Below are 70193 nucleotides of genomic sequence, written 5' to 3' on the forward strand. Positions count from 1 at the left end.
CCAAGACTGGAAGGCAAAGGCTGGGGGCCAAAACAAGAAGGAGAAGGGTATGGGGCTAGGTCTGGAAGGTATAGGCTGGGGGACCATAATGGGACCGAGAAAGGTTCAGAGTCATGCCAGGAAGGCAAAGGGAGAGGGGCCAATCCTGGAACATGAAGTGTTCAGAGCAAGGCCTGTCAGGAAAAGACAGGGAGAATCAGGTCAGGAAGGAAAAGGCTGGCGAAGGCAGCAATCCTGGAACACAGTGTTCAGAGCAAGACCTGGAAGGCAAGGTTTTGGGGGTCAGGCCTAGAAGACAAAGGCTAGGGAGTCAAAACTGGAATGAGAAAGGTTCAAGGCCAGGCCTTTAAGGCAAATGCTGCAGGACCAAAACTAGATAGAGAAGGGTTCCGGGCCAGGTCTGGAAGGCAAAGCCTGGGGGGCCAAATCTGGAAAGAGTAAGGTTTAGGGCCATGTTTGAAGACAAAGGCTGGGGGGGCCCAACACTTTCCCTTAACATAACCATTTCCCATCACCTAACCTTTTCCTCTTGCCTAAAGTTTTTCCAGTAGCCTCACCCTTTCCCCTAGCCTAATGCTTTCCCTTAGCCTAACCTTTCCCTTAGCCTAACCTTTTCCCCTGGCCTACCTTTTTCACATGGCCTTACCGTTTTCCTTGGCCCTAACTTTTTCCCTGGTCTGAGGTTTTCACCTAGCCAAACCTTTCCCCTCACATAACCTTTTCTTAGGATTAAAACTTTCCCCTGGCTTAACCTTTTCCCCTGGCCTAAACCTTTCTCCTGTCCTAGGTTTTTCCCTGGCTTAAACCTTTCCCCTGGGCTAACTTTTTCCCCAAGCCTAACCTTTCCTTTTGCTTAATCTTTGCCCTGAGCTTAACGTTTTCCCCTAGCCTTACGTTTTCCCCCAGCCTAACTTTCTCCCTAGGCTAATTTTTTCTCTTGGCCTAACCTCTTCCCCTGGCCTACCATTTTTCATGGCCTATGCTTGTCCCTTATCCTAATGTTTCCCCCCAGCCTATTTCCCAAATCTAATCTCGTCCCGAGTCTAATCTTGCCCCTAGACTTACCTTTTCCCCTAACCTAACCTTTTCCCCTAGCCTTAACCTTTGCCTTAACCTAATGTTTTCCCTCAGTCTTTGATATTCCTTAGTCTAATCATTCCCCTAACCTAACCTTTTGCCCTGGCCTAACCTTTTTCCCCAGCCTCCCCTTCTGCCCCACCAACCCTTTGCCTCTGGCCTAAACTTTCCCCTAGCCTAACCTTTTCCCTTAACTTAACATTTTCCCCTAGCCATACCTTTTCCCCTACCACAAACCTTTACCCTGGCCTAATGTTTTCCCCTTGCCGAACCTTACACCAAGCTTAAACTTTCCCCTAGTATAACCTTTTCCCCTAGCCTACCCTTGTCTCCTGGCCTAACACTTTCCCCTAGCTTAACCATTTTCCCTTGCCAAACCTTTTCCCCTGGTCTAACTTTTTCCCCTACATTAATCTTTTCCCCTGACCTACTATTTTCCCGTAGCCTAATGTTTTCTCCTAGCCTAACATTTCCCTTAGTCTACTCTTTCCCCTCAAGTAACCTTTTCCCCTAGCCTTACTATTTTACCAGGCTTAGCCTATTTCCCCTAACCTATCCTTTTCCTCCCACCTAACTATTACCCTAGCCTAAACCTTTCCTCTAACCTAACATTTACACTAAGCCCAATCTTCTCCCTTGTTTAACCTTTCCCGCTAGCCTAAACTTTTCTCCGGACCTAAACTTCTCCCCCGGCCTAACGTATTACCCTGGCCAAGCTTTTCCCTGGCCAAACCTTTTCCCATAGCTTAACCTTTTCGGCTAGCCATACCTTTTCTCCAAACATAACCTTCTCCTTCGTCTAACGTTTACCCATTGCCAAACCTTCTGCCTAACCTAATCTTTGCCCTAGCATAACCATTTCCCCTTGCCTAACCTTTTCCTCTGGCCTAAGCTTTTCCCCTTGCTTAACTTTTTACCGTCACATAACCTTTTACCTTGGTCTAAGATTTTCCCCTGGCCTGACCTTTTCACCTCACCTAAACTTAACTTCCTACCGAACCTTTTCCTTGAGCCTCACGTTTTCCCCAAGCCTTACCTTTTCCCTTTGCCTGACCTTTTCCCCTGGCCTAACATTTTCCCCGACCTACGTTTTTTTCTGGCTTAATCTTCTCCCCTGGTTTAACCATTTCCCCTAGCCTAACCTTTCCCCTTGCCTAATCTTTTCCCTCTGCTTAACTTTTGCTCTAATCTAACTTTTTCCCCGGCCTAACCTTTTCCCTTAGCCTAACCTCCTCCTGTGGCCAAACCTTTTCCCCTGGCCTACCGTCTCTCTTGGCCTAAGCTTTTCCCCAATCCTAATGTTTCCCCCACCCTAACGTATTCCCTAGTCTATTCTTTCCCGTAGCCTAGCCCTTTCCCCATGCCTGATCTTTTAACTCAGCCTGACCATTTACCATCGCCTAAGCTTTTTCCCAAGGCCAAATCTAGTCCTAACCTTTCCCTCTTTTCCCCAAGCCTCAGCTAATTCCCCTAGCCTAACCTTTACTCCTAGCTTAACCTTTCCTAGAGACTAACCTTTTCGCCTGATCAAACCTTTTCCCATACAATAACCTTTATCCTGCCTGAAGCTTTTCCCCTTGTCTAACCTTTTAGCATAGCCTAGCCTTTTTCATCTAGACTTTTTCCACTATCCTAAATTTTTCTCCTATTCCAATCTTTCCCCCAGCTCAACATTTCTGCAAACCTAACACTTTCTCCTAACCTAACCTTTTCCCCTAACTTAATCATTAAACATTGCCTTGTCTTTAACTGTAGCCTACCTTTTGCCCATGCCGATCCTTTCCCATAGCCTAAACAGTTCTCCTAGCCTAACCTTTCCTTTGACCTATTTCCCATAGTCTCACCTTTTCCCTTAGCCTAACCATTTCCCCTAGCTTAATTCTTTTCCCAGTCTTAAACTTTTCCCCAAAGCCTGACCCTTCCCAGTAGCCTCAGCTTTTTCCCTGGCCTAACTTTTTCTCCCGGCCTAACGTTCTCCTCTGGCCTAATCACTTCCCCTATCATAACCTCTTCACTGATAACCTTTTCCAATGGTCTTACTTTTTCCCTTAGCCTAATCCTTTTCCTGGATTAACATTTTTCCCTAAAGGAACCTTTTCCTTAGCCAAACCTTTTCCCAAAAGCCACACCTTTTCCCTTAGCCTGACCCTTTCCAGTAGCCTAAGCTTTTCCCCTGGCTTAACAGTTTCCCTGGGCCTAAACTTTTCCAGTGGCCTAACCGTTTCCCCCAGCCTAACATTGGCCCCTACCGTAACCTTTTCCCCTAGCAGAACCTTTTCCCAGGTTTAAACCTTTCCCCTGGCCTAAGCTTTTCCTTCTCTTAACCTTTTCCCCTGGCCTAAGCTGTTTCCTGGTTTAAACATTTCCCTGCTGTAATGTTTTCCCCTTGCCTTACCTTTCCCCGAACCCAACCATTTCCCATAGCCTAACCTTTTCCCCTAACCTAATCATTTCCCCCATCATAACCTTTTCACTGATAACCTTTTCCCATGATCTGATCTTTTCCCCTGGCTAACCCTTTTCCCATGGCCTAACCATAGCCCTTAGCCTAACCCTTTCCCCCAGCTTAACCTTGTTCCCTAGAGTAACCTTTTCCTTACCTTAACCTTTTCCCCTAGCCTGAACCTTTCCAATAGCCTACGCTTTTGCCCTAGATTAAGGTTTTCCCCTGGCCTAACGTTTTCCTCTGGCTAACCTTTCCCCATGTCAAAACCTTTCCCCTGGCCTAACTTTTTCTCCTAGCCTCAGCTAATTCCCCTAACCTAACCTTTACTCCAAGGATAACCTTTCCTTGAGTCTAACCTTTTCCCCTAGCCGAAACTTTTCTCCTGGCCAAACATTTTCCCCGACATTTACTTTTACCCCGGGTTAAACTTTTCCCCATGCCTAACCTTTTCCCCTATCCCAGCCTGTCCTCCTGGCCTAACCTTTCCCCTTAGCCTTAACTTTCCCCTCATTCTAACCTTTCCCGCTAGCACAACCTTTCCACTAGTCTAATGCTTTTTTCTAACCTAAGCTTTTCCCCAGACCTAATCTTGAAACGTTGCCTAGCTTTTTTCCTTACTCTAACTTTTGCCCATGCTTAACCTTTCCCCTATCCTAACCATTGCCCATAGCCTAACCTTTCACCCTAGCCTAGCCATTTCCTTTAGCTTAACCTTTTTCCTGGTCTTAACCTTTTCCCCAAAGCCTGACCTTTTCCCCTAGTCTTATCTTTTCTCAAACTTAACCATTTCCCATTGCCTAACCTTTTCCCCAGCCTAATCATTTCCCCTAGCATAACCCTTGCACGGGATAACCTATTCCCGTGGCCTGACCTTTTTGCCTGGCCTAAGCTTTTTCCTCTCCTAACATTTTCCCCAGGCCCAACCTATTGCCCTGGTCTACGTTTCAACATTAGCATAAACCTTTCCCTGAATTAATGTCATCCCCTGGCCTAACCTTGTCCCCTGGACTAACCTTTTCCCCTGGGCTCAGCTTTTCCCTGGCTCAAACTTTTCTCTGGCAAGTTTCTTCCCCTGGCCTAAGATTGCGCATCTTGTAATCTTTTCCACTGGCCTAAACTTTTCCTCTGGCCTAACCTTTTCCCCTAGCCTAACCTTTCCCCAGACTAACTTTTCCCTTAACCTAAGATTTTCTCCTTGCCTAACCTTTTCCCCTTGTCCAACCTTTTCCCTGAGCCTAACCTTTTCCCTGATCCTAACGGTTTTACCTAGCCATTTCTGGGCCTAACCTAACCTTTCCATTTCCCTTGGCCTCACTCTCTCAAAGAAAAGGCTAAGGGGGACTAAAATGGAAACGGAAGGGTTCAGGGCCAAGCCTGGAAGGCAAAGGCTCAGGGGCCAAAACTGGAATTAGAAGTGTTCAGGGCCAGGCCTGGAAAGCAAAGGGTGGGGACCTTACTGGAAAGAGAAGGCTTCTGGGCCTAGCCTGGAAGGCATAGCAATGGGGGGATGGGGGCTAGGCCTGTAAGACAAGCCCTGGGCGGACAAAACTGAAACGAGAAGGGTTTGGGGTGCAGGCCTGGAAGGCAAAGGCTGGGGGTGTGGCAAAACTGGAAAGAGAAGGGTTAAGGGCCAGGCCTGGAAGGCAATCCGGGCGGAGGGGAGGGTTTAAAAGTGAAACGAGAAGGGGTCGGGCTCAGGACTGGAAGGCAAAGGTGGGTGGCGAGGGGGCGGCTAACTGGAACGAAAAGGGTTTGGAAGCCTGCCTGGAAAGCATGGGGGGGAGGGGGACAATACTAGAAAGAGAGGAGTTCATGGTCAAGACTTGAAGGCATAGGCTGGGGAGCCAAAACAGGAAAGCTAAGCGTTCCGGGGTAGGCCGGTAAAGCAAATGCTAGGGGTCCACAACTGGACAGAGAAAGGATCATAGCCAAGCCTGGAAGGCAAATGCCGGGGTGACAAAACCGGGGTGAGAGGGCTCTGGGTACAAGTCTAGTAGGCAAAACCTGGTGGGGCATAACTGAAACGAGAAAGGTTGAGGAAAAAGCCTGGACGGCATAGGCTGGGGGACCAAACCTCAATGAGATTGGTTAAGGACAAGCTTGTAAAGCAAAGGCTAGGGGCAACAACTGGAAAGAGAAGTGTTCAGGGCCAGGATTGGGAAGGTAAAACCTCTGGGACTAAAACTGGAAATGGAAGAGTTTGGAGACAGGCCTGGAAGGGTATGGCTGGGGGGCCAAAACTGGAACAAGAACGGTTCAGTGCACGACCTGGAAGGAAAGGTTGAGGGGCCCAGGTCTGGAAGACAAAGGCTGGTTGACCAAAAGTGGAATGAGAAGGATTCGAGGCCAGACCTGTCAGGCAAAGGCTGGGGGACCAGGTCTGGAAAGCAAAGGCTGGGGTGCCAAAACTGGAAAGAGAAGGGTTCGGGGTCAGTTCTGGAGAGCAAATGCTGGGGGGTCCAAAACTGGATAGAGAAGGGATCGGAGCCAAGCCTGGAAGGCACAGGCTGGGGGACAAAACTGGAATGACAGGGGTCTGAGGACAGGCCTAGTAGGCAAAGCTTGATGGTGGGTGGCAAAACTGAAATGAGAATGGTTCGGGGCCACTCTTGGAAGGCAAAGGCTGGGGGTGCTAAAACTGGAAAGAGAAGTGTTGGGGGTCAGGTCTGGAAAGGCTTAGGCTGGCGGTGGCGGCGGGCCTCAACTGGAAGGTAAACATGTTGGGACCAGACCTGGAAGGGAAAGGTCGGGGGGTGAGGAGAAACTGGAAAGAGAAGGGTTCAGGGCCAGGCCTGGAAGGCAAAGGCTGGAGGCCAAAACTAGAATGAGAAGGATTCGGGACCAAAACTGGAAGGCAAAGGCTGGGGGCCAAAACTAGAAGGAGAAGTGTATGGGGCTAGGTCTGGAAGGCATAGGCTGGGGGACCATAATGGGAACGAGAAGTGTCCAGAGTCACGCCTGGAAGGCAAAAGGAGAGGGGCCAATCCTGGAACACGAAGTGTACAGGGCAAGGCCTGTCAGGCAAAGGCAGGGAGAAGCAGGTCTGGCAGGAAAAGGCTTGGGGAGGGAGCAATCCTGGAACACAGTGTTCAGAGCAAGACCTGGAAGGCAAGGTTTGGGGGGTCAGGCCTAGAAGACAAAGGTTTGGGGGCCAAAACTGGAACGAGAAATGTTCAAGTCCAGGCCTATAAGGCAAATGCCGGGGAACCAAAACTAGATAGAGAAGGGTTTGGGGCCAGGTCTGGAAGGCAAATGCTGGGGGGCCAAATCTGGAAAGAGTACGGTTCAGGGCCATGTTTCAAGATAAAGGCTGGGGTGCCCAACACCTTCCCCTAACATAACCATTTCCCATCACCTAACCTCTTACTCTTACCTAAAATTTTTGCAGTAACCTCACCTTTGCCCCTAGCCTAATGCTTTCCCTTAGCCTAACCTTTGCCCTAGCAAGTCTTTTCCCCTGGCCTAACTTTTTCACATAGCCTTACCTTTTTCCTTGGCCCTAACTTTTTCCCTGGTCTTAGGTTTTCACCTAGCCAAACATTTCCCCTCACATAACCTTTTCTTAGGATTAAACCTTTCCCCTAGCTTAACCTTTTCCCCTGGCCTAAACCTTTCTCCTGTCCTAAGCTTTTCCCTGGCTTAAACCTTTCCGCTGGGCTAACTTTTTCCCCAAGCCTAACCTTTCCTCTTGTGTAATCTTTTCCCTGAGCTTAACGTTTTCCCCTAGCCTTACCTTTTACCCCAGCCTAACTTTCTCCTTGAGCTAATTTTTTCTCTTGGTCTAACCTTTTCCCCTGGCCTACCATTTTTTCATGGCCTAGGCTTGTCCCTTATTCTAACGTTTCCCCCGAGCCTAACTATTTCCCAAGTCTAATCTCGCCCCGAGTTTAATCTTGCCCCTAGACTTACCTTTGCCCCTAGACTTACCTTTTCCCCTAACCTAACCTTTTCCCCTAGCCTAAACCTTTCCCTTAACCTAATGTTTTCCCTTAGTCTTAGGTATCCCTTAGTCTAATCTTTCCCTAAGCTAACCTTCTCCCCTGGCCAAACCCTTTTCCCCAGACTACCCTTTTCCCCGACCTACCCTTTGCCCCTGGCCTAAGCTTTCCCCTAGCCTAACCTTTTCCCTTTACCTAACATTTTCCCCTAGCCATGGGTTCAAATCCCTGCTCTGCAACTTGTCAGCTATGTGAATTTGCGCAAGTCACTTAATTTCTCTTTGCGTCAGGTACCTCATCGGTAACATGGGGATTAAGACAGTGAGCCCCACGCGGAACAGCCCGATTCCCTTGTGTCTACCCCAGCCCTTACAACAGTGCTCTGCACATAGTAAGCACTAAACAAATACCAACGTTATTATTTCCCCTACCGTAAACCTTTCCCGTAGCCTAATGTTATCACCTTGCCGAACCTTACACCAAGGTTAAACTTTCCCCTAGTTTAACCTTTACCCCTAGCCTAACCTTGTCCCCTGGCCTAACCCTTTCCCCTACCTTAACCATTTCCCCTTGCCTAACTTTTTCTCCTTGTCTAACTTTTTCCCCTCCCTTAACCTTTTCCCCTGACCTACTCTTTTACCCTAGCCTAATGTTTTCTCCTAGCCTAGCATTTCCCTGAGTCTACTCTTTCCCCTAGAGTAACCTTTTCCCCTAGCCTTACTATTTTACCAGGCTTAGCCTTATTCCCTAACCTATCATTTTCCTCCCGCCTAATTCTTTACCCTACCCTAAACCTTTCTTCTAAACTAACATTTACACCAAGCCCAACCTTTTCCCTTGTTTAACCTTTTCTGCTAGCATAACCTTTTCTCCGGACCTAAAATTCTCACCAGGCCTAACGTTTTAGCCTGGCCAAGCTCATCCCTGGCTGAACCTTTTCCCATACCTTAACCTTTTCCTAGCAATACCTTTTCCCCTAACATAACCTTTTCTTTGGCCTAATGTTTTCCCATTGCCAAACCTTCCACCTAACCTAATCTTTGCCCTAGCATAACCATTTCCCCTTGCCTAACCTTGTCCTCTGGCATAAACTTTTCCTCTAGCTTAACCTTTTCTCCTGGGCTAACCTTTTGCCTTAGCCTTACATTTTCCCCCGGTCTAAGCTTTTCCCCTGACCTAATATTTCACTCTGGTCTAAGATTTTTCCCTGGCCTGACCTTTTCACCTCACCTAACCTTTTCTTCCTACCTAACCTTTTCCTTGAGCCTCACGTTTTCCCCAAACCTTACCTATCCCCCTTGCCTAATCTTTTCCCTGAGCTTAACTTTTGCCCTAGTCTACCTTTCTCCCTGGCCTAACCTTTTCCCCTGGCCTACCTTCTCTCTCGGCCAAAGTTTTCCCCAGTCATAATGTTTTCCCCAGCCTAACGTTTTCCCTAGTCTATTCTTTCCCCTAGGCTAACCTTTTGCCCTAGCCTTACCATTTTCCCAGGCTTAGCCTTTTCTCCCTGCCTAACTCTTTCCCCGAATCTAAAGATTTTCCCTAACCTAACATTTACAGCAGGCCCAACCGTCTCCCTGGCCTAAACGATTTCAACTGGCCTAGGTTTTTCCCTGTACTAAGCTTTTCTCCTGGCCTAACCTTGTCCCCTTTCCTAAGCTCTTCCTGTAGCCTAAACTTTTCCCCTGGCCTAACCTTTTCCCTTGGCCATACTTTTTCCCCTACCATAACTGTTTCACCTGGCCTTATGTTTTCCCCTTGCCAAACCTTTTGCCTAGCCTAATCTTTCGCCTAGCCTAACCATTTCCCCTTTCTTAACCTTGCCCCTGCTCAAAGCTTTTCCCCTAGACAAAACTGTTCTCTTTGCCTAACCTTTTCACTGAGCATAACGTTTTCCCCAAGTCTGACCTTTTTGCCTAGTCTTAGCTATTCCCCTGGCCTAACTTTCTCCCTGGCCTAACGTTTTCTCCTAGCCTAACCTTTTCACCTAGCCTAAACTTTTCTCCTAGCCTAAATTTTTTCCCTAGGCTAATGGTTTCCCTTAGCCTAATCTTTCCCATAGCCTAACGTCTTCCCCTGGCCTAACCTTGTCCCCTGGCCTTAACTTTTCCCCTGGTCTAATCTTTTCCCTAGTCCACCCTTTCCCCTAGCCTTCCCTTTTCCCCAGCCTAACTTTTCCCCTAGTCTAATGTTTCCCCTAGCCTAACCCTTTCCACTAACTTGATCTTTCTCCCCGGTTTAGCCTTTTCGACTAACCTAACCTTGAAAATCCTAACTCTTTGCCCTTGCGTAACCTTTTCCCATAGCCTCACCTTTTTCCCAGGCTTAGCAGTTTCCCCTAGCAAAACATCTTCCCCCTGCCTAACTTTTCCCCTGGCCTAACTGCTCCCTAGCCTAACCTTTTCCCCATGCCTAACCTTTTAACTCAGCCTGACCATTTACCATAGCCTAAGCTTTTTCCCAGGGCAAAACCTTGTACTAAACTTACTCCTTTTCCCAAGCCTCAGCTAATTCCCCTAACCTAATCTTTACTCCTAGCCTAACCTTTCCTAGAGACTAACCGTTTCTCCTGGTCAAACCTTTTCCCATACAATAATCTTCACCCTGGCTTAAGCTTTTCCCCTTGTCTAACTTTTTCCCATAGCCTAGCCTTTTTCACCTAGCCTTTTTCCATTATTCTTTATTTTTCCCCTATTCCAATCTTTTCCCCCAGCTCAACCTTTCTGCAAACCGAACACTTTCTCCTAACCTAACCTTTTCCCCTAACCTGATCTTTAAACATTGCCCAGCCTTTTCCTGTAGCCTAACATTTGCTCATGCCTTACCTTTCCGATAGCCTAAAAATTTCTCCTAGCCTAACCTTTCCTTTAACCTATTTCTCATAGTCTCACCTTTTCCCTTAGCCTAACCATTTCCCCTAGCTTAACCCTTTTCCCAGTCTTTAACTTTTCCCCAAAGCCTGACCCTTTCCAGTAGCCTAACCTTTTCCCCTGGCCTAACTTTTTCTCCTGGCCTAATGTTCTCCCCTGGCTTAATCATTTCCCCTATCATAACCTTTTCACTGATAACCTTTTCCCATGGTCTTACCTTTTCTCCTGGCTTAACCTTTTCCCATGGCCTAATCTTTTCCGTTAGCCTAATCCTTTTCCTGGTTTAACCTTTTTCCCTAAAGTAACCCTTTCCTTAGCCAAACCTTTTCCCAAAAGCCTGATCTTTTCCCAAAAGACTGACCTTTTCCCCTAGCCTGACCCTTTGCAGTAGCCTAAGTTTTTCCCCTGGCTTAACAGTTTCCCCTGGCCTAAAGCTTTCCACTGGCCTAACCATTTCCCCAGCCTAACACTGGCCCCTACCATAACCTTTTCCCCTAGCAGAACCTGTTCCAAGGCTTAAACTTTTCCCCTGGCCTAACCTTTTCCCCTGGCCTAAGCTTTTCCGTCTCTTAACCTTTTCCCCTGGTCTAACCTTTTTCCTGGTTTAAACCTTTCCCTGCTGTAATGTTTTCCCATTGCCCAACCTTTCCCCTAACCCAACTATTTCCCACAGCCTAACCTTTTCCCCTAGCCTAATCATTTCCCCCATCATAACCTTTTCACTGATAACCTTTCCCATGATCTGATATTTTCCCCAGGCTTAATCTTTTCCCATGGCCTAACCATATCTCTTAGCCTAACCTTTTCCCTTAGCTTAACCTTCTTCCACAGAGTAACCTTTTCCTTACCTTAACCTTTTCCTCTAGCCTGACCCTTCCCAGTAGCCTACGCTTTTGCCCTGGATTAACCTTTTCCCCAGGCCTAACGTTTTGCTCTGGCTAACCTTTCCCCATGTTAAAACCTTTCCCTGGCCTAACCTTTTCTCCTAGACTCAGCTAATTCTCCTAACCTAACCTTTACTCCAAGCATAACCTTTCCTAGAGTCTAACCTTTTCCCCTAGCCTAACCTTTTCCCTGGCCAAAGCTTTTCCCCGACAGTTACTATTACCAGGGGTTGAACTTTTCCCCATGCCTAACTTTTTCCCCTATCGTAGCCTGTTCTCCTAGCCTAACCTTGTCCCATAGTCTTAACTTTTCCCCCATTCTAACCTTGCCCACTAGTACAACCTTTCCAATTTTCTAATGCTTTTTTCTGACCTACGCTTTTCTCCAGACCTCATCTTTAAACGTTTCCTAGCTTTTTTCCTAAGACTGACTTTTGCCCATGCCTAACCTTTCCCCTATCCTAACCATTGCCCATAGCCTAACCTTTCACCCTAGCCTAGCCATTTCCTTTTAGCTTAACCTATTTCATGATTTTAACCTTTTCCCCAAAGCCTGACCTTTTCTCTTAGTTTTATGTTTTCTCGAACAAAACCATTTCCCATTGCCTAACCTTCTCCCCAGGCTAATCATTTCCCCTAGCATAACCCTTGCACTGATAACCTTTTCCCGTGGCCTGACCTTTTTGTCTGGCCTAAGCTTTTTCCTCTCCTAACATTTTCCCCAGGCCCAACCTATTCCCCTGGCCTACGTTTTTCCACTAACATAACCTTTTCCCTGGCTTAAACTCATCCCCTGGCCTAACCTTGTCCCCTGGACTAACCTTTCCCCCTGGCCTCAGCTTTTCCCTGGCTCAAACCTTTCCCTTGCCAGTTTCTTCCCCTGGCCTAAGATTGCCCATGGTGTAATCTTTTCCTCTGGCCTAACCTTTTCCTCTGGCCTAACTTTTTCCCCTAGCCTAACCTTTCCTCTAGACTAATTTGCCCTTAGCCTAGGATTTTCTCCTTGCCTAACCTTTTCCCCTTGTCCAACCTTTTCCCTGAGCCTAACCCTTTCCTGACCCTAATGTTTTTCCGTAGCCTTTCCATTTCCCTTGGCCTAACTCTCTCAAAGGAAAGGCTAAGGGGGACCAAAATGGAAACAGAAGGGTTCAGGGCCAAGCCTGGAAGGCAAAGGCTCAGGGGTCAAAACTGGAATTAGAAGTGTTCCGGGCCAGGCTTGGAAAGCAAAGGGTGGGGGCCAAAACTGGAAAGAGAAGGGTTCTGGGCCTATCCTGGAAGGCAAAGCGATGGGGGGGGGGTGGCAAAACTGGAAATAGAAGGGTTCAGGGCCAGACAGGGAAGGGAAAGGCATGGGGGAGAAGCAGCGTGGCTCAGTGGAAAGGGCATGGGCTTTGGAGTCAGAGGTCATGGCTTTGAATCCCAGCTCGGCCACCTGTCAGCTGTGTGAATTTGGGCAAGTCACTTAACTTCTCGGTGCCTCAGTTACCTCATCTGTAAAATGGGGATTAAGATGGTGAGCCCCAAGTGGGACAACCTGATTCCCCTGTGTCTATCCCAGCGCTTAGAACAGTGCTCGGCACATAGTAAGTGCTTAACAACTACCAGCATTTATTTATTTATGGGAGGGGCATAACTGGAACAAGAAGAGTTTGAAACCCTGCCTGGAAAGCATAGGCTGGGGAGAGGGGCAAAACTAGAAAGAGAGGATTTCATGGTCAGGTCTTGAAGGCATAGACTGGGGAGCCAAAACAGGAAAGCTAAGCCTTCCGGGGTAGGCCTGGAAATCAAATGCTGGGGGTCCAAACCTGGATGGAGAAGGGATCGGAGCCAGGCCTGGAAGGCAAAGGCCGGGGTGACAAAACCGGAGTGAGAGGGGTCTGGGTACAGGTCTGGTAGGTAAAACCAGGTGGGGCAAAACTGAAACGAGAAAGGTTGATGACCAAGCCTGAAAGACATAGGCTGGGGGATCAAATCTGAATGAGATGGGTTTAGCACAGGCTTGTAATGCAAAGACCAGGGGCAAAAACTGGAAAGAGAAGTGTTCAGGGCCAGGACTGGAAGGTAAAACCTCTGGGACCAAAACTGGAAATAGAAGAGTTTGGAGCCAGGCCTGGAAGAGCAAGGCTGGGGGCCAAAACTGGAACAAGAACGGTTCAGTGCCAGGCCTAGATCGATAGGTGGGGGGGCCCAGCTCTGGAAGAGAAAGGCTGGTTGGCCAAAAGTAGAATGAGAAGGATTGGAGGCCAGACCTGTCAGGCAAAGCCTGGAAGATCAGGTCTGGAAAGCAAAGGCTAGGGGTCCAAAACTGGAAAGAGAAGGGTTCGGGGTCATGTCTGGAAAGCAAATGCTGGGGGGTTCAAAACTGGATAGAGAAGGGATCGGAGCCAAGCATGGAAGGCAGAGGCTGGGGGACAAAACTGGAAAGACAGGGGTCTGAGGACAGGCCTAGTAGGCAAAGCTTGGGGGGGGGGCCGACAAAACTGAAACGAGAATGGTTCGGGGCCAATCTTGGAAGGCAAAGGCTGGGGGGCTAAAACTGGAATGAGAAGTGTTGGGGGCCAGGTCTGGAAAGGCTAAGGCTGGCGGTGGCGGGGGTGGGGAGGGCAGGCCGAAACAGGAAGGGAAACATGTTGGAGCCAGACCTGGAAAGTTAAGGTCCGGGGGTGAGGAGAAACTGGAAAGAGAAGGGTTCAGGGCCAGGCCTGGAAGGCCAAGGCTGGAGGCCAAAACTTGAATGAGAAGGTTTCGGGACCAAGACTGGAAGGGAAGGGCTGGGGGCCAAAATTGGAAGGAGAAGGGTAGGGGGTTAGGTCTGGCAGGCATAGGCTGGGGGACCATAATGGGAACGAGAAGGGTTCAGAGTCATGCCTGGAAGGCAAAGGGAGTGGGGCCAATCCTGGAACACGAAGTGTTCAGGGCAAGGCCTGTCAGGCAAAGCCAGGGTGAATCAGGTCTGTAAGGAAAAGGCTGGCGGAGGCAGCAATCCTGGAACATAGTGTTCAGCGCAAGGTCTGGAAGGCAAGGTTTTGGGGGTCAGGCCTAGAAGACAAAGGATAGGGGGCCAAAACTGGAACGTGAAAGATTCAAGGCCAGACCTATAAAGCAAATGCTGGGTGACCAAAACTGGATAGAGAAGGGTTTGGGGCCAGGTGTGGAAGGCAAAGGCTGGGGTCCCAAATCTGGAAAGAGTAAGGTTCAGGGCCATGTTTGAAGACAAAGGTTGGGGGGCCCAACACTTTCCCCTAACATAACCATTTCCCATCACCTAACCTTTCTTTTCCTCTTACCTAAAATTTTTGCAGTAACCTCACCTTTGCCCGTAGCCTAATGCTTTCCCTTAACCTAACCTTTCCCCTAGCCTAGCCTTTTCCCCTGGCCAAACGTTTTCACATAAACATACCTTTTTCCTTGGCCCTAACTTTTTCCCTGGTCTGAGGTTTTCACCTAGAGAAACATTTCCCCTCACATAACATTTTCTTAGGATTAAACCTTTGCCCTGGCTTAACCTTTTCCCCTGGCCTAAACCTTTCTCCTGTCCTAAGCTTTTCCCTGGCTTAAACCTTTCCCCTGGGCTAACTTTTTCCCCAAGCCTAACCTTTCCTCTTGCCTAACCCATTCCCTGAGCTTAACGTTTGCCCCTGGCATTTCCTTTTCCCCTAGGCTTACCTTTTCCCCCAGCCTAACTTTCTCCCTGGGCTAATTTTTTCTCTTGGCCAAACCTCTTGCCCTGGCCTACCATTTTTCCATGGCCTATACTTTCCCCTATCCTAATGTTTCCCCTCAGCCTAAGGTTTTCCCAAATCTAATCTTGTCCCGAGTCTAATCTTCCCCTTAGACTTACCTTTTCCCCTAACCTAACCTTTTCCCCTAGCCTAAACCTTTCCCTTAGCCTAATGTTTTCATTCATTCATTCATTCAATAGTATTTATTGAGCGCTTACTATGTGCAGAGCACTGTACTAAGCGCTTGGTATGAACAAGTCGGCAACAGATAGAGACAGTCCCTGCCGTTTGACGGGCTTACAGTCTAATCGGGGGAGACGGACAGACAAGAACAATGGCACTAAACAGCGTCAAGGGGAAGAACATCTCGTAAAAACAATGGCAACTAAATAGAATCGAGGCGATGTACAATTCATTAACAAAATAAATAGGGCAACGAAAATATATACAGTTGAGCGGACGAGTACAGTGCTGTGGGGATGGGAAGGGAGAGGTGGAGGAGCAGAGGGAAAAGGGGAAAATGAGGCTTTAGCTGCGGAGAGGTAAAGGGGGGATGGCAGAGGGAGTAGAGGGGGAAGAGGAGCTCAGTCTGGGAACGCCTCTTGGAGGAGGTGATTTTTAAGTAAGGTTTTGAAGAGGGAAAGAGAATCAGTTTGGCAGAGGTGAGGAGGGAGGGCGTTCCAGGACCGCGGGAGGACGTGACCCAGGGGTCGACGGCGGGATAGGCGAGACCGAGGGACGGCGAGGAGGTGGGCGGCAGAGGAGCGGAGCGTGCGGGGTGGGCGGTAGAAAGAGAGAAGGGAGGAGAGGTAGGAAGGGGCAAGGTGATGGAGAGCCTTGAAGCCTAGAGTGAGGAGTTTTTGTTTGGAGCGGAGGTCGATAGGCAACCACTGGAGTTGTTTAAGAAGGGGAGTGACATGCCCAGATCGTTTCTGCAGGAAGATGAGCCGGGCAGCGGAGTGAAGAATAGACCGGAGCGGGGCGAGAGAGAGGAGGAAGGGAGGTCAGAGAGAAGGCTGACACAGTAGTCTAGCCGGGATATAACGAGAGCCTGTAGCAGTAAGGTAGCCGTTTGGGTGGAGAGGAAAGGGCGGATCTTGGCGATATTGTAGAGGTGAAACCGGCAGGTCTTGGTAACGGATAGGATGTGTGGGGTGAACGAGAGGGACGAGTCAAGGATGACGCCGAGATTGCGGGCCTGCGGGACGGGAAGGATGGTCGTGCCATCCACGGTGATAGAGAAGTCTGGGAGCGGACCGGGTTTGGGAGGGAAGATGAGGAGCTCAGTCTTGCTCATGTTGAGTTTTAGGTGGCGGGCCGACATCCAGGTGGAGACGTCCCAGAGGCAGGAGGAGATGCGAGCCTGAAGGGAGGGGGAGAGGACAGGGGCGGAGATGTAGATCTGCATGTCATCTGCGTAGAGATGGTAGTCAAAGCCGTGAGAGCGGATGAGTTCACCGAGGGAGTGACTGTAAATGGAGAACAGAAGAGGGCCAAGAACTGACCCTTGAGGAACTCCAACAGTTAAAGGATGGGAGGGGGAGGAGGCTCCAGCGTAGGAGACCGAGAATGATCGGCCAGAGAGGTAAGAGGAGATCCAGGAGAGGACAGAGTCCGTGAAGCCAAGGTGAGATAAGGTATGGAGGAGGAGGGGATGGTCGACAGTGTCAAAGGCAGCAGAGAGGTCAAGGAGGATCAGAATGGAGTAGGAGCCATTGGATTTGGCAAGAAGGAGGTCATGGGTGACCTTAGAGAGAGCAGTCTCGGTAGAGTGGAGGGGACGGAAGCCAGATTGGAGGGGGTCTAGGAGAGAATGGGAGTTAAGGAATTCTAGGCATCGATTGTAGATGACTCGTTCTAGGATTTTGGAAAGGAAGGGTAGTAGGGAGATAGGACGATAACTGGAGGGGGAAGTGGGGTCAAGAGCGGGTTTTTTTAGGATGGGGGAGACGTGGGCATGTTTGAAGGCAGAGGGGAAGGAGCCCTTGGAGATTGAGTGGTTAAAAATAGAAGTTAAGGAAGGGAGGAGGGCAGGGGCGATGGTTTTAAGAAGGTGAGAGGGAATGGGGCCCGAGGCGCAGGTGGAGGGGGTGGCACTTGCGAGGAGGGAGGAGATCTCCTCTGAGGATACTGCAGGGAAGGATGGGAAAGTAGGGGAGGGGGTTGGTGGGGGGGAGGGGAGAGGCGGAGGGGTGACTTTGGGGAGCTCAGACCTGATCGTGTTGATTTTCGTGAGGAAATAGGTGGCCAGATCATTGGGGGTGAGAGATGGGGGAGGGGGAGGAACAGGGGGCCTAAGGAGAGAGTTAAAGGTCCGGAACAATCGGCGGGGGTGACGGGCATGGGTGTCGATGAGGGAGGAGAAGAAGCTTTGCCTGGCGGAGGAGAGGGCAGAGTTAAGGCAGGAAAGGATAAATTTGAAGTGTGTGAGGTCGGCTTGGTGCTTGGACTTTCGCCAGCAGCGCTCAGCAGCTCGAGCATAGAAGCGTAGGAGGCGGACGGAGGAGGTGATCCAGGGCTGTGGGTTAGTGGAGCGAGAGCGGCGGAGGGAAAAGGGGGCGAGAGAGTCGAGATGAGTAGAGAGGGTGGAGTTGAGAGCGGAGACCCGCTCATCGAGAGTGGGAAGAGAGGACAGGGCGGCAAGGTGAGGCGAGATGCTATTGGAAAGACGGATGGGATCGAGAGAGCGGAGGTCTCTGTGGGGCAGTAGCGAAGATTTGCATCTAAGTAGCTGCTAAGCTGCTAATCTAAGTAGCTAAGATTTTCCCTTAGTCTACGGTATCCTTTAGTCTAATCTTTCCTGTAGGCTAACCTTTTCCCCTGGCCTAACCTTTTCCTCTGGCCTAACCTTTTTACCTGGCCTAACCTTTTTCCTCAGCCTACCCTTTTCCCCGACCTACCCTTTCCCCCTGGCCTAAGCTTACCCCTAGCCTAACCTTTTTCCTTAACCTAACATTTTCCCCTAGCCATACCTTTTCCCCTACCATAAACCTTTCCCCATCCTAATGTTTTCCCCTTGCCGAAGCTTACACGAAGCTTAAACTTTCCCCTAGCTTAACCTTTTCCCCTAGCCAAACCTTGTCCCCTGGCCTAACACTTTCCCCTAGCTTAACCATTTTCCCTTGCCAAACTTTTTCCCCTGGTCTAACTTTTTCCCCTACCTTAACCTTTTCTCCTAACCTACTCTTTTCCCCTAGCCTAATGTTTTCTCCTAGCCTAACATTTCCCTTAGTCTACTCCTTCCCCTAGAGAATCCTTTTCCCCTAGCCTTACTATTTTACCAAACTTAGCCTTTTCTCCTAACCTATCCTTTTCCTCCCGCCTAATTCTTTCCCCCACCCTAAACCTTTCCCCCCCGGCCTAACGTTTTACCCTGGCCAAGCTTTTCCCTGGCCAAACTTTTTCCCATATTTTAACCTTTTCCCCTAGCCATACCTTTTCCCCAAACATAACTTTTTCCTTGGTCTAATGTTTACCCATTACCAAACCTTCCGCCCAACCTAATCTTTACCCTAGCATAACCATTTCCCCTTGCCTAACCTTTTCCTCTGGCCTAAGCTTTTCCCCTACATTGACTCTTTCCGGTCACCTAACCTTTTACCCTGGTCTAAGATTTTCCCCTGGGCTGATCCTTTCACCTCACCTAACCTTTTCTTCCTACCTAACCTTTTCCTTGAGCCTCACGTTTTCCCCAAGACTTACCATTCCCCCTTAGCTGACCTTTTCCCCTGGCCTCACTTTTTTCCCGACCTAAGCTATTTCCTGGATTAATCTTTTCCCCTTGTCTAACCATTTACCCTAGCCTAACCTTTCCCCCTTGCCTAATTTTTTCCTTGAGCTTAACCTTTGCCCTAGTCTAACTTTCTTCCTGGCCTAACCTTTTCCTTTAGCCTAACCTCTTCCTGTGGCTTAACCTTTTCCCCTGGCCTACCTTCTCTCTTGGCCTAAGCTTTTCCCAAATCCTAATGTTTTCCCCCAGCCTAACGTTTTCCCTAGTCTATTCTTTCCCCTAGGCTAACCTTTTCCCCTCACCTTACCACTTGCCCAGGCTAAGCCTTTTCTCCTAGCTTAACCTTTTTCCCCCGCCTAACTCTTTTCCCGAGCCTAATGATTTTCCCTAACCTAAAATTTACACCAAGCCCACCTGGCTCCGGGGCCTAAACCATTTCCCCCGGCCTAAGTTTTTCCCTGTACTAAGCTTTTCTCCTGGCCTAACCTTGTCCCCTTCCATAACCTCTTCCTGTAGCCTAAACCTTTCCCTTGGCGTAACCTTTTCCCCTGGCCATACTTTTCCCCCTTCCGTAACCGTTTCACCTTGCTAAACCTTTTGCCTAGCCTAATCTTTCCCCTAGCCTAAACATTTTCCCTTGCTTAACCTTGTCCCCTGGTCTAATCTTTTCCCCTAGACAAATGTTTTCTCCTTGCCTAACCTTTACCCTGAGCATAACGTTTTCCCCAAGCCTGACCTTTTGCCTAGCCTTAGCTATTCCCCTGGCCTAACTTTCTCCCTGGCCTAACGTTTTCCCCTAGCCTAACTTTTCCAACTAGCCTAATATTTTCTCCAAGCCTAAATTTATTATCCTAGTCTAATGTTTTCCCTTAGCCTAATCTTTGTCATAGCCTAACGTCTTACCCTGGCCTAACCTTGTCCCCTGCCCTAAACCTTTCCCCTGGCCTAACGTTTCCCCATAGTCTAATCTTTTCCCGAGTCCACCCTTTCCCCTAGCCTACCCTTTTCCCCTTGCCTAACTTTTATCCTAGTCTAATATTTCCCCTAGCCTAACGCTTTCCCCTAGCCTTATTTTTCTTCCAGATTTAGCCTGTTCCACTAACCTAACTTTGAAAAGCCTACCTCTTTCCCCTTGCGTAACCTTTTCCCCTAGCCTCACCTTTGTCCCCGGCTTAGCATTTTCCCCTGGCATAATGTCTTCCCCCTGCCTAACTTATTCCCTTGGCCTAACGTTTCCCTGGCCTAACGTTTTCCCCTGGCCTAGCTTTTCCCCTAGCCTAACCTTTTCCCCTAGCCTAACCTTTTCCCCTACCACAACCTTCTGCCCTGGCCTAATGTTTTCCCCTTGCCAAACCTTTTGCCTAACCTAATGTTTCCCCTAGCCTATTTTCCCCTTGCCTAATCTTTTCCCCTGGTCTAACCTTTTCCTCTAGCCTAATCTTTCCCCATGTCTGACCTTTTAACTAAGCCTGACCATTTACCATAGCCTAAGCTTTTGCCTAGGGCAAAACCTTGTCCTAACCTTTCCCCCTTTTGCCCAAGCCTCAGCTAATTCCCCTAACCTAACCTTTACTAATAGCCTAACCTTTCCTAGAGACTAACCTTTTCTCCTGGTCAAACTTTTCCCATACAATAACCTTTACCCTGGCTTAAGCTTTTCCTCTTGTCTAACCTTTTCCCATAGCCTAGCCTTTTTCACCTAGCCTTTTTCCACTATCCTTGATTTTTCCCCTATTCCAATCTTTTCCCCCAAACCATCCTTTCTACAAACCGAACACTTGCTCCTAAGCTAACCTTTTACCCAACCTAATCTTTAAACATTGCCTAGCCTTTTCCTGTAGCCTAACCTTTGCCCATGCCTAACCTTTCCCATAGCCTAAACATTTCTCCTAGCCTCACCTTTCCTTTCACCTATTTTCCATAGGCTCAGCTTTTCCCTTAGCCTCACAATTTCCTCTAGCTTAATTCTTTTCCCAGTCTTATACTTTTCCCCAAAGCCTGACCCTTCCCATTAGCCTAAGCTTTTCCCCTGGCTAACCTTTTTCTCCTGGACTAACGCTCTTCCCTGGCCTATTCATTTCCCCTATCATAAACTTTTCATTGATAACGTTTTCCCATGGTCTTAGCTTTTCCTCTGGCTTAACCTTTTCCCATAGCTTAACCTTGTCCCTTTTGATAATCTTTATACTGGTTTGACCTTTTTCCCTAAAGTAACCTTTTCCTTAGCCAAACCTTCTCCCAAAAGACTGACCTTTTCCCCTAGCCTGACCCTTTGCAGTAGCCTAAGGTTTTCCCCTGGCTTAACAGTTTCCCCTGGCCTAAAGCTTTCCATTGGCCTAACGGTTTCCCCCAGCCTAACATTGGCCCCTACCATAACCTTTTCCCCTGGCAGAACCTTTTCCGAAGCTTATACTTTTCCCCTGGCCTAATCTTTTCCCCTGGCCTAAGCTTTTCCTTCATTTAACCTTTTCCCCTGGCCTAAGCTTTTTCCTGATTTAAACATTTCCCTGCTGTAATGTTTTCCCCTTCCTTAACCTTTCCCCTAACCCAACTACTTCCCACAGCCTGACCTTTTCCCCTAGCCAAATCATTTCCCCCATCATAACTTTTTCACTGATAACCTTTTCCCATGATCTGATCTTTTTCCCTGGCTTACCCTTTTCCCATGACCTAACCATATCCCTTAGCCTAACCTTTCCCCCAAGCTTAACCTTTTTCCCCAGAGTAACCTTTTCCTTACCTAAACCTTTTCCCCTAGCCTGACCCTTTCCAGTAACCTATACCTTTGCTCTGGATTAACGTTTTCCCCTGGCCTAACGCTTCCCCCTGGCTAACCTTTCCCCATGTCAAAACCTTTCCCCTGGCCTAACCTTTTCTCCTAGCCTCAGCTAATTCCCCTAACCTAACCTTTACTCCAAGCATAACCTTTCCTAGGGTCTAACCTTTTCCCCTAGCCTAACCTTTTCCCCTGGCCAAACCTTTTCCCAGAGAGGTACTTTTACCAGGGGTTAACCATTTCCCCATGCCTAACCTTTCCCCTAGACTAACCTATTCCCCTAGCCTAGCCTTTTCTCCTAGCCTAACCTTGTCCCTTAGCCTTAACTTTTCCCCCATTCTAACCTTTCCCACTAGCACAACCTTTACACTAGTCTAATGCTTTTTTCTAACCTAAGCTTTTCCCCAGACCTAATCTTTAAACGTTGCCTAGCTTTTTTCCTTTGTCTAACTTTTGCCCAAGCCTAACCTTTCCCCTATCCTACCCAATGCCCGTAGCCTAACCTTTCACCCTAGGCAAGCCATTTCCTTGAGCTTAACCTTTTTCCTGGTTTTAACCTTTTCCCCAAAGCCTGACCTTTTCCCTTAGTCTCATCTTTCCTCGAACTTAACCATTTCCCATTGCCTAACCTTTTCCCCAGCCTAATAATTTCTCCTAGCTTAACCCTTTCACTGATAACCTTTTCCTTTGGCCTGACCTTTTTGCCTGGCCTAAGCTTTTTCCTCTCCTAACATTTTCCCCAGGCCCAACCTATTCCCCTGGCCTACGGTTTTCCACTAGCATAACCATTTCCCTGACCTAAACTCATCCCCTGGCCTAACCTTGTCCCCTGGACTAACCTTTTCCCCTGGCCTCAGCTTTTCCCTGGCTCAAACTTTTCCCCTGCCATTTTTTCCCCTCCCCTAAGATTGCCCATCATGTAATACCTTCCTCTGTCCTAACCTTTTCCTCTGGCCTAACCTTTTCCCCTAGCCTAACCTTTCCCTTATTCTAACGGTTCCGTTAGCCTAACCTTTTCTCCTTGCCTAACCTTTTCCCCTTGTCCAACTTTTTCCCTGACCCTAACATTTTCCCTGACCCTAACGTTTTTCCGTAGCCTTTCCATTTCCCTTGGCCTAACTCTCTCAAAGGAAAGGCTAAGGGGGACCAAAATGGAAACAGAAGGGTTCAGGGCCAAGTCTGGAAGGCAAAGGCTCAGGGGCCAAAACTGGAATTAGAAGTGTTCAGGGCCAGGCCTGGAAAGCAAATGGTGGGACCGAACTGGATAGAGAGGTGTTCTGGGAAAGAGAAGGCTTCTGGCCCTAGCCTGGAAGGCAAAGCGATGGGGGGGCGGGGTTAGGCCTGTAAGACATGGCTTTGGGGGACAAAACTGAAACGAGAAGGGTTTGGGGTCCAGGCCTGGAAGGCAAAAGCTGGGGGTGGCAAAACTGGAAAGAGAAGAGTTCAGGGCCAGGCCTGGAAGGCAATCCGGGCTTAGGGGAGGGTTTAAAAGTGAAACGAGAACAGTTCACGACCAGGTCTGGAAGGCAAAGGCTGCGGGGGGTGGGGGGGAACATAACTGGAACGAGCAGGATTTGGAACCCTGCCTGGAAATCATAGGCTGGGGATGGGGGCAAAAGTAGAAAGAGAGGGGTTCATGGACAAGCCTTGAAGGCAAAGGCTGGGGAGCCAAAAAGGAAAGCTAAGCGTTCCGGGGTAGGCCTGGAAAGCAAATGCTGGGTGTCCAAAACTGGATAGAGAAGGGATCGGAGCCAGGCCTGGAAAGCAAAGGCCGGGTGACAAAACGGAGAGCGAGGGGGCTAGGTACAGGTCTAGTAGGCAAAACCTGGTGGGGCAAAACTGAAACGAAGAAGGTGGAGGACCAAGCCTGGAAGGCATAGGCTGGGGGACCAAACATGGATGAGACGGGTTTAGGACAGGCTTGTAAAACAAAGGCTAGGGGCAACAACTGGAAAGAGAAGTGTTCAGGGCCAGGACTGGAAGGTAAAACCTCTGGGACCAAAACTGGAAATAGAAGAGTTTGGTGCCAGGCCTGGAATGCTAACGCTGGGTGGCCAAAACTGGAACAAGACTGGTTCAGTGCCAGACCTTGAAAGAAAGGATAGGGGGCCCAGGTCTGGAAGTCAAAGGCTGGTTGGCCAAAAGTGGAATGAGAAGGATTCGAGGCCAGACCTATCAGGTAAAGGCTGGGGGACCAGGTCTGAAAAGCAAAGGTTGGGGCGACAAAACTGGAAAGAGAAGGGTTCTGGGTTAGGTCTAGAAAGCAAATTCTGGGGGGTCCAAAACTGCTTAGAGAAGGGATCGGAGCCAAGCCTGAGGACAGGCCTAGTAGGCAAAGCTTGTCGGGGGGTAGGGGGGCAAAACTGAAACGAGAAGGGTTCAGGGCCACTCCAGGAAGGCAAAGGCTGGGGGGCTAAAACTGGAAAGAGAAGTGTTGGGGGTTAGCTCTTGGAAGGCTAAGGCTGGAGGTGGCGGCGGGGGGCGGGGGAGGGCGGGCCGAAACTGGAAGGGAAACATGTTTAGGCCAGACCTGGAAGGGAAAGGTCAGGATGTGAGGAGAAACTGGAAAGACAAGGGTTCAGGGCCAGGCCTGGAAGGCACAGCCTGGAGGCCAAAACTAGAATGAGAAGGCTTCTGGATCAAGACTGGAAGGCAAAGGCTGGGGGCCAAAACTCGAAGTAGAAGGGTACGGGGCTAGGTCTGGAAGGTATAGGCTAGGGAACCATAATAGGAAAGGAAGGTTTCAGAGTCATACCTGGAAGGCAAAGGGAGAGGAGCCAATCCTGGAACACGAAGTGTTCAGGGCAAGGCCTGTCAGGCAAAGGCAGGGAGAATCAGGTCTGGAAGGAAAAGGCTGGGGGAGGAAGCTATCCTGGAACACAGTGTTCAGAGAAAGGTCTGGAAGGCAAGGTTTGGGGGGTCAGGCCTAGAAGACAAAGGCTAGGGGGCCAAAACTGGAACGAGAAAGGTTCAAGGCCAGGCCTTTAAGGCAAATGCTGCAGGACCAAAACTAGATAGAGTAGGGTTAGGGGCCAGGTCTGGAAGGCAAAGACTGGGGGGACAAATCTGGAAAGAGTAAGGTTCAGGGCGATGTTTGAAGACAAAGGCTGGGGGGCCCAACTCTTTCCCCTAACATAACCATTTCCCATCACCTAACCTTTTCCTCTTACCCAAAATTTTTCCAGTATCCCACCTTTTCCTCTAGCCTAATGCTTTCCCTTAGTCTAACCTTTCCCCTAGCCTAACCTTTTCCCCTAGTCTAACATTTTCACATAGCCTTACCTTTTTCCGTGGCCCTAACTTTTTCCCTGGTCTGAGGTTTTCACCTAGTCAAAGCTTTCCCCTCACATAACCTTTTCTTAGGATTAAACTTTTCCCTTTTCCCTGGCCTAAACCTTTCTCCTGTCCTAAGCTTTTCCCTGGCTGAAACCTTTCCCACGGGCTAACCTTTTCCCCAAGCCTAACCTTTCCTCTTACCTAACCTTTTCCCTGAGCTTGAGGTTTTCCCCTGGCTTTTCCTTTTCCCCTAGCCTTACCTTTTCCCCCAGCCTAACTTTCTCCCTCGGCTAATTTTTTCTCTTGGCCTAACCTCTTCCCCTGGCCTACCATTTTTCCATGGCCTATGCTTTTCCCCTATCCTAATGTTTCCCCCCAGCCTAACGTTTTCCCAAATCTAATCTTGTCCCGAGTCTAGTCCTGCCCCTAGACTTACCTTTTCTCCTAACCTAACCTTTTCCCCTAGCCTAAACCTTTCCCTTAGCCTAATGTTTTCCCTTAGTCTAAGGTATCCCTTAGTCTAATCCTTCCCGTAGCCTAACGTTTTCCCCTGGTCTAACCTTTTACTCTGGCCTAAACTTTTCACCTGGCCTAACCTATTTCTCCAGCCTACCCTTTTCCTCACCCTACCCTTTGCCCCTGGCCTAAACTTTCCCCTAGCCTAACCTTTTCCCTTAACCTAACATTTTCCCCTAGCCATACCTTTTCCCCTACTATGAACCTTTCCCCTGGCCTAATATTTTCCCCTTGCCGAACCTTACACCAAGCTTACACTTTCCCCTAGCTTAACCTTTTCCCCTAGCCTCACCTTGTCCCCTGGCCTAACCCTTTCCCCTACCTTAACCATTTTCCCTTGCCAAACTTTTTCCCCTGGTCTAACTTTTTCCCCTACCTTAACCTTTTCCCCTGACCTACTCTTTTCCCCTACCCTAATGTTTTCTCCTAGCCTAACATTTCCCTTAGTCTACTCTTTCCCCTAGAGTAACCGTTTCCCCTAGCCTTACCATTTTACCAGGCTTAGCCTTTTCCCCTAACCTATCCTTTTCCTCCCGCCTAACTCTTTCCCCTACCCTAAGCCTTTCCTCTAGCCTAACATTTACACCAAGCCCAACCTTCTCCCTTGTTTAACCTTTTCCGCCAGCCTAACCTTTTCGCCGGACCTAAACTTCTCCCCCGGCCTAACGTTTTACCCTGGCCAAGCTGTTCCTTGGCCAAACCTTTTCCCCTAGCTTAGCCTTTTCCCCTAGCCATACCTTTTCCCCTAACATAACCTTTTCATTGGCCTAATGTTTTCCCATTGCCAAACCTTCCGCCTAACCTAATCTTTGCCCTAGCATAACCATTTCCCCTTGCCTAACCTTTTCCTCTGGCCTAAGCTTTTCCCCTAGCCTAGCCTTTTCCCCTGACCTAACCTTTTACCCTGGTCTAAGATTTTCCCCTGGCCTGACCTTTTCACCTCCCCTAACCTTTTCTTCCTACCTAACCTTTTCCTTGAGCATCACGTTTTCCCCAAGCCTTATCTTTTCCCCTTGCCTGACCTTTTCCCTTAGCCTAACCTCTTCCTGTGGCCTAACCTTTCCCCCTGGCCTACCTTCTCTCTTGGCCTAAGCTTTTCCCCAATCCTAATGTTTTCCCCTATCCTAACGTTTTCCCTAGTCTATTCTTTCCCCTAGGCTAACCTCTTCCCCTAGCCTTACCATTTTCCCAGGCTTAGCCTTTTCTCTTAGCCTAATCTTTTTCCCCTGCCTAAATCTTACCCCGAGCCTAAAGATTTTCCCAAACCTAACATTTAAACCAAGCCCAACTGTCTCCCTGGCCTAAACCATTTCCCCTGGCCTAAGCTGTTCCCTGAACTAAGCTTTTCTCCTGGCCTAACCTTGTCCACTTTCCTAACATCTTCCTGTAGCCTAAACGTTTCTCCTGGCCTAACCTTTTCCCCTGGCCATACTTTTTCCTCTAACGTAACCGTTTCGCCTGGCCTTATGTTTTTCCCCTTGCCAAACCTTTTGTCTAGCCTAATCTTTCCCCTGGCCTAACCAATTCCCCTTGCTGAACCTTGTCCCAGGTCTAATCTTTTCCCCTAGACAAAACTTTTCTCCTTGCCTAACCTTTACCCTGAGCATAACGTTTTCCCCAAGCCTGAAATTTTTGCCTAACCTTAGCTATTCCCCTGGCCTAACTTTCTCCCTGGACTAAGCTTTTACCCCAGACTAACCGTTTCACCTAGCCTAAACCTTTCTCCTAGCCTAAATTTTTTCCCTAGGCTAATGGTTTCCCTTAGCCTAATCTTTCCCATAGCCTAATGTCTTCGCCTGGCCTAACCTTGTCCCCTGGCCTAAACTTTTCCCCTGGCCTAACGTTTCCCCATAGTCTAATCTTTTCCCTTTCCCACCCTTTCCCCTAGCCTTCCCTTTTCCCTAGCCTAACTTTTCTCCTAATCTAATCTTTCCCCTAGCCTAACCCTTTACCCTAGGCTTACCTTTCTCCCAGGTTTAGCCTGTTCCACTCACCTGACCTTGAAAAGCCTAACTCTTTCCAATTGCGTAACCTTTTCCCCTAGCCTCACCTTTTTCCCAGGCCTAGCATTTTCCCCTAGCATAACGTCTTCCCCCTGCCTAACTTTTTCCCCTGGCCTAACTGGTCCCTGGCCTAAAGTCTTCCCCTGGTCTAGCTTTTCCCATAGCCTAACCTTTTCCCGTAGCCAAACCTTATCCCCTACCACAATCTTCTCCCCTGACCTAATGTTTTCCCCTTGCCAAACCTTTTGCCCACCTAATCGTTCCCCTAGCCTACTTGCCCCTTGCCTAATCTTTCCCCCTGGTCTAACCTTTTCCTCTAGCCTAACCTTTTCCCCATGCCTGACCTTTTAACTCAGCCTGACCATTTACCATAGCCTAAGCTTTTGCGCAGGGCAAAACCTTGTCCTTACTTTTCCTTCTTTTCCCCAAGCCTCAGCTAATTCCCCTAACCTAACCTTTATTCCTAGCCTAACCTTTCCTAGAGACTAACCTTTTCCACTGGTCAAACCTTTTCCTATGCAATAACCTTTACCCTGGCTTAAGCTTTTCCCTTGTCTAACCTTTTCCCATAGCCTAGCCTTTTTCACAGGCCTTTTTCCACTATCCTTAATTTTTCCCCTATTCCCATCTTTTCCCCCAGCCCAACATTTCTGCAAACCTAACACTTTCTCCTAACCTAACCTTTTCCCCTAACCTAATCTTTAAACATTGCCTAGCCTTTTCCTGTAGCCTAACCTTTGCCCATGCCTAACCTTTCCCATAGCCTAAACATTTCTCCTAGCCTCATCTTTCCTTTCATCTATTTTCCATAGTCTCACCTTTTCCCTTAGCCTAACCATTTCCCCTAGCTTCATTCTTTTCCCAGTCTTAAACTTTTCCCCAAAGCCTGACCCTTCCCAGTAGCCTAAGCTTTTCCCCTGGCCTAACATTTTCTCCTGGCCTAACGTTCTCCCCTGGCCTAATCATTTCCCCTATCATAACCTTTTCACTGATAACCTTTTCCCATGGTCTTACCTTTTCCCCTGGCTTAACCTTTTCCCATGGCCTTACCTTTTCCCTTAGCCTAATCTTTTTCCTAGTTTAACCTTTTTCCCTAAAGTAACCTTTTCCTTAGCCAAACCTTTTCCCAAAAGCCTGACCTTTTCCCCTAGCCTGACCCTTTCCAGTAGCCTAAGCTTTTCCCCTGACTTAACCGTTTCCTCTGGCCTAAAGCTTTCCACTGGCATAACCGTTTCCCCCAGCCTAACATTGGCCCCTATCATAACCTTTTCCCCTAGCAGAACTTTTTCCCAGGCTTGAACCTTTGCCCTGGCCTAACCTTTTCCCCTGGCCTAAGCTTTTTCCTGGTTTAAACATTTCCCTGCTGTAATGTAATGTAATGGAGAAGCAGCGTGGCTCAGTGGAAAGAGCACGGGCTTTGGAGTCAGGGCTCATGAGTTCGAATCCCAGCTCTGCCACTTGTCGGCTGTGTGACTGTGGGCAAGTCACTTAACTTCTCTGTGCCTCAGTTCCCTCATCTGTAAAATGGGGATTAAGACTGTGAGCCCCACGTGGGACAACCTGATTCCCCTATGTCTACCCCAGAGCTTAGAACAGTGCTCGGCACATAGTAAGCGCTTAACAAATACCAACATTATTATTATTATTATGTTTTCCCCTTGCCTAACCTTTCCCCTAAGCCAACTAGTTCCCACAGCCTAACCTTTTCCCCTAGCATAATCATTTCCCCCATCATAACTTTTACACTGATACCTTTTCCCATGGTCTGATCTTTTCCCCTGACTTACCCTTTTACCATGGCCTAACCATATCCCTTGGCCTAACCTTTTCCCCTAGCTTAACCTTGTTCCGCAGAGTAACCTTTTCCTTACCTTAACCTTTTCCACTAGCCTGATCCTTTCCAATAGCCTACGCCTTTGGCCTGGATTAACGCTTTTCCCGGCCTAATGTTTTCCTTTGGCTAACCTTTCCTCATGTCAAACCTTTTCCCCTGGCCTAAACCTTTCTCCTACTCTCAGCTAATTCCCCTAACCTAACCTTTACTCCAAGCATAACCTTTCCTACAGTCTAAACTTTTCCCCTAGCCGAACCTTTTCCCCTGGACAAAGCTTTTCCCCGACAGTTACTTTGACCCCGGGTTGAACTTTTCCCCATGCCTAACCTTTTCCCCTAGCCTCACCTTTTCCCCTAGCCTAGCCTGTTCTCCTAGCCTAACTTTTTACCTTAGCTTTAACTTTTCCCCCATCCTTACCTTTCCCGCTAGTACAACCTTTCCACTAGTCTAATGCTTTTTTCTAACCTAAGCTTTTCCCCAGACCTAATCTTTAAACGTTGCCTAGCTTTTTTCCTTAGTCTAAATTTTGCCCATGCCTAACCTTTCTCCTATCCTAACCATTGCCCATAGCCTAAACTTTCACCCTCGCCTAGCCATTTCCTTTAGCTTAACCTTTTTCCTGGTCTTAACCTTTTCCCCAAAGCCTGACCTTTTCCCCTAGTCTTATCTTACTTCGAATTTAACCATTTCCCATTGCCTAACCTTTCCCCTAAGCATAACCCTTGCACTGATAACCTTTTCCCGTGGCCTGACCTTTTTGTCTGGCTTAAGCTTTTTCCTCTCCTAACATTTTCCCAGGCCCAACCTATTCCCCTGGCCAATGTTTTTCCACTAGCATAACCTTTTCACTGACATAAACTCATCCCCTGGCCTAACCTTGTCCCCTGGACTAACCTCTTCCCCTGGCCTAAGCTTTTCCCTGGCTCAAACATTTCCCTTGCCATCTTTTTCCCCTGGCCTAAGATTGCCCATCATGTAATCTTTTCCTCTGGCCTAACCTTTTCTTCTGGCCTAACCTTTTCCCCTAGCCTAACCTTTCCCCTAGACTAACGTTTCCATTTGCCTAACATTTTCTCCTTGCCTAACCTTTTCCCCTTGTCCAACCTTTTCCCTGAGCCTAACATTTTCCCTGACCCTAACCTTTTTCCGTAGCCTTTCCATTTCCCTTGGCCTAACTCTCTCAAAGGAAAGGCTAAGGGGAACCAAAATGGAAACAAAAGGGTTCAGGGCCAATCCTGGAAGGCAAAGGCTCAGGGGCCAAAACTGGAATTAGACGTGTTCAGGGCCAGGCCTGGAAAGCAACGGGTGGGGACCAAAACTGGAATGATAAGGGTTCTGTGCCTAGCCTGGAAGACAAGGCGATGGGGGGAGGAGGGCGGGTTAGGCCTGTAAGGCAAGCCCTGAGGGGACAAAACTGAAACGAGAAGGGTTTGGGGTCCAGGCCTGGAAGGCAAAGGCTGGGGGCGTGGCAAACGAGAAAGAGAAGGGTTCAGGGCCAGGCCTGGAAGGCGATCTGGGCAGGGAGAGGGGGCGTGAAAAGAAAGTGAAACGAGAAGGGTTCGGGTCCAGGCCTGGAAGGCTAAGGCTGGGGGGGGGGCGTATAACTGGAACGAGAAGGGTTTGGAACCCCGCCTGGAAAGCATAGGCTGGGGAGGGGGGCAAAACTAGAAAGAGAGGAGTTCATGGTCAAGCCTTGAAGTCATAGGCTGGGGAGACAAAACAGGAAAGCTAAGCTTTCCGGGGAAGGACTGGAAAGCAAATGCTAGGGATCCTAAACTGGATAGAGAAGGGAACGGAGCCAGGCCTGTAAGGCAAAGGCCAGGGTGACAAAACTGGAGTGAGAGGGCTCTGGGTACAGGTCTAGTAGGCAAAGCCTGCGGGGGGCAAAACTGAAACGAGAAAGGTTGAGGACCAAGCCTGAAAGGCATAGGCTGGGGGACCAAACCTGGATGAGACAGGCTTAGGACAGGCTTGTAAAACAAAGGCTAGGGGCAACAACTGGAAAGAGAAGTGTTCAGGGCCAGGACTGGAAGGTAAAACCTCTGGGACCAAAACTGGAAATAGAAGAGTTTGGAGCCAGGCCTGGAAGGGTAAGGCTGGGGGCCAAAGCTGGAACAAGACCGGTTCAGTGCCAGGCCTAGAAAGAAAAGTTGGGGGCCCAGGTCTGGAAGACAAGGGCTGGTTGGCCAAAAGTGAAATGAGAAGGATTCGGGTTCAGACCTGTCCAGCAAAGCCTGGGGGGCCAGATCTGGAAAGCAAAGACTAGGGCGCCAAAACTGGAAGGAGAAGGGTTCGGGGTCAGGTCTGGAAAGCACATGCTGGCGGGGGGGGCGGTCCAAAACTGGATAGAGAAGGGATCGGAGCCAAGCCTGGAAGGCACAGGCTGGGGGGACAAAACTGGAATGAAAGGTGTCTGTGGACAGGCCTAGTAGGCAAAGCTTGGGGGCGGGGGGGCAAAACTGAAACGAGAAGGGTTCGGGGCCACTCTTGTAAGGCAAAGGCTGGGGCGCTAAAACTGGAAAGAGAGGTGTTCGGGGCCAGGTCTGGAAAGGCTAAGGCTGGCGGGGGGCTGGGGGCAAAACTGGAAGGGGTACAGTTTGGGGCCAGACCTGGAAGGGAAAGGTCGGGGGATGAGGAGAAACTGGGAAGAGAAGGGTTCATGGCCAGGCCTGGAAGGCAAAGGCTGGGGGCCAAACCTAGAATGAGGCGGCTTCGGGACCAAGACTGGAAGACAAAATCTGGGTGCCTAAACTAAAAGGAAAAGGGTACAGGGCTAGGTCTGGAAGGCATAGGCTGGGGGACCATAATCGGAACGAGAAGGGTTCAGAGTCTTGCCTGGAAGGCAAAGAGAGAGGGGCCAATCCCGGAACAGAGTGTTCAGAGCAAGGCCTGGAAGGCAAGGTTTGGGGGGTCAGGCCTAGAAGACAAAGGCTAGGGGGCCAAACTGGAAGGAGAAAGGTTCAAGGCCAGGCCTATAAGGCAAATGCTGGGGAACCAAAACTAGATAGAGGAGGGTTTGGGGCCAGGTGTTGAAGACAAAGGTTGGGGGGCCAAATCTGGAAAGAGTAAGGTTCAGGGCCATGTTTGAAGACAAAGACTGGGGGGCCCAACACTTTCCCTTAACATAAGCATTTCCCATCACCTAACCTTTTCTTCTTACCTAAAATTTTTCATGTAGCCTTACCTTTTCCCCTAGCCTTTCCCTTAGCCTAACCTTTCCCTTAGCCTAACCTTTCTCCTAGTCTAACCTTTTCCCCTGGCCTAACTTTTTCACATAGCCTTACCGTTTTCCTTGGCCCTAACGTTCTCCCTGGTCTGAGGTTTTCACCTAGCCAAACCTTTCCGCTCACATAACCATTTCTTAGGGTTAAACTTTTCCCCTGGCTTAACCTTTTTCCCCAGCCTAACTTTCTCCCTGGGCTAATTTTTTTCTCTTGGCCCAACTGCTTCCCCTGGCCTGCCATTTTTCTATGGCATATGCTTGTCCCCTATCCTAATGTTGGCCCCAGCCTAACGATTTCCCAAATCTAATCTTGCCCTGAGTCTAATCTTGCCCCTAGACTTACCTTTTCCCCTAACCTAACCTTTTCCCCTAGCCTAAACCTTTCCTTTAACCTAATGTTTTCCCTTAGTCTAAAGTATCCTTAGTCTAATCTTTCCCCTAGGCTAACCTTTTCCCTGGGCCTAACCTTTTCCTCTGCCCTAACCTTTTCACCTGGCCTAACCTTTTTAAGCAGCCTACCCTTTTCCCCGACCTAGCCTTTGCCCCTGGCCTAAGCTTTCCCCTAGCCTAACCTTTTCCCTTTACCTAACATTTTCCCCTAGCCATGGGTTCAAATCCCGGCTCTGCCACTTGTAAGCTGGGTGACTTTGGGCAAGTCACTTAACTTCTCTTTGCCTCAGTTACCTCATCTGTAAAATGGGGATTAAGACTGTGAGCCCCACGTGGGACAACCTGATTCCCTTGAGTCTACCCCAGCGCTTAGAACAGTGCTCTGCACATAGTAAGCACTAAACAAATACCAACATTATTATTTCCCCTACCATAAATCTTTCCCGTGGCCTAATGTTATCACCTTGCCAAACCTTACACCAAGCTTAAACTTTCCCCTAGTTTAACCTTTTCCCCTAGCCTAACCTTGTCCCCTGGCCTAATCCTTTTCCCTAGCTTAACCATTTCACCTTGCCTAACTGTTTCCCCTAGTCTAACTTTTTCCCCTCCCTTAACCTTTTCCCCTAACCTACTCTTTTCCCCTAGCCTAATGTTTTCTCCTAGCCTAACATTTCCCTCATCTACTCTTTCCCCTAGAGTAACCTTTTCCCCTAGCCTTACTATTTTACAAAGCTTAGCCTTTTTCCCTAACCTATCATTTTCCTCCCACCTAACTCTTTCCCCTAGCCTAAACCTTTCCTCTAACCTAACATTTACACCAAGCCCAACCTTTACCCTTCTTTAACCATTTCCGCTAGCCTAACCTTTTCTCCGGACCTAAACTTCTCCCCTAGCCTAACGTTTTACCCTGGCCAAGCTCATCCCTGGCCAAAGCTTTTCCCATAGCTTAACCATTTCCCCTAGCCATACCTTTTCCCCTACCATAAACCTTTCCCCAGGCCTAATGTTTTCATCTTGCTGAACCTTACACCAAGCTCAAACTTTCCCCTACCTTAACCTTTTCCCCTAGCCTCGCCTTGTCCCCTGGCCTAAGCCTTTCCCCTAGCTTAACCATTTTCCCTTGACAAACTTTTTCCTCTGGTCTAACTTTTTCCCCTACCTTAACCTTTTCCCCTGACCTACTCTTTTCCCCTAGCCTAATGTTTTCTCCTAGCCTAACATTTCCCTTAGTCTACTCTTTCCCCTAGAGTAACCTTTTCCCCTAGCCTTACTATTTGACCAGGCTAAACCTTTTTCCCTAACCTATCCTTTTTCCTCCCACCTAACTCTTTCCCCTAGCCTAAACCTTTCCTCTAACCTAACATTTACACCAAGCCCAACCTTCTCCCTTGTTTAACATTTTCCGCTAGCCTAACCTTTACCTTGGCTTAATGTTTTCCCATTGCCAAACTTTCTGGATAAGCTAATCTTTGCCCTGGCATAACCATTTCCCCTTGCCTAACCTTTTCCTCTGGCCTAAGCTTTCCCCCTAGCTTAACCTTTTCTCCTGGCCTAACCTTTTGCCCTAGGCGTACATTTTCCCCCGGTCTAAGCCTTTCACCTGACCTAACCTTTTACCCTGGTCTAAGATTTTCCCCTGGCCTGACCTTTTCATCTCACCTAACCTTTTCTTCCTACCTAACCTTTACCTTGAGCCTCAGTTTTCCCCCAAGCCTTACCATTTCCCCTTGCCTGTCCTTTTCCCCTGGCCTAACTTTTTCCACGACCTATGTTTTTCCTGGCTTAATCTTTTCCCCTGGTCTAACCATTTCCCCTAGCCTAACCCTTCCCCCTTGCGTAATCATTTCCCTGAGCTTAACCTGAAGTAGAAGAGTTTGGAACCAGGCCTGGAAGGGCAAGGCTGGGGGGCCAAAACTGGAACAAGAAGAGTTCAGTGCCTGGCCTACAAGGAATGTTTGGGGGGCCCAGGTCTGGAAGACAAAGACTGGTGGGCCAAAAGTGGAATGAGAAGGATTCGAGGCTAGACCTGTCAGGCAAAGGGTGGGGGACCAGGTCTGGAAAGCAAAGCCTGGGGCACCAAAACTGGAAAGAGAAGGGTTCGGGGTCAGGTCTGGAAAGCGAATGCTGGGGGGCCGAAAACTGGATAGAGAAGTGATCGTAGCCAAGCCTGGAAGGCACAGGCTGGGGGGACAAAACTGGAATGATAGGGGTCTGGGGACAGGCCTAGTAGGCCTAACTTGGGGGCGGGATGTAACTAAAGCGAGAAGGGTTCAGGGCCACTCTTGGAAGGCAAAGGCTGGGGGGCTAAAACTGGAAAGAGAAGTGTTTGGGCCCAGGTCTGCAAAGTCAAAGGCTGGTGGGGGGGAGGGGGCGGTGGCGGGGCCAAAACTGGAAGGGGAACAGATTGCGGCCAGACCTGGAAGGCAAAGGTCGAGGAGTGAGGAGATACTGGAAAGAGAAGGGTTCAGGGCCAGGCCTGGAAGGCAAAGGCTGGGGGCCAAAACTAGAATGAGAAGGACACGGGACTAGGTCTGGAAGGCATAGGCTGCGGGAGGGGGCAATCCTGGAACACAGTGTTCAGAGCAAGGCCTGGAAGGCATGATTTGGAGGGTCAGGCCTAGAATACAAAGGCTAGGGGGCCAAAACTGGAATGAGAAAGGTTCAATGCCTGGCCTATAAGGCAATGCTGGGGGACCAAAACTAGATAGAGAAGGGTTTGGGGCCAGGTCTGGAAGGCAAAGGCTGGGGGGCCAAATCTGGAAAGAGTAAGGTTCAGGGCCATGTTTGAAGACAAAGGCTAGCAGGCCCAACACTTTCCCCTAACATAACCATTTCCCATTACCTAACCTTTTCCTCTTACCTAATTTTTTTCCAGTAACCTCACCTTTTCCCCTAACCTAATGGTTTCCCTTAGCTTAACCTTTCCCCTAGACTAACCCTTTCCCCTGGCCTAACCTTTTCACATAGCCTTACCTTTTTCCTTGACCCTAACCTTTTCCCTGATCTGAGGTTTTCACCTAGCCACCCTTTCCCCAAGGATAAACTTTTCTTAGGATTAAACCTTTCCCCTGGCTTAACCTTTCTAGCTGGCCTAAACTTTTCTCCTGTACTATGCTTTTCCCTGGCTGAAACCTGTCTCCTGGGCTACTTTTTTCCCCAGGCCTAACCTTTCCTCTTGCCTAACCTTTTCCCTGAGCTAAACGTTTTCCCATGGCCTTTCCATTTCCCTTAGCCTTACCTCTTCCCCCAGCCTAACTTTCTCCCTGGGTTAATTTTTTCTCTTGGCCTAACCTCGTCCCCTGGCATACCATTTTTCCATGGCCTATGCTTTTCCCCTATCCTAATATTTCCATCCAGCCTGTTTTCCCAAATCTAATCTTGCCCCGAGTGTAATCTTGCCCCTAGACGTACCTTTTCCCCTAACATAAACTTTTCCCCTAGCCTAAACCTTTCCCTTGACCTAATATTTTCCCTTAGTCCATGGTAACCCTTAGTCGAATCTTTCCCCTAGGCTAACCTTTTCCCCAGGTCTAACCTTTTCCTCTGGCCTAACTTTTCCCCCAGCCTACCCTTTTACACGACCTACCCTTTCCCCCTGGCCTAAGCTTTCCCCTAGCCTAACCTTTTCCCTTAACCTAACATTTTCCCCTAGCCATAGGTTTTCCCCTACCATAAACCTTTCCCCCGGCCTAATGTTTTCCCCTTGCCGAACCTTAAACCAAGCTTAAACTTTCCCCTAGCTTAAGCTTTTCCCCTAGCCTAACCTTGTCCCCTGGCCTAACCCTTTCCCCTAGCTTAACCATTTTTCCTTGCCAAACCTTTTGCCCCGAACTAACTTTTAGCCCTAACTTAACCTTTTCCCCTGACCTTATCCTTTTCTGCTAGCCTAACGTTTTCCCCGGACCTAAACTTCTGCCCCGGCCTAACGTTTTACCCTGGCCAAGCTTTTCCCTGGCAAAACCTTTTCCCATAGCTTTACCTTTTCTCCTAGCCATACTTTTTCCCCTAACATAACCTTTGCCTTGGCCTAATGTTTTCCCATTGCCAAACCTTCCACCTAACCTAATCTTTGCCCTAGCATAACCATTTTCCCTTTCCTAACCTTTTCCTCCGGCCTAAGCTTTTCCGCTAGCTTAAGCTTTTCTCTTGGCCTAACCTTTTGCCTTAGCCTTACATTTCCCCCCGGCCTAAGCTTTTCCCCTGACCTAATCTTTTACCCTTGTCTAAGATTTTTCCCTGGCCTGACCTTTTCACCTCACCTAACCTTTTCTTCCTACCTAACCTTTTCCTTGAGCCTCACGTTTTCCCGAAGCCTTACCTTTCCCCCTTGCCTAATCTTTTCCCTGAGGTTAATTTTTGCCCTAGTCTATCTTTCTCCCTGGCCTAACCTTTTCCTTAAGAATAACCTCTTCCTGTGGCCTAACCTTTTCCCCTGGCCTACCTTCTCTCTTGGCCTAAGCTTTTTCCCAATCCTAATGTTTTCCCGCAGCCTAACGTTTTCCCTAGACTATTCTTTCCCCTAGGTTAACCTTTTCCCCTAGCCTTACCATTTTCCCAGGCTTAGCCTTTTCTCCTAGCCTAACCTTTTTCCCCTGCCTAACTCTTTCTCCACGTCTAAAGATTTTCCCTAACCTAACATTTACACCAAGCTCAACCATCTCCCTGGCCTAAACCATTTCCCCTGGCCTACGTTTTTCCCTGTACTAAATTTTCTCCTGGCCTAACCTTGTCCCCTTTCCTAACCTCTTCCTGTAGCCTAAACCTTTCCCCTGGCAATACTTTTTCCCCTACCATTACCACTTCACCTGGAATAATGTTTTCCCCTTGCCAAAGCTTTTGCCCAACCTAATCTTTCCCTTAGACTATTTCCCCCTTGCCTAATCTTTTCCCCTGGTGTAGCCTTTTCCCTCAGCCTAACCTTTTTCCCATACCTGACCTTTTAACTCAGCCTGACCATTTACCATAGCCTAAGCTTTTGCCCAGGGCAAAACCTTGTCCTAATCTTTCCGCCTTTTCCCCAAGCCTCAGCTAATTACCCTAACCTAACCTTTACTCCTAGCCTAATCTTTCCTAGAGACTTACCTTTTCTCCTGGTCAAACCTTTTCCCATACAATAACCTTTACCCTGCCTTAAGCTTTTCCCCTTGTCTAACCTTTTCCCATAGCCTAGCCTTTTTCACCTAGCCTTTATCCACTATCTTTAATTTTTCCCCTATTCCAATCTTTTCCCTTAGTCCAACCTTTCTGCCAACCTAACACTTTCTCCTAAAGTAACCTTTTCCCCTAACCTAATCCTTAAACATTGCCTAGCCTTTTCCTGTAGCCAAACCTTTGCCCATGCCTAACCTTTCCCATACCCTAAACATTTCTCCTAGCCTAAACTTTCCTTTAACCTATTTCCCATAGTCTCACCTTTTTCCTTTAGCCTAACCATTTCCCCAAGCTTCATTCTTTTCCCAGTCTTAAACTTTTCCCCAAAGCCTGACCCTTCCCAGTAGCCTAAGCTTTTCCCCTGGCCTAACTTTTTCTCCTGGCCTAAGGTTCTCCCCTGGCCTAATCATTTCCCCTATCATAACGTTTTCACTGATAAACTTTACCCATGGTCTTACCTTTTCCCCTGGCTTAAACCTTTCCCATGACCCTTAGCCTAATCTTTTTCCTAGTTTAACCTTTTTCCCTGAAGTAACCTTTTCCTTAGCCAAACCTTTTCCCAAAAGCCTGACCTTTTCCCCTAGCCTTACCCTTTCCAGTAGCCTAAGCTTTTCCCCTGGCTTAACAGTTTCCCCTGGCCTAAAGCTTTCCACTGGCTTAACTGTTTCCCCCAGCGTAACATTGGCCCCTACTGTAACCTTTTCCTCTAGCATGACCTTTTCCCAGGCTTAAAGTTTTCCACGGCCTAACATTTTCCCCTGGCCTAAGCTTTTTCCTGGTTTAAACATTTCCCTGCTGTAATGTTTTCCCCTTGCCTAACCTTTCCCCTAACCCAACTATTCCCCACACCCTAACCTTTTGCCTTAGCCTAATCATTTCCACCATTATAACTTTTTCACTGATAACCTTTTCCCATGGTCTGATCTTTTCCCCTGGCTTACCCTTTTACCATGGCCTAACCATAGCCCTTAGCCTAACCTTTTCCCCTAGCCTAGCCTGTTCCCCTAGCCTAACTTTGACCCTTAGTCGTAACCTTTCCCCATTCTAACCTTTCCCGCTAGCACAACCTTTCCAATAGAATAATAGAATAGAATAGAATGCTTTTTTCTGACCTAAGCTTTTCTCCAGACCTAATCTTTAAACGTTGCCTAGCTTTTTTCCTTAGACTAACTTTTGCCCATGCCTAACCTTTCCCCTATCCTAACCATTGCCCATAGCCTAACCTTTCACCCTAGCCAGCCATTTCCTTTAGCTTAACCTATTTCCTCATCTTAACCTTTTTCCAAAACCTGACCGTTTCCCCTAGTCTTATCTTTCCTCGAACTTAACCAATTCCCATTGCCTAACCTTCTCCCCAGGCTAATCATTTCCCCTAGGATAACCCTTGCACTGATAACCTTTTCCCGTGGCTTGACTTTTTTGTCTGGCCTAAGCTTTTTCCTCTCCTAACATTTTCCCCTTGCCTTACCTTTCCCCTAACCCAACTATTTCCCACAGCCTAACCTTTTCCCCTAGCCTAATCTTTTCCCCCATCATAACCTTTTCACTGATAACCTTTTCCCATGATCTGATCTTTTCCCCTGGCCTACCCTTTTCCCATGGCCTAACCATATCCCTTAGCCTAATCTTTTCCCCTAGCTTAAACGTGTTTCCTAGAGTAACCTTTTCCTTACCGTAACCTTTTCCCCTAGCCTGACCCTTTCCAGTAGCCTACGCTTTTGCCCTGCATTAACCTTTTCCCGTGGCCATACGTTTTCCTCTGGCTAAGCTTTCCCCATGTCAAAACTTTTCCCCTTTCCTAACGTTTTCTCCTAGCCTCAGCTAATTCTCCAAACCTAACCTTTACTCTAAGCACAACCTTTCCTAGAGTCGAACCTTTTCTCCTAGCCTAACCTTTTCCCCTAGCCAAACCTTTTCCCCGACAGTTACCTTTACCCCGGGTTAAACTTTTACCCATGCCTAACTTTGTCCCCTAGCCTAACCATTTTCCCTAGTCTAGCCTGTTCTCCTAGCCTAACTTTTTCCCTTAGCCTTAACTTTTCCCCCATTCTAACCTTTCCCGCTAGCACAACCTTTCCACTAGTCTAATGCTTTTTTCTAACCTAAGCTTTTCCCCAGACCTAATCTTTAAACGTTGCCGAGCTTTTTTCCTTAGTCTAACTTTTGCCCATGCCTAACCTTTCCCCTATCCTAACCATTGCCCATAGCCTAACATTTCACCCTAGCCTAGCCATTTCCTTTAGCTTAACCTTTTTCCTGGTCTTAACCTTTTCCACAAAGCCTGACCTTTTCCCCTAGACTTATCTTTCCTCGAACTTAACCATTTCCCATTGCCTAACCTTTTCTCCAGCCAAATCATTTCCCCTAGCATAATCCTTTCACTGATAACCTTTTCCCGTGGCCTGACCTTTTTGCCTGGCATAAGCTTTTTCCTGTCCTAACATTTTCCCCAGGCCCAACCTATTTCCCTGGCCTACGTTATTCCACTAGCATAACCATTTCCCTGACTTAAACTCATCTCCTAGCGTAACCTTGTCCCCTGGACTAACCTTTTCCCCTGGCCTAAGTTTTTCCCTGGCTGAAACGTTTCCTTTGCCAGTTTTTTCCCCTGGCCTAAGATTTCCCATCATGTAATCTTTTCCTCTGGCCTAACATTTTCCTCTGGCCTAACCTTTTCCCCTAGCGTAACCTTTCCCCTAAACTAACTTTTCCCTTAGCCTAACATTTTCTCCTTGCTTATCCTTTTCCCCTTGTCCACCCTTTTCCCTGAGCCTAAAATTTTCCCTGACCCTAACATTTTTCCCTAGTCTTTCCATTTCCCTTGGGCTAGCTCTTTCAAAGGAAAGGCTAAGGGGGACCAAAATGGAAACAGAAGGGTTCAGGGCCAAGCCTGGAAGGCAAAGGTTCATGGGTCAAAACTGGAATTAGAAGTGTTCAGGGACAGGCCTGGAAAGCAAAGGGTGGGGACCAAAACTGGAAAGAGAAGGGGTCTGGGCCTAGCTTGGAAGGCAAAGCGATGGGCGGGTTGGGGTTAGGCCTGTAAGGCAAGCCCTGGGGGGACAAAACTGAAACGAGAAGGGTTTGGGGTCCAGGCCTGGAATGCAAAGGCTGGGGCGGTGGCAAAACTGGAAAGAGAAGGGTTCAAGGACAGGCCTGGAAAGCAATCAGGGCAGGGGAGGGGGTGTTAAAAGTGAAACGAGAAGGGTTCGGGCTCAGGCTTGGAAGGCAAAGGCTGGGGTGGCGGGAGGGGGCATAACTGGAACGAGAAGGGTTTGGTACCCTGCCTTGAAAGCATAGGCTGGGGAGGGAGGCAAAACTAGAAAGAGAGGAGTTCATGGTCAAGCCTTGAAGGCATAGGCTGGGGAGCCAAAACAGGAAAGCTAAGCGTTCCGGGGTAGGCTTGGAAAGCAAATGCTGAGGGTCCAAAACTGGATAGAGAAGGGATCAGAGGCAGACCTGGAAGGCAAAGGCCGGGTGACAAAACCGGAGTGAGAAGGGTCTGGGCACAGGTCTAGTAGGCAAAACTATGTGGGGCCTAACTTAAACGAGGAAGGTTGAGGACCAAGCCTGGAAGGCATAGGCTGGGGGACCAAACCTGAATGAGTCGGGTTTAGGACAAGCTGGTAAAGCAAAGGCTAGGGGCAAAAACTGCAAGGAGAAGTGTTCAGGGCCAGGACTGGAAGATAAACCCCCTGGGACCAAAACTGGAAATAGAAGAGTTTGGAGCCAGGCCTGGAAGGGCAAGGGTTGGGGGACAAAACTGGAACAAGAACGGTTCAGTGCCAGGCCTAGAAGGAAAGTTTGGGGGGCCCAGGTCTGGAAGACAAAGGTTGGTTGTCCAAAAGTGGAATGAGGATTCGAGGCCAGACCTGTCAGGTAAAGGCTGGGGGAGCAGGTCTGGAAAGCAAAGGCTGGGGTGCCAAAACTGGAAAGAGAAGGGTTCAGGGTCAGGTCTCGAAAGCAAATGCTGGAGGGGTCCAAAACTGCATAGAGAAGGGATTGTAGCCAAGCCTGGAAGGCACAGGCTGTGTGGACAAAACTGGAATGATAGGGGTCTGAGGACAGGCCTAGTAGGTAAAGCTTGAGCAGGGGAAAAAGCTGATACGAGAAGGGTTCGGGCCACTCTTGGAAGGCAAAGGGTGGGGGGCTAAAACTGGAAAAAGAATTGTTGGGGTCAAGTCTGGAAAGGCTAAGGCTGGTGGTCGGCGCAGGCCGAAATTGGAAGGGAAACATGTTGGGGCCAGGCCTGGAAGGGAAAGCTCGGGGGGTGAGGAGAAACTGGAAAGAGAAGGGTTCAGGGCCAGGCCTGGAAGGCAAAGGCTAGAGGCCAAAACTAGAATGAGAAGGGTTCGCGACCAAGACTGGAAGGCAAAGGCTGGGGGCCAAAACTAGAAGGAGAAGGGTATGGGGCTATGTCTGGAAGGCATAGGCGGGGGGACCATAATGGGAACGAGAACGGTTCAAGAGTCATGTCTGGAAGGCAAAGGGAGAGGGGCCAATCCTGGAAAGCGAAGTGCTCAGGGCAAGGCCTGTCAGGCAAAGGTAGGGAGAATCAGGTCTGGAAGGAAGAGGCTGGGGGAGGGAGCAATCCTGGAACACAGTGTTCAGAGCAAGGCCTGGAAGGCAAGGTTTGGGGGGGCAGGCCTAGAAGACAAAGGCTAGGGGGCCTAAACTAAAACGAGAAAGGTTCAAGGCCAGGCCTATAAGGCAAATGCTGAAGGACCAAAACTAGATATAGTAGGGTTTGGGGGCCAGGTCTGGAAGGCAAAGGCTGAGGGGCCATGTTTGAAGACAAAGGCTGGGGGGCCCAACACATTTCTCAAACATAACCATTTCCCATCACCTAACCTCTTCATCTTACCTAAAATTTTTCCAGTAACCTCACCTTTGCCCTTAGCTTACTGCTTTCCCTTAGCCTAACCTTTCCCCGAGCCTAGCCTTTTCCCCTGGCCTAACATTTTTACATAGCCTTACCTTTTTCCTTGGCCCTAACTTTTTCCCTAGTTTGAGGTTTTCACCTAGCCAAACATTTTGGCTCACATAACCTTTTCTTAGGATTAAACCTTTCCCCTGGCTTAACCTTTTTCCCTGGCCTAAACTCTTCTCCTGTCCTAAGCTTTTCCCTGGCTGAAACCTTTCCCCTGGGCTAACGTTTTCCCCAGTGCTAACGTTTTCCCCAGGCCTAACCTTTCCTCTTGCCTAACCTTTTCCCTGAGATTAACGTTTTCCCCTGGCCTTTCCTTTTCCCCTAGCCTTGCCTTTTCCCCCAGCATAACTTTCTCCCTGGGCTAATTTTTTCTCTTGGCCTAACCTCTTGGCCTGGCCTACCATTTTTTATGGCCTATGCTTTACCCCTATACTAATGTTTCCCCCCGTCTAACGTTTTCCAAATCCAATCTTGCCCCGAGTCTAATCTTGCCCCTAGAATTACCTTTTCCCCTATCCTAATCGTTTCCCCTAGCCTAAACCTTTCCCTTAGACTAACGTTTTCCCCTTGTCTAAGGTATCCCTTAGTCTAATCTTTCCCCTAGGCTAACCTTTTCCCCTGGCCTAACCTTTTCCTCTGGACTACCCTTTACACCTAGCCTAACCTTTTTCCCCAGCCTATCCTTTTTCCCCAGCCTATCCTTTTCCCCAGCCTAGCCTTTGCCCCTGGCCTAAGCTTTCCCCTAGCCTAACTTTTTCCCTTAACCTAACATTTTCCCCTAGCCATACCTTTTCCCCTACCATAAACCTTTCCCTGGCCTAATGTTTTCCCCTTGACGAACCTTACACCAAGCTTAAACTTTCCCCTAGCTTAAGCTTTTCCCCTAACTGAACCTTGTCCCCTGGCCTAACCCTTTCCCCTTGCTTAACCATTTTCCCTTGACAAACTTTTCCCCTGGTCTAACCTTTTCCCCTATCTTAATCTTTTCCCCGACCTACTCTTTTCCCCTAGCCTAATGTTTTCTCCTAGCCTAACATTTCCCTTAGTCTACTCTTTCCCTTAGAGTAACCGTTTCCCCTAGCCTTACTATTTTACCAGCCTTAGCCTTTTCCCCTAACCTATCCTTTTCCTCATGCCAAACTCTTTCCCCTAGCCTAAACGTTTCCTCTAACCTAACATTTACACCAAGCCCTACCTTCTCCCTTGTTTAACCCTTGCCGCTAGCCTAACCTTTTCTCTCCACCTAAACGTCTCCCCCGGCCTAACGCTTTACCTTGGCCAAGCTTTTCCCTGGCTAAACCTTTTGCTGTAGCTTAGCCTTTTCCCCGAGCCATTCCTTTTCCCCTAACATAACCTTTTCCTTGGCCTAATGTTGTCCCACTGCCAAACCTCCACCTAACCTAATCTTTGCCCTAGCATAACCATTTCCCCTTGCCTAACCTTTTCCTCTGGCCTAAGCTTTTCCCTTAGCTTAACCCCCACCTAACCTTTTACCCTGATCTAAGATTTTCCCCTGACCTGACCTTTACACCTCACCTAACCTTTTCTTCCTACCTAACCCTTTCCTTGAGCTTCACGTTTTCCCCAAGCGTTACCTTTTCCCCTTGCCTGACCTTTTCCCCTGCCCTAACTTTTTCCCCAACCTAAGCTTTTTCCTGGCTTAATCCTTTCCCCTGGTCTAACCATTTCCCCTAGCCTAACCCTTCCCCCTTGCCTAATCTTTTCCCTGAGCTTAACCTTTCCGCTAGTCTTACTTTCTCCCTGGCCTAAATTTTTCCCTTAGCCTAACCTCTTCCTGTGGCCTAACCTTTTCCCCTTGCCTACCTTCTCTCTCGGCCTAAGCTCTTCCCCAATCCTAATGTTTTCCCCTAGCCTAACCTTTTCCCTAGTCTATTCTTTCCCCTAGGCTAACCTTTTACCCTAGCCTTACCATTTTCCCAGGCTTAGCCTTTTCTCCTAGCCTAAACTTTTTCCCCTGCCTAACTCTTTCCCCAAGCCTAAAGATTTTCCCTAACCTAACATTTACACCAAGCCCAACCATCTCCCTGGCCTAAACCATTTCCCCTGGCCTAGGTTTCTCCCTGTACTAAGCTTTTCTCCTAGCCTAACCTTGTCCCCTTTCCTAACCTCTTCCTGTGGCCTAAACCTTTTCCCCTGGCCTACCTTCTCTCTTGGCCTAAGCTTTTCCCCAATCCTAATGTTTTCCCCCAGCCTAACGTTTCCCTAGTCTATTCTTTCCCCTAGGCTAACCTTTCCCCCTAGCCTTACCATTTTCCCAGGCTTAGCCTTTTCTCCTTAGCCTAACCTTTTTCCCCTGCCTAACTCTTACCCCGAGCCTAAAGATTTTCCCTAACCTAACATTTAAATCAAGCCCAACCGTCTCCCCTATCCTAATCGTTTCCCCTAGCCTAAACCTTTCCCTTAGACTAACGTTTTCCCCTTGTCTAAGGTATCCCTTAGTCTAATCTTTCCCCTAGGCTAACCTTTTCCCCTAGCCTCACCTTTTTCCCAGGCTTAGCATTTTCCCCTAGCATAACGTCTTCCCCCTGCCAAACATTTTCCCCTGGCCTAACGGTTCCGTGGCCTAACGTTTTCCCCTGGCCTAGCTTTCCCCATAGCCCAACCTTTTCCGCTAGCCAAACCTTTTCCCCTACCACAACCTTCTCCCCTGGCCTAATGTTTTCCCCTTGCCAAACCTTTTACCCAACCTAATCTTTCCCCTAGCCTATTTTTCTCTTGCCCTTTCCCCATGCCTGACCTTTGAACTCAGCCTGATCATTTACCCTAGCCTAAGCTTTTGCCCAGGGCAAAACCTTGTCCTAAACTTTCCCCCCTTTACCCAAGCCTCAGCTAATTCCACTAACCTAACCTTTACTCCTAGCCTAACCTTTCCTAGAGACTAACCTTTTCTCCTGGTCAAACCTTTTCCCATACAATAACCTTTACCCTGGCTTAAGCTTTTCCTCTTGTCTAATCTTTTCCCATAGACTAGCCTTTTTCACCTAGCCTTTTTCCACTACCCTTAATGTTTTCACTATTCCAATCTTTCCCCCAGACCAAGCTTTCTGCAAACCGAACACCTTCTCCTAACCTAACCTTTTCCGCAACCTAATCTTTAAACTTTGCCTAGCCTTTTCCTGTAGCCTAACCTTTGCACATGACTAACCTTTCCCATAGCCTAAACATATCTCCTAGCCTAACCTTTCCCTTAACCTATTTCCCATAGACTCACCTTTTCCCTTAGCCTAACCATTCCCCCCAGCTTAATTCTTTTCCCAGTCTTAAACTTTTCTCCAAAGTCTGACCCTTCCCAGTAGCCTAAGCTTTTCCCCTGGCCTAACTTTTTCTCCTGGCCTAACGTTCTCCCCTGGCCTAATCATTTCCCCTATCATGACCTTTTCACTGATTACCTTTTCCCATGGTCTTACCTTTTCCCCTGGCTTCAACTTTTCCCATAGCCTAACCTTTTCCCTTTGGCTAATCTTTTTACTGGTTTAACCTTTTTCTCTAAAGTAACCTTTTCCTTAACCAAACCTTCTCCCAAAAGCCTGACCTTTTCCCCTAGCCTGACCTTTCCAGTAGCGTAAGCTTTTCTCCTGGATTAACAGTTTCCCCTGGCCTAAAGATTTCCACCGGCCTAACCCGTCCCCCAGCCTAACATTGGCCCCTACCATAACCTTTTCCCCTAGCAGAACTTTTTCCCAGGTTTCAACCTTTCCCCTGGCCTAAGCTTTTCCTTCTCTTAACCTATTCCCCTGGCCTAAGATTTTTCCTGGTTTAAACATTTCCCTGCTGTAATGTTTTCCCCTTGCCTAACCTTTCCGTAACCCAACTGTTTCCCAAAGCCTAACCTTTTGCCTGGCCTAATCATTTCCCCCATCGTATGTTTTTCACTGATAACCTTTTCCCATGGTCTGATCTTTTCCCGTGGCTTACCCTTTTCCCATGGCCTAACCAAAGCCCTTAGCCTAACCTTTTCCCCTAGCTTAACCTTGTTCTCCAGAGTAACCTTTTCCTTACCTAAACCTTTTCGCCTAGCCTGACACTTTCCAGTAGCCTACGTTTTTGCCCTGGATTAACGTTTTCCCGTGGCCTAAGGTTTTCCTCTGGCTAACCTTTCCCTATGTCAAAACCTTTCCCCTGGCCTAACTTTTTCTCTTAGCCTCAGCTAATTCCCCTAACCTAACCTTTACTCCAAGGGCAACCTTTCCTAGAGTCTAACCTTTTGCCCTAGCCTAACCTTTTCCCCTGGCCAAACCTTTTCCCAGACAGTTACTTTTACCCCGGGTTAAACGTTTCCCCATGTCTTACCTTTTCCCCTTGCCTAACATTATCCCCTAGCCAAGCCTGTTCTCCTAGCCTAACTTAGTCCCTTAGCCTTAACTTTTACCCCATTCTAACCTTTCCCGCTAGCACAATCTTTCCACTAGTCTAATGCTTTTTTCTAACCTAAGATTTTCCCCAGACCTAATCTTTAAACGTTGCCTAGCTTTTTTCCTTAGTCTAACTTTTGCCCATGCCTAACTTTTCCCCTATGCTACCCATTGCCCATAGCCTAACCTTTCACCCTTGTCTAGCCAATTCCTTTAGATTAACCTTTTTCCTGGCCTTAACCTTTTTCCCAAAGCCTGATGTTTTCCCCTAGTCTTATCTTTCCTCCAACTTGACCTTTTCACATTGCCTAACCTTTTCCCCAGCCTAATCATTTCCCTTAGCATAACCCTTGGAGTGATAACCTTTTCCCGAGGCCCGACCTTTTTGCCTGGCCTAAGCTTTTTCCTCTCCTAACATTTTCCCCAGGCCCACTCTATTCCCCTGGCCTACGTTTTTCCAGTAGCATAAGCTTTTCCAGGACTTAAACCCACCCCCTGGCCTAACCTTGTCCCCTGGACTAACCTTTTCCCCTGCGCGCAGCTTTTCCCTGGCTCAAACTTTTCCCTTGCCATTTTTCACCTGGCCTAAGCTTTCCCATCATGTAATCTCTTCCTCTGGCCTAACCCTTTCCCCTAGCTTAACCTGTCCCCTAGACTAACGTTTCCCTTAGCCTAACCTTTTCCGCTAGCCTAACCTTTCCCCTAGACTAACTTTTCCCTTAGCCTAACATTTTCTCCTTGCCTAACCTTTTCCCCTTGTCCAACCTTTTCCCTGAGCCTAACATTTTCCCTGATCCTAACGTTTTTCCCTAGCCTTTCCATTTCCCTTGGCCTAACTCTCTCAAAGGAAAGGCTAAGGGGGACCAAAATGGAAGCAGAAGGGTTCAGGGCCAAGCCTGGAATGCAAAGGCTCAGGGGCCAAAACTGGAATTAGAAGTGTTCAGGGCCAGGCCTGGAAAGCAAATGGTGGGGACCAAAACTGGAAAGTGTAGGGTTCTGTGCTTAGCCTGGAAGGCAAAGCGATGGCGGGGGGGGCGTTAGGCCTGTAAGGCAAGCCCTGGGGAGACAAAGCTAAAACGAGAAGGGTTTGGGGTCCAGGCCTGGAAGGCAAAGACTGAGGGGGTGGCAAAACTGGAAAGAGGAGGGTTCAGGGCCAGGCCTGGAAGGAAATCCGCGCGCGGGGAGGGGGCATTAAAAGTGAAACGAGAAGGGTTCAAGTCCAGGCCTGGAAGGCAAAGGGTGGGCATGGCACATAACTTGAACGAGAAGGGTTTGGAACCCTGCCTGGAAAGCATTGGCTGGGGAGGGGGGCAAATCTAGAAAGAGAGGAGTTCATGGTCAAGCCTTGAAGGCATAGGCTGGGGAGCCAAAACAGGAAAGCTAAGCATTCCGGGGTAGGCCTGGAAAGCAAATGCTGAGGGTCCAAAACTGGATAGAGGAGGGATCGGAGCCAGGCCTGGAAGGCAAAGGCCGGGGTGACAAAACCGGCGTGAGAGGGGTCTCGGTAGTAAGAAAACTGGAATGAGAGGGGTCTCGGTACAAGTCTAGTAGGCAAAACCTGGTGGGGCAAAACTGAAACGAGAAAGGTTGAGGACCAAGCATGGAAGACATAGGCTGGGGGACCAAACCTGAATGAGACGGGTTTAGGACAGGCTTGTAATGCAAAGGCTAGGTGCAAAAACTGGAAAGAGAAGTGTTCAGGGCCAGGACTGGAAGGTACAACCTCTGGGACCTAAACTGGAAATAGAAGAGTTTGGAGCCAGGCCTGGAAGAGTAAGGCTGGGAAGCCAAAGCTGGAACAAGAACGGTTCAGTGCCCGGCCTTGAAGGAAAGGTTGGGGGGCCCAGGTCTGGAAGACAAAGGCTGGTTGGCCAAAAGTGGAATGAGAAGGATTAGAGGCCAGACATGTCAGGCAAAGCCTGGAAGACCAGGTCTGGAAAGCAAAGGCTGGGGCGCCACAACTGGAAAGAGAAGTGTTTTGGGTCAGGTCTGGAAAGCAAATGCTGGGGGGGATCAAAACCGGATAGAGAAGGGATCGGAGCCAAGCCTGGAAGGCACAGGCTGGGGGACAAAAAAAGGAATGACAGGGGTCTGAAGAGAGGCCTAGTAGGCAAAAGTTGGAGGGGGGGCAAAACTGAATCGAGAATGGTTCGGGGCCACTGTTGGAAGGCAAAGGCAGGGGGGCTAAAACTGGAAAGAGAAGTGTTGGGGGCCAGGTCTGGAAAGGCTGAGGCTGGCGGTGGGGCGGGGGCGGGGGGCGGGGGGCGGGCCGAAACTGGAAGGGAAACATGTTGGGGCCAGACCTGGAAGGGAAAGGTCGGGGGGTGAGGAGAAAATGGAAAGAGAAGGGTTCAGGGCCAGGCCTGGAAGGAAAAGGCTGGAGGCGAAAACTAGAATGAGAAGGTTTCGGGACCAAGACTGGAAGGCAAAGGCTGGGTGCCAAAATTGGAAGGAGAAGGGTATGGGGCTAGGTCTGAAAGTCATAGGCTGGGGGACCATAATGGGAACGAGATGGGGTCAGAGTCATGCCTGGAAGGCAAAGGGAGTGGGGCCAATCCTGGAACACGAAGTGTTCAGGGCAAGGCCTGTCAGGCAAAGGCAGGGTGAATCAGGTCTGGAAGAAAAAGGCTGAGGGAGGCAGCAATCCTGGAACACAGTGTTCAGAGCAAGGTCTGGAAGGCAAGGTTTGGGGGGTCAGGCCTAGAAGACAAAGGATAGGGGGCCAAAACTGGAACGTGAAAGATTCAAGGCCAGACCTATAAAGCAAATGCTGGGTGACCAAAACTGGATAGAGAAGGGTTTGGGGCCAGGTGTGGAAGGCAAAGGCTGGGGTCCCAAATCTGGAAAGAGTAAGGTTCAGGGCCATGTTTGAAGACAAAGGTTGGGGGGCCCAACACTTTCCCCTAACATAACCATTTCCCATCACCTAACCTTTCTTTTCCTCTTACCTAAAATTTTTGCAGTAACCTCACCTTTGCCCGTAGCCTAATGCTTTCCCTTAGCCTAAACTTTCCCCTAGCCTAACCTTTTCCCCTGGCCTAACCTTTTCACATAAACTTACCTTAATCCTTGGCCCTAACTTTTCCACTGGTCTGAGGTTTTCACCCAGCCAAACCTTCCCCCTCACATAACCTTTTTTTAGGATTAAACCTTTCCCCTGGCTTAACCTTTTTCCCTGGCCTAAACTTTTCTCCTGTCCTAAGCTTTTCCCTGGCTTAAACCTTTCCCCTGGGCTAGCCATTTCCCCAAGCCTAACCTTTCGTCTTGCCTAACGTTTTCCGTGAGCTTAACGTTTTCCCCTGGCCTTTCCTTTTCCCCTAGCCATACCTTTTCCCCCAGCCTAACTTTTTCCCTAGGTTATTTTTTTCTCTTGGCCTAACCTCTTCCCCTGACTTACCATTTTTCCATGGCCTATGCTTTTCCCCTATCCTAATGTTTCCCCCCAGCCTAACCTTTTCCCAAATCTAATCTTGCCCCGAGTCTACTCTTGCCCCTAGTCTTACCTTTTCCCCTAACCTAACCTTTTCCCCTAGCCTAAACCTATCCCTTAGCCTAATGTTTTCCCTTAGTCTGAAGTATCCCTTAGTCTAATCTTTCTCCTAGGCTATCCTTTTCCCCTGGCCTAACCTTTTCCTCTGGCTTAACCTTTTTTGCCAGCCTACCCTTTTCCCCGACCTACCCTTTGCCCCTGGCCTAAGCTTTCCCCTAGCCTAATCTTTTTCCTTAACCTAACATTTTCCCCTAGTCATACCTTTTCCCCTACCATAAACCTTTCCCCTGTCCTAATGTTTTCCCCCTGCCGAAGCTTACACCAAGCTTAAACTTTCCCCTATCTTAACCTTTCCCCTAACCTGACCTTGTCCCCTGGCCTAACCCTTTCCCCTACCTTAACCATTTTCCCTTGCCAAACTTTTTCCCCTGGTCTAATTTTTCCCCCACCTTAACCTTCTCCCCTGACATACTCTTTTTGCCTAGACTAATGTTTTCTCCTAGCCTAACCTTTCCCTTAGTCTACTCTTTCCCCTACAGTAACCTTTTCCCCTAGCCTTACTATTTTACCAGGCTTAGCCTTTTCCACTAACCTATCCTTTTCCTCCCGCCTAACTCTTTCCCCTAGCCTAAACCTTTCCTCTAACCTAACATTTACACCAAGCCCAACCTTCTCCCTTGTTTAACCTTTACCGTTAAAAACCTTTTCTCTGGACCTAGACTTCTTCCCCCACCTAACGCTTTACCCTGGCCAAGCTTTCCCCTGGCCAAAGCTTTTCCCATAGCTTAACCTTTTCCCCCAGCCATACCTTTTCCCCTCCCCATACCTTTTCCCCTAACATAACCTTTTCCTTGGCCTAAAGTTTTCTCATTGCCAAACCTTCCACCTAACCTAATTTTTGCCCTAGCATAACCATTTCCCCTTGCCTAACCTTTTCCTCTGGCCTAAGCTTTTCCTCTAGCTTAACCTTTTCCCGTGACCTAACCTTTTACCGTGGTTTAAGATTTTCCCCTGGCCTGACCTTTTCACCTCACCTAACCTTTTCTTCCTACCTAACCTTTTCCTTGAGCCTCACGTTTTCCCCAAGCCTTACCTTTTCACCTTGCCCGACCTTTTCGTCTGGCCTAACTTTTTTCCCGACCTAAGCTTTTTCCTGGCTTAATCCTTTCCCCTGGTCTAACCATTTCCCCTAGCCTAACCTTTCCCCCTTGCCTAATGATTTCCCTGAGTTTAACTTTTCCCCTAGTCTAACTTTCTCCCTGGCCTAAATTTTTCCCTTAGCCTAACCTCTTCCTGTGGCTTAACCTTTTCCCCTTGCCTACCTTCTCTCTTGGCCTAAGCTCTTCCCCAATCCTAATGTTTTCCCCTAGCCTAACGTTTTCCCTAGTCTATTCTTTCCCCTAGGCTAACCTTTTCCCCTAGCCTTACCATTTTCCCAGGCTTAGCCTTTTCTCCTAGCCTAAACTTTTTCCCCTGCCTAACTCTTTCCCCGAGCTTAAAGATTTTCCCTAACCTAACATTTACACCAAGCCCAACCATCTCCCTGGCCTAAACCATTTCCCCTGGCCTAAGTTTCTCCCTGTACTAAGCTTTTCTCCTGGCCTAACCTTGTCCCCTTTCCTAACCTCTTCCTGTGGCCTAAACCTTTCCCCTGGCCTAACCTTTTCCCCTGGCCATACTTTTTCCCCTACCGTAACCCTTTCACCTTACCTTATGTTTTCCCCTTGCCAAACCTTTTGTCTAGCCTAATCTTTCCCCTGGCCTAACCATTTCCCCTTGCTTCACCTTGTCCCCTAATCTAAGTTTTTCCCCAGGACAAAACATTTCTCCTTACCTAACCTTTACCCTGAGCATAACGTTTTCCCCAAGCCTGACCTTTTTGCCTAGCCTTAGCTATTCCCCTAGCATAACTTTCCCCTGGCCTAACCTTTTCCCCTGGCCGAACCTTTTCCCCTAGCCTAACCTTTTCATCTACCCTAAACTTTTCTCCTAGCCTAAATTTTTTCCCTAGGCTGATCGTTTCCCTTAGCCTAATCTTTCCCATAGCCTAAGGTATTCCCCAGACTTAACGTTGTTCCCTGGCCTAAACTTTTCTCCTGGCCTAACGTTTCCCCATAGTCTAATCTTTTCCCTAGTCCACCCTTTCCCCTAGCCTTCCCTTTTCCCCTCGCCTAACTTTTCTCCTAGTCTAACCTTTCCCCTAGCCTAACCCTTTTCCCCAGCCTTATCTTCCTCCCAGGTTTAGCCTTTTCCACTAACCTAACCCTGAAAAGCCTCACTCTTTCCCCATGTGTAACCTTTTCCCCTAGCCTCCCCTTTTTCCCAGGCTTAACATTTTCCCCTAGCATAACGTCTTCCCCCTGCCTAGCTTATTCCCCTGGCCTAAATGATCCGTGGCCTAACGTTTTCCCCTGGCCTAGCTTTTCCCATAGCCTAACCTTTTCCCCTAGCCACACCTTTTCCCCTACCACAACCTTTTCCCCGGCCTAATGTTTTCCCCTTGCCTAATCTTTTCTCCTGGTCTAACCTTTTCCTCTAGCCTAACCTTTTCCCCATACCTCACCTTTTAACTCAGCCTGATGATTTACCGTAGCCTAAGCTTTTTCCCAGGGCAAAATTTCCCTCTTTTCCCCAATCTTTCCCTCTTTTCCCCAACCCTCAGCTAATTCCCCTAACCTAACCTTCACTCCTAGCCTACCCTTGCCTAGAGATTAACTTTTTCTCCTGGTCAAATCTTTTCCCATACAATAACCTTTACCCTGCCTTAAGCTTTTCCCCTTCTCTAAGCGTTTTCCATAGCCTAGCCTTTTTCATCTAGCCTGTTTCCACTATCCTTAATTTTTCTTCTATTCCAATCTTTTCCCCCAGCTCAACATTTCTGCAAACCTAAAACTTTCTCCTAACCTAACCTTTTCCCCTAACCATTGCCATTTAAACATTGCCTAGCCCTTTCCTGTAGCGTACCTTTGGCCCATGCCTAACTTTTCCCATAGCCTAAACATTTCTCCTGGCCTAACCTTTCCTTTAACCTATTTCCCTTAGTCTCACCTTTTCCCTTAGCCTAACCATTTCCCCTAGCTTAATTCTTTTCCCAGTCTTAAACCTTTCCCCAAAGCCTGACCCTTACCAGTAGCCTAAGCTTTTCCCCTGGCCTAACTTTTTTTCCTGGCCTAACGTTCTCTCCTGGCCTAATCATTTCCCCTATCATAACCTTTTCACTGATAACCTTTTCCCATGGTCTTTCCTTTTCTCCTGGCTTAACCTTTTCCCAAGGCCTAACCTTTTCCCTTAGCCTAATCCTTTTCCTGGTTTAACCTTTTTCCCTAAAGTAACCTTTTCTTTAGCCAAACCTTTTCCCAAAAGCCTGACCTTTTCACCTAGCCTAACCCTTTCCAGTAGCCTAACCTTTTCCCCTGGCTTAACAGTTTCCCCTGGCCTAAAGCCTCCCACTGGCCTAACCGTTTCCCCCAGCCTAACATTGGCCCTTACCATAACCTTTTCCCCTAGCAGAACCTCTTCCAAGGTTCAAAGTTTTCCTCTGACCCAACCTTTTCCCCTGGCTTAAGCTTTTTCCTGGTTTGAACATTTCCCTGCTGTAATGTTTTCCCGTTGCCTAACCTTTCCCCTAATCCAACTATTTCCCACAGTGTAACCTTTTCCCCTGGCCTAATCATTTCCCACATCAAAACTTTTTCACTGATAACCTTTTCCCATGGTCTGATCTTTTCCCCTGGCTTACCAATTTCCCATGGCCTAACCACATCCCTTAGCCTAACCTTTTCCTCTAGCTTAACCTTTTTCCCCAGAGTAACCTTTTCCTTACCTTAACCTTTTCCCCTAGCCTGACCCTTTCCAGTAGGCTACGCTTTTGCCCTGGATTAACGTTTTCCCCTGACCTAACGTTTTCCTCTGGCTAACCTTTCCCTATACCAAAAACCTTCCCCTGGCCTAACCCTTTCTCCTAGCCTCAGCAAATTTCCCTAACCTAAGCTTTACTCCAAGCATAACCTTTCCTAGAGTTTAACCTTTTCCCCTAGCCTAACCTTTTCCCCTGGCCAAACCTTTTCCCAGAGAGGTACTTTTACCAGGGGTTAAACCTTTCCCCATGTCTAACCTTTTCCCCTAGCCTAACCTTTTCCCCTAGCCTAGCCTGTTCTCCTAGCCTAACATTTTCCCTTAGCCTTAACTTCCCCCCATCCTAACCTTTCCCGCTAGCACAAACCTTCCAGTAGTCTAATGCTTTTTTCTAACCTAAGCTTTTCCCCAGACCTAATCTTTAAACGTTGACTAGCTTTTTTCCTTAGCCAACATTTTGCCCATGCCTAACCTTTCTCCTATCCTAACCATTGCCCATAGCGTAACCTTTCACCCTAGCCTAGCCATTTCCTTTAGCTTAACCTTTTTCCTGGTCTTAACTTTTTCCCCAAAGCCTGACCTTTTCCCTTAGTCTCTTCTTTCCTCGAACTTAACCATTTCCCATTGCCTAATCTTTTTCCCAACCAAATCATTTCCCCTAGCATAACCCTTTCACTGATAACCTTTCCTTTGGCCTGACCTTTCTGCCTGGCCTAAGCTTTTTCCTCTCCTAGCATTTTCCCCAGGCCCAGCCTATTCCCCGGCCTACGTTTTGCCACTAGCATAAGCTTTTCCCTGACTTAAACTCATCCCCTAGCCTAAATCTGTCCCCTGGACTAACCTTTTACCCTGGCCTCAGCTTTTCCCTGGCTCAATCTTTTCCCTTGCCAGTTTTTCCCCTGGCCTAAAATTTTGCATCATGTAATCTCTTCCTCTGGCCTAAACTTTTCCTCTGGCCTAACCTTTTCCCCTTGCCTAACCTTTCCCCTAGTCTAACGTTTCCCTTAGCCTAACATTTTCTCCTTGCCTAACCATTTCCCTTTGTCCAACCTTTTCCCTGAGCCTAACATTTTCCCTGACCCTAACGTTTTTCCCTAGCCTTTCCATTTCCCTTGGCCTAACTCTCTCAAAGGAAAGGCTAAGGGAGACCAAAATGGAAACAGACGGGTTCAGGGCGAAGTCTGGAAGGCAAAGGTTCAGGAGACAAAACTGGAATTAGAAGTGTCCAGGGCCAGGCCTGGAAATCAAAGGGTGGGACCAAACTGGAAAGAGAAGGGTTCTGGGAAAGAGAAGTGTTCTGAGCCTAGCCTGGAAGTCAAAGCGATGGGGGGGGGGGGGGCGGGATTAAGCCTGTAACGCAAGCCCTGGGGTGACAAAACAGAAACGAGATGAGTTTGGGGTCCAGGCCTGCAAGCCAAAAGCTGGGGGGTGGCAAAACTGGAAAGAGAAGGGTTCAGGGCCAGGTCTGGAAGGCAATCCGGGCGGCGGGGGAGGGTTTAAAAGTGAAACGAGAAAGGTTCAGGTCCAGGCCTGCAAGGCAAAGGCTTGGGGCAGGGCATAACTGGAACGAGAAGGGTTTGGAACCCTGCCTGGAAACCATAGGCTGAGGAGGGGGGCAAAACTAGAAAGAGAGGAGTTCATGGACAAGCCTTGAAGGCAAAGGCTGGGGAGCCAAAACAGGAAAGCTAAGCGTTCTGGGGTAAGCCTGGAAAGCAAATGCTGGGGGTCCAAAACTGGATAGAGAAGGGATCGGAGGCAGGCCTGGAAGGCAAAGGCCAGGGCGACAATACCGGAGTGCGAGGGGGCTGGGTACAGGTCTAGTAGGCAAAACCTGGTGGGGCAAAACTGAAACGAGAAAGGTTGAGGACCAAGCCTGGAAGGCATAGGCTGAGGGACCAAACCTGAATGAGACGGGTTTAGGACAGGCTTGTAAAGCAAAGGCTATTGGCAAAAACTGGAAAGAGAAATGTTCAGGGCCAGGACCGGAAGGTAAAACCTCTGGGACCAAAACTGGAAATAGAAGAGTTTGGAGCCAGGCCTGGAAGGGTAAGGCTGGGGGGCCAAAACTGGAACCAGAAAGGTTCAGTGCCAGGCCTAGAAGGAAAAGATGGGGGGCCCAGGTCTGGAAGACAAAGGCTGGTTGGCCAAAAGTGGAATGAGAAGGATTGGAGGACAGACCTGTCAGGCAAAGACTGGGGGATCCGGTCTGGAAAGCAAAGGTTGGGACACCAAAACTGGAAAGAGAAGGGTTCGTGGTCAGGTCTGGAAAGCAAATGCTGGGGGGTCCAAAACTGGATAGAGAAGGGATCGGAGCCAAGCCTGGAAGGCACCGGCTGGGGGACAAAACTGGAATGATAGGGGTCTGTGGACAGGACTAGTAGGCAAAGCCTGGGGCGGCGGGCAAAGCGGAAACGGGAAGGGTTCGGGGCCACTCTTGGAAGGCAAAGGATGGGGGCTAAAACTGTAAAGATAAGTGTTGGGGGCCAGGTCTGGAAAGGCTAAGGCGAAGGCTGGCGGGCGGTGGGGGCGGGGGGCGGGGGCAAATCTGGAAGGGGAACAGGTTGGGGCCAGACCTGGAAGGGAAAGGTCGGGGGGTGAGGAGAAACTGGAAAGAGAAGGGGTCAGGACCAGGCCTGGAAGACAAAGGCTTGGGGCCAAAACTAGAATAAGAAGGGTTCGGGACCAAAACTGGAAGGCAAAGGCTGGGGGCAAAAACTAGAAGAGAAGGGTACGGGGCTAGGTCTGGAAGGCATAGGCTGGGGGAGGGAGCAATCCTGGAACACAGTGTTCAGAACAAGGCCTGGAAGGCAAGGTTTGGAGGGTCAGGCCTAGAATACAAAGGCTAGGGGGCCAAAACTGGAACGAGAAAGGTCCAAGGCCAGGTCTATAAGGCAAATGCTGGGGAACCAAAACTGGATAGATAAGGGTTTGGGGCCAGGTCTGGAAGGCAAAAGCTGGGGGGTCAAATATGGAAAGAGTAAGCTTCAGGGCCATGTTTGAAGACAAAGGCTGGGGGGCCCATCAATTTCCCCTTAAATAACCATTTCCCATCACCTAACCTTTTCCTCTTACCTAAAATTTTTCATCTAGCTTTACCTTTCCCCTAGCCTAATGCTTTCCCTTAGCTTAATCTTTCCGCTATCCAAACCTTTCCCCTAGCCTAACCTTTTCCCCGGGCCTAACTTTCTCACATAGCCTTACCGTTTTCCTTGGCCCTAACTTTTTCCCTGGTTTGAGGTTTTCACATTGCCAAACCTTTCCCCTCACATAACCTTTTCTTAGGATTAAACCTTTCCCCTGGATTAAACTTTTTTCTCCAGTCTAAACCTTTCTCATGTCCTAAGCTTTTCCCTGGCTTAAACCTTTCCCCTGGGCTAACTTTTTCCCCAAGCCTAACCTTTCCTCTTGTCTAACCTTTTCCCTGAGATTATCGTTTTCCCCTAGCCTTAGCTTTTCCCCCAGCCTAACTTTCTCCCTGGGCTAATTTTTTCTCTTGGCCTAACCTCTTCCTCTGGCCGACAATTTTTCCATGGCCTATGCTTGTCCCCATCCTAATGTTTCCCCCCAGCCTAACTATTTCCCAAATCTAATCTCAGCCCGAGTCTAATCTTGCCCCTAGACTTAACTTTTCCCCTGACCTAACCTTTTCCCCTAGCCTAAACATTTCCCTTAGCCTAATGTTTTCCCTTAGTCTAAGGTATCCCTTAGTCTAATCTTTCCCGTAGGCTAACCTTTTCCCCTGGCCTAACCTTTTTCCCAGTCTACCCTTTTCCCCGACCTACCCTTTGCCCCTGGCCTAAGCTTTCCCCTAGCCTATGGGGAAACCTAACATTTTCCCCTAACCATGGGTTCAAATCTCGCCTCTGTCCCTTGTCAGCTGTGTGACTTCGGGCAAGTCACTTAACATCTCTGTGCCTCAGTTACCTCATCTATGAAATGGGGATTAAGACTATGAGCCTCTGCGGGACAACCCGATTCCCTTGTGTCTACCCCAGCGCTTAGAACAGTGCTCTGCACATAGTAAGCACTTAACAAATAGCAACATTATTATTTCCCCTCCCATAAACCTTTCCCCTGGCCTAATGTTTTCACCTTGCCGACCCTTACACCAAGCTTAAACTTTCCCCTAGTTTAACCTTTTCCCCAAGCCTAACCTTGTCCCCTGGCCTAACACTTTCCCCTAACTTAATCATTTCTCCTTGCCTAACTTTTTCCCCTGATCTAACTTTTCCCCCTCCCTTAACCTTTTCCCCGAACCTACTCTTTTCCCCTAACCTAATGTTTTCTCCTAGCCTAACATTTTCCTTTGTCTACTCTTTCCCCTAGAGTAACCTTTTCCCCTAGCCTTACTATTTTACCAAGCTTAGCCTTTTTCCCTAACCTATCCTTTTTTCCCGCCTAACTCTTTCCCCTAGCCTAAACATTTAGTCAAACCTAACATTTACACCAACATTTAACATTACAACATTTACCTTCTCCCTTGTTTAACCTTTTCAGGTAGCCTACCTTTTCTCCGGACCTAAACCTCTCCCCCGGCCGAACGTTTTACCCTGGCCAAGCTTTTCCCTCGCCCAACATTTTCCCATAGCTTAACCTTTTCCCCTAGCCATACCTTTTCCCCTAACATAACCTTTTCCTTAGCCTAATGTTTTCCCTTTGCCAAACCTTCCGCCTAACCTATTCTTTGCCCTAGCATAACCATTTCCCCTTGCCTAACCTTTTCCTATGGCCTAAGCTTTTCCCCTAGCTTAAGCTTTTCTCCGGGCCTAACCTTTTGCCTTAGCAGTACATTTTCCCCAGTCTAAGCTTTTCCCCTGACCTAATCTTTTACCCTTGTCTAAGATTTTTCCCTGGCCTGACCTTTTCACTTCACCTAACCTTTTCTTCCTACCTTTGCCTCTGGCTAACTTTTCCCCATGTCAAACCTTTTCCCCTTTCCTAACCTTTACTCTTAGCCTCAGCTAATTCTCCAAACCTAACCTTTACTCCAAGCATAACCTTTCCTACAGTCTTTCCTTTTCTCCTAGCCTAACCCTTTCCCCTGGGCAAACCTTTTCCCCGACAGTTACTTTTACCCTGGGTTAAACTTTTACCCATGCCTAACCTTTTCCCCTAGCCTATCCATTTCCCCTAGCCTAGCCTGTTCTCCTAGCCTAACTTTCTCCCTTAGCCTTAACTTTCCCCCCATTCTAAACTTTCCCGCTAGCACAACCTTTCCACTAGTCTAATGCATTTTTCTAACCTAAGCTTTTCCCCAGACCTAATCTTTAAACGTTGCCTAGCTTTTTTCCTTAGTCTAACTTTTGCCCATGCCTAACCTTTCCCCTATCCTAACCATTGCCCATAGCCTAACATTTCACCCTAGGCAAGCCATTTCCTTGAGCTTAACCTTTTTCCTGGTCTTAACCTTTTCCCCAAAGCCTGACCTTTTCCCCCAGTCTTATCTTTCCTCGAACTTAACCATTTCCCATTGCCTAACCTTTTCCCCAGCCAAATCATTTCCCCTAGCATAATCCTTTCACTGATAACCTTTTCCCGTGGCCTGACCTTTTTGCCTGGCATAAGCTTTTTCCTGTCCTAACATTTTCCCCAGGCCCAACCTATTTCCCTGCCCTACGTTATTCCACTAGCATAACCTTTTCCCTGACTTAAACTCATCTCCTAGCCTAACCTTGTCCCCTGGACTAACCGTTTCCCCTGGCCTAAGTTTTTCCCTGGCTGAAACGTTTCCTTTGCCAGTTTTTTCCCCTGGCCTAAGATTGCCCATCCTGTAATCGTTGCCTCTGGCCTAACATTTTCCTCTGGCGTAACCTTTTCCCCTAGTGTAACCTTTCCCCTAGACTAACATTTCCCTTAGCCTAACATTTTCTCCTTTCCTATCCTTTTCTCCTTGTCCACCCTTTTCCCTGAGCCTAAAATTTTCCTTAGCCTTTCCATTTCCCTTGGCCAAGGTCTTTCAAAGGAAAGGCTAAGGGGGACCAAAATGGAAACAGAAGGGTTCAGGGTCAAGCCTGGAAGGCAAAGGTTCAGGGGCCAAAACTGGAATTAGAAGTGTTCAGGGACAGGCCTGGAAAGCAAAGGGTGGGGACCAAAACTGGAAAGAGAAGGGGTCTGGGCCTAGCTTGGAAGGCAAAGCAATGGGGGGGCGGTTGCGGCTAGGCCTGTAAGGCAAGCCCTGGGGGGACAAAACTGAAATGAGAAGGGTTTGGGGTCCAGGCCTGGAATGCAAAGGCTGGGGCGGTGGCAAAACTGGAATGAGAAGGGTTCAAGGACAGGCCCGGAAGGCAATCAGGGCAGGGGAGGGGGTGTTAAAAGTGAAACGAGAAGGGTTCGGGCTCAGGCTTGGAAGGCAAAGGCTTGGGTGGCGGAGGGGGCATAACTCGAACGAGAAGGGTTTGGTACCCTGCCTTGAAAGCATAGGCTGGGGAGGGGGGCAAAACTAGAAAGAGAGGAGTTCATGGACAAGCCTTGAAGGCATAGGCTGGGGAGCCAAAACAGGAAAGCTAAGCGTTCCGGGGTAGGCCTGGAAAGCAAATGCTGAGGGTCCAAAACTGGATAGAGAAGGGATCGGAGCCAGGTCTGGAAGGCAAAGGCCGGGGTGACAAAACCGGAGTGAGAGGGGTCTGGGCACAGGTCTAGTAGGTAAAACCTGGTGGGGCATAACTGAAACGAGGAAGGTTGAGGACCAAGCCTGGAAGGCATAGGGGTCTGGGCACAGGTCTAGTAGGTAAAACCTGGTGGGGCATAACTGAAACGAGGAAGGTTGAGGACCAAGCCTGGAAGGCATAGGCTGGGGGACCAAACCTGAATGAGACGGGTTTAGGACAGGCTTGTAAAGCAAAGGCTAGGGGCAAAAACTGGAAAGAGAGGTGTTCAGGGCCAGGACTGGAAGGCAAAACCTCTGGGACCAAAACTGGAAATAGAAGAGTTTGGAGCCAGGCCTGGAAGGGTAAGGCTGGGGAGGCCAAAACTGGAACAAGAACGGTTCAGTGCCAGGCCTAGAAAGAAAGGTTGAGGGGCCCAGGTCTGGAAGACAAAGACTGGTTGGCCAAAAGTGGAATGAGAAGAATTCGAGGCTAGACCTGTCAGTCAAAGGGTGGGGGACCAGGTCTGGAAAGCAAAGGCTGGGGCACCAACACTGGAAAGAGAAGGTTTGGGAGTCAGGTCTGGAAAGCAAATGCTGGGGGGTCCAAAACTAGATAGAGAAGGGATCGGAGCCAAGCCTGGAAGGCACAGGCTGGGGGACAAAATTGGAATGATAGGGGTCTGAGGAAAGGCCTAGTAGGCGAAGCTTGGGGGGGCGGTGGGCAAAACTGAAACAAGAAGGGTTCGGGGCCACTCTTGGAAGGCAAAGCTGGGGGGCTAAAACTGGAAAGAGAAGTGTTGGGGGCCAGGTCTGGAGAGGCTAATGCTGGCGGGGGGCGGGGGGGGCAAAACTGGAAGGGGTACAGGTTGGGGCCAGACCTGGAAGGGAATGGTCGGGGGTGAGGAGAAAGTGGAAAAAGAAGGGTCCAGGGCCAGGAATGGAAGACAAAGGCTGGGGGCCAAAACTAGAAGGAGAAGGGTTCAGGACCACGACTGGAAGGCAAAGGCTGTCGGCCAAAACTGGAAGGAGAAGGGTACGGGGCTAGGTCTGGAAGGCATAGGCTGTGGGACCATAATGGGAACGAGAAGAGCTCAGAGTCATGCCTAGAAGGCAAAGAGAGAGGGGCCAATCTAGGAACACCGAGTGTTCAGGGCAAGGCCTGTCAGGCCAAGGCAGGGAGAATCAGGTCTGGAAGGAAAAGGGTGGGGGAGGGAGCAATCCTGGAACACAGTGTTCAGAGCAAGACCTGGAAGGCAAGGTTTTAGGGGGTCAGGCCTAGAACACAAAGGCTAGGGGGTCAAAACTGGAACCAGAAAGGTTCAAGGCCAGGCCTATAAAGCAAATGCTGCAGGACCAAAACTAGATAGAGAAGCGTTTGGGGCCATGTTTGAAGACAAAGGCTGGGGGGACCAACACTTTCCCTTAACATAACCATTTCCCATCACCTAACCTTTTCCTCTTACCTAAATTTTTACCAGTAAACTCACCTTTTCCCCTAGCCTAATGCTTTCCCTTAGCATAACCTTTCCCCTAGCCTAACCGTTTCCCCATGCCTGACCTTTTAACTCAGCCAGACCATTTACCAGAGCCTAAGTTTTTTCCCAGGGCAAATCCTTGTCCTAACCTTACCCCCTTTTCCCCAAGCCTCAGCTAATTCCCCTAACCTAACCTTTGTTCCTACCCTAACCTTTCCTAGAGACTAACCTTTTCTCCTGGTCAAACCTTTTCCCATACAATAACCTTTACCCTGGCTTAAGCTTTTCCCCTGGTCTAACCTTTTCCCATAGCCTAGCCTTTTTCACCTAGCCTATTTCCACTGTCCTTAATGTTTCCCCTATTCCAATCTTTTCCCCCAGCCCAACCTTTCTGCAAACCTAACACTTTCTTCTAACCATACCTTTTCCCCTAACCTAGTCTTTAAACATTGCCTAGCCTTTTCCTGTAGCCTAACTTTTGCCCATGCCTAACCTTTCCCATCGCCTAAACATTTCTCCTAGCCTAACCTTTCCTTTAACCTATTTCCCATAGTCTAACCTTTGCCCTTAGCCTAACCATTTCCCCTAGATTATTTCTTTTCCCAGTCTTAAACCTTTCCCCAAAGCCTGACCCTTCCCAGTAGCCTAAGCCTATCCCCTGGCCTAACTTTTTCTCCTGGCCTAACCTTCTCCCCTGGCCTAATCATTTCCCCTATCATAACCTTTTCACTGATAACCTTTTCCCATGGTCTTACCTTATGCCCTGGCTTAAACCTTTCCCATGGCCTAACCTTTTCCCTTAGCCTAATCTTTTTCCTGGTTTCACCTTTTTCCCTGAAGTACCCTTCTCCTTAGCCAAACCTTTTCCCAAAATCCTGACCTTTTCCCCTAGCCTGACCCTTTCCAGTAGCCTAAGCTTTTCCCCTGGCTTAACAGTTTCCCCTTGACCTAAAGCTTTCCACTGGCCTAACCGTTTCCCCCAGCCTAACATTGGCCCCTACCATAACCTTTTCCCCTAGCATAACCTTATCCCAGGCTTAAACCTTTCCCCTGGCCTAACCTTTTCCCCTGGCCTAAGCTTTTCATTCTCTTAACCTTTTCCCCTGGCCTAAACTGTTTCCTGGTTTAAACATTTCCCTGCTGTAATGTTTTCCCCTTGCCTAACCTTTCCCCTAACCCAACTATTTCCCACAGCCTAACCTTTTCCCCTAGCCTAATCATTTCCCCCATCATAACTTTTTAACTGATATGCTTTTCCCATGGTCTGATCCTTTCCCTTGGTTTACCCTTTTCCCATGGCCTAACCATATCCCTTAGAGGACAGACCTGTTGGGCAAAGGGTTGGGGACCAGGTCTGGAAAGCAAAGGTTGGGGCACCAAAACTGGAAAGAGAAGGGTTCGGTGTCAGGTCTGGAAAGCAAATGCTGGGGGGTCCAAAACTGGATAGAGAAGGGATCGGAATCAAGCCTGGAAGGCACAGGCTGGGGGACAAAACTGGAATGATAGGGGTCTGAGGACAGGCCTAGGAGGCAAAGCTTGGGGGGCGAGGGCAAAACTGAAACGAGAAGGGTTCAGGGCCACTCTTGGAAGGCAAAGCCTGGGGGGCTAAAAATGGAAAGAGACGTGTTGGGGGCCAGGTCTGGAAAGGCTAAGGCTGCCGGGGAAGGCGGGCAGGCAAAACTGGAAGGGGTACAGGTTCTGGCTAGACCTGGAAGGGAAAGGTCTGGGGGGTGAGGAGAAACTGGAGAGAGTAGGGTACAGGACCAGGCCTGGAAGGCAAAGGCTGGGGGCCAAAACTAGAATGAGAAAGGTTTGGGATCAAGTCTGGAAGGCAAAGGCTGGGCGCCAAAACTCGAAGGAGAAGGGTACAGGGCTAGGTCTGGAACGCATAGGCTGGGGAACCATAATGGGAACGAGAATGGGCTATGGGCTTTTCGCATAGCCTAGCCTTTTTCACCTCGCCTTTTCCCACTATCCTTAATTTTTCCCCTATTCCAATCTTTTCCCCCAGCCCAACCTTTCTGCAAACCTAACACTTTCTCCTCACCTAACCTTTTCCCCTAACCTAATGTTTAAACATTGCCTAGCCTTTTCCTGTAGCCTAACCTTTGCCCATACCTAACCTTTCCCATACCCTAAACATTTCTCCTAGCCTAACCTTTCCTTTAACCTATCTCCCATAGTCTCACCTTTTCCCTTAGCCTAACCATTTGCCCTAGCTTAATTCTTTTCCCAGTCTTAAACTTTTCCCCAAAGCCTGACCCTCCCCAGTAGCCTAAGCCTTTCCCCTGGCCTAACTTTTTCTCCTGGCCTAACGTTCTCCCCTGGCCTTATCATTTCCCCTATCATAACCTTGTCACTGATAACCTTTTCCCATTGTCTTACCTCTCCCGCTGGCTTAACATTTTCACATGGCCTAACCTTTTCCCTTATGCTAATCTTTTTCCTAGTTTAACCTTTTTCCCTAAAGTAACCTTTTCCTTAGCCAAATCTTTAACCAAAAGCTTGACTTTTCCCCTAGCCTGAGCCTTTCCAGTAGCCTAAGCTTTTCCCCTGACTTAACAGTTTCCCCTGGCCTAAAGCTTTCCGCTGGCCTAACCGTTTCCCCCAGCCTAACATTGGCCCCTACCATAACCTTTTCCCAGGCTTAAACCTTTCCCCTGGCCTAACCTTTGCCCTTGGCCTAAATCATTCCTTCTCTTAACTTTTTCCCCTGGCCTAAGCTTTTTTCTGGTTTAAACATTTCCCTGCTGTAATGTTTTCCCCTTGCCTAACCTTTCCCCTAACCAAACTATTTCCCACAGCCTAACCTTTTCCCCTAGCCTAATGATTTCCCCCATCATAACTGTTTCACTGATAACCTTTTCCCATGGTCTGATCTTTTCCCCTGGCTTACCCTTTTCCCATGGCCTAACCATATCCCTTAGCCTAACCTTTTTGCCTAGCTTAACCTTTTACCCTAGAGTAACCTTTTCCTTACTTTAACCTATTCCCTCACCCTTTCCAGTAGGCTACGCTTTTGCCCTGGATTAACGTTTTCCCCTGGCCTAACGTTTTCCTCTGGCTAACCTTTCCCCATGTCAAAACTTTTCAGCTGGCCTAACCTTCTCTCCTAGCCTCAGCTAATTCCCCTATCCTAACCTTTACGGCAAGCATAACCTTTCCTAGAGTCTAATCTTTTCCCCTAGCCGAACCTTTTCCCATGGCCAAACCTTTTCCCCGACAGTTACTTTTACCCCGGGTTAAACTTTTCCCCATGCCTAACCTTTTCCCCTAGCCTAACCTTTTCCCTTAGCCTAACCTGTTCTCCTAGCCTAACTTTTTCCCTTAGCCTTAACTTTGCCCCATTCTAACTTTTCCCGCTAGCACAACCTTTCCACTAGTCTAGTGCTTTTTTCTAACTGAAGCTTTTCCCCAGACCTAATCTTTAAACGTTGCCTAGCTTTTTTCCTTACTCTAACTTTTGCCCATACCTAACCTTTCCCCTATCCTAACCATTGCCAATAGCCTAACCTTTCACTCTAGCCTAGCCATTTCCTTTAGCTTAACCTTTTTCCTGGTCTTAACCTTTTCCCCAAAACCTGAACCTTTCCCCTAGTCTTATCTTTCCTCGAACTTAACCATTTCCCATTGCCTAACCTTCTCCCCAGCCTAATCATTTCCCCTAGCATAACCCTTGCACTAATAACCTTTTCCCATGGCTTGACCTTTTTGCCTGGCCTAAGCTATTTCCTCTCCTAACATTTTCCCCAGGACCAATCTATCCCCCTGGCCTAGGTTTCTCCACTAGCATAACCTCTTCCCTGACTTAAACTCATCCCCTGGCCTAGCCTTGTCCCCTGGATTAACCTTTTCCCCTGGCCTAAGCTTTTCCGTGGCTCAAACCTTTCCCTTGCCATCTCTTTCCCCTGGCCTAAGATTGCCCATCATGTAATCTTTTCCCCTGGCCAAACCTTTTCTTCTGGCCTAAACCTTTCCCCTCACCTAACCTTTCCCCTATACTAACCTTTCTCTTAGGCTAACACTTTGTCCTTGCCTAACCTTTTCCCCTTGTCCAACCATTTCCCTGAGCTTAACAATTTCCCTTACTCTAATGTTTTCCCCTAGCCTTTCCATTTCCCTTGGCCTAACTATCTCAAAGGAAAGGCTAAGGGGGACCAAAATGGAAACAGAAGGGTTCAGGGACAAGCCTGGAAGGCAAAGTCTCAAGGGCCAAAACTGGAATTAGCAGTGTTCAGGGCCAGGCCTGGAAAGCAAAGGGTGGGGACCAAAACTGGAAAGAGAAGCGTTCTGGACCTAGGCTGGAAGGCAAAACGATGGGGGGGATGGGGGCTAGGCCTGTAAAGCAAGCCCTGGGGGACAAAAGTGAAACGAGAAGGGTTTGGGGTCCATGCCTGGAAGGCAAAAGCTGGAGGGGTGGCAAAACTGGAAAGAGAGGGGTTCAGGGCAAGGCCGGGAAGGCAATCAGGGCATGGGGAGGGGGCGTTATAAGTGAAACGAGAACGATTCGGGTCCATACCTGGAAGGCAAAGGGTGGGGGGCCATAACAGGAACGAGAAGGTTTTGGAACCCTGCCTGGAAAGCATAGGCTGGGGCGGGGGGTAGAACTAAAAAGAGAGGAGTTCATGGTTAAGCCATGAAGGCAAAGGCTGCGGAGCCAAAACAGGAAAACTAAGGGTTCCGTGTTAGGCCTGGAAAGTAAATGCTGGGGGTCCAAAACTGGATAGAGAAGGGATCAGAGCCAGGCCTGGAAGGCAAAGGCCGGGGTGACAAAACGGGAGTGAGAGGGGTCTGGGTACAGGTCTAGTAGGCAAAACCTGGTGGGGCAAAAGTGAAAGGAGAAGGGTTGAGGACCAAGCCTGGAAGGCATAGGCTGGGGGACCAAACCTGAATGAGACGGGTTTACGACAAGCTTGTAAAGCAAAGGCTAGGGGCAAAAACTGGAAAGAGAGGTGTTCAGGGCCAGGACTGGAAGGTAAAACCTCTGGGACCAAAACTGGAAATAGAAGAGTTTGGAGCCAGGCCTGGAAGGGTAAGGATGGGGGGCCAAAATTGGAACAAGAACGGTTCAGTGCCAGGCCTAGAAGGAAATGTTGGGGGGCCCATGTCTGGAAGACAAAGGCTGGTTGGCCAAAAGTGGAATGAGAAGAATTCGAGGCCAGACCTGTCAGGTAAAGGGTGGGGGACCAGGTCTGGAAAGCAAAGGCTGGGGCACCAAAACTGGAAAGAGAAGGGTTCGGGGTCAGGTCTGGAAAGCAAATGCTAGGGGGTCTAACACTGCATAGAGAAGGGATCGTTGCCAAGCCTGGAAAGCACAGGCTGTCTTCTCCCCTGGCCTAATGTTTTCCCCTTGCCAAACCTGTTGCTCAACCTAATCTTTCCCCTAGCCTATTTTCCCCTTGCCTAATCTTTTCCTCTGGTCTAACCTTTTCCCCTAGCCTAGCCTGTTCTCCTAGCCTAACTTTTTCCCTTAGCCTTAACTTTTCCCCCATTCTAACCTTTCCCGCTAGCACAACTTTTTCCACTAGTCTAATGCTTTTTTATAACCTAAGCTTTTCCCCAGACCTAATCTTTAAACGTTGCCTAAGCGTTTTTCCTTCCTCTAACTTTTGCCCATGCCTAACCTTTCCCCTATACTAACCATTGCCCATAGCCTAACCTTTCACCCTAGCCTAGCCATTTCCTTTAGCTTAACCTTTTTCCTGGTCTTAACCTTTTCCCCAAAGCCTGACCTTTTCCTCTAGTCTTATCTTTCCTCGAACTTAACCATTTCCATTGCCTAACGTTTTCCCCAACCTAATCATTTCCCCTAGCATAACCCTTGCTCGGGATAACCTTTTCCTGTGGCCTGACCTTTTTGCCTGGCCTACGCTTTTTCCTCTCCTAACATTTTCTCCAGGCCCAACCTATTCCCCTGGCCTACGTTTTTCTACTAGCATAACCTTTTCCCTGACTTAAACTCATCCCCTGGCCTAACCTTGTCCCTGGACTAACCTTTTCCCCTGGCCTAAGCTTTTCCCTGGCTCAAACTTTTCCTTTGCCATTTTTTCCCCTGGCCTAAGATTTCCCGTCATGTAATCTTTTCCTCTGGCCTAAACTTTTCCTCTGGCCTAACCTTTTCCCTTAGCCTAACCTTTCCCCTAGACTAACTTTTCCCTTAGCCTAACATTTTCTCCTTGCCTAACCTTTTCCCCTTGTCCGACCTTTTCCCTGAGCCTAATATTTTCCCTGACCCTAACGTTTTTCCCTAGCCTTTCCATTTCCCTTGGCCTAACTCTCTCCAAGGAAAGGCTAAGGGGGACAAAAATGGAAACAGAAGGGTTCAGGGCCAAGCCTGGAAGGCAAAGGCTCAGGGACCAAAACTGGAATTAGAAGTGTTCAGGGCCAGGTCTGGAAAGCAAAGGGTGGAGACCAAAACTGGAAGGAGAAGGGTTCTGGACCTAGGCTGGAAGGCAAAGCGATGGGGGGCGGGGCGGGGCCTAGGCCTGTAAGGCAAGCCCTGGGGGGACAAAACTGAAACGAGAAGGGTTTGGTGTCCAGGCCTGGAAGGCAAAGGCTGGGGGGATGACAAAACTGGAAAGAGAAAGGCTCAGGGCCAGGCCGGGAAGGCAATCCGGGCATGGGATGGGGCGTTAAAAGTGAAACGAGAAGGGTTCGGGTCCAGACCAGGAAGGCAAAGGTTGGGGGGGTGGGGTGCATACCTGAACGAAAAGGGTTTGGAAACCTGCCTGGAAAGCATAGTCTGGGGAGGGGGACAAAACTAGAAAGAGAGGAGTTCATGGTCAAGCCTTGAAGGCAAAGGCTGGGGAGCCAAATCAAGAAAGCTAAGCGTTCCGGGGTAGGCCTGGAAATCAAATGCTGGGGGTCCAAAACTGGATGGAGAAGGGATCGGAGCCAGGCCTGGAAGGCAAAGGCCAGGGTGACAAAACCGGAGTGAGAGGGGTCTGGGTACAGGTCTAGTAGGCAAAACCTGGTGGGGCAAAACTGAAACGAGCAAGGATCAGGACCAAGCCTGCAAGGCATAGGCTGGGCGACCAAACTTGAATGAGACGGGTTTAGGACAGGCTTGTAAAGCAAAGGCTAGGAGCAAAAACTGGAAAGAGAAGTGTTCAGGGCCGGGACTGGAAGGTAAAACCTCTGGGACCAAATCTGGAAATAGAAGAGTTTGGAGCCAGGCCTGGAAGGGTAAGGCTGGGGGGCCAAAACTGGAACAAGAACGGTTCAGTGCCAGGCCTAGATGGAAAAGCTGGGGGGCCCAGGTCTGGAATACAAAGGCTGGTTGGCCAAAAGTGGAATGAGAAGGATTCGAGGCCAGACCTGTCAGGCAAAGGCTGGGGGACCAGGTCTGGAAAGCAAAGACTGGGGCACCAAAACTGGAAAGAGAAGGGTTCGGAGTCAGGTCTGGAAAGCAAATGCTGGGGGGGGCGGTGCAAAACTGGATAGAGAAGGGATCGGAGCCAAGCCTGGAAGGCACAGGCTCGGGGGACAAAACTGGAATGATAGGGATCTGGGGACAGGACTAGTAGGCAAAGCTTGGGGTGCGGGGGGTGGGAAAAATTGAATCATAAAGGGTTCGGGGCCTCTCTTGGAAGGCAAAGGCTGGGGGGCTAAAACTGGAAAGAGAAGTGTTCGGGGCCAGGTCTGGAAAGGC

Source organism: Ornithorhynchus anatinus, chromosome 17, assembly GCF_004115215.2.
Source record: "Ornithorhynchus anatinus isolate Pmale09 chromosome 17, mOrnAna1.pri.v4, whole genome shotgun sequence".
Classification (NCBI taxonomy): Eukaryota; Metazoa; Chordata; class Mammalia; order Monotremata; family Ornithorhynchidae; genus Ornithorhynchus; species Ornithorhynchus anatinus.